The 72,089-nt window shown below is 37.0% G+C and overlaps 1 protein-coding gene across 1 annotated transcript; it reads left to right on the top strand.

The window, feature by feature from the left end:
- Positions 1 to 14,218: 14,218 nt before the first annotated feature.
- Positions 14,219 to 70,551, top strand: SEC23A (Sec23 homolog A, COPII coat complex component). The gene is made up of 20 exons (XM_002916452.4): positions 14,219 to 14,433; positions 19,524 to 19,765; positions 21,223 to 21,280; positions 21,484 to 21,570; positions 22,940 to 23,176; positions 25,814 to 25,893; positions 26,840 to 26,984; positions 28,687 to 28,845; positions 29,922 to 30,037; positions 32,350 to 32,473; positions 34,775 to 34,855; positions 36,387 to 36,476; positions 37,645 to 37,751; positions 43,361 to 43,514; positions 52,571 to 52,648; positions 54,857 to 55,018; positions 56,935 to 57,021; positions 58,513 to 58,668; positions 60,293 to 60,358; positions 68,358 to 70,551. The coding sequence occupies exons 2-20, from the start codon at positions 19,545 to 19,547 to the stop codon at positions 68,445 to 68,447; spliced, it is 2,298 nt and encodes a 765-aa protein (XP_002916498.1). The 5' UTR covers positions 14,219 to 14,433; positions 19,524 to 19,544; the 3' UTR covers positions 68,448 to 70,551.
- The last annotated feature ends 1,538 nt before the right edge of the window (positions 70,552 to 72,089 follow it).

Raw genomic sequence — 72,089 nt, 5'->3', positions numbered from 1 at the left:
GACAGAGATAGAGACAGCCAGCGAGAGAGGGAACACAAGCAAGGGGAGTGGGAGAGGAAGAAGCAGGCTCATAGCCCATAACGCCGGGATCACGCCCTGAGCCGAAGGCAGACGCCTAACCGTTGTGCCACCCAGGCGCCCCATGTTTTATACTTTCTAAACAAGCTCTAAGTGAATACAATTGACTTTTATTTTCTAAGATTATGTTAATTTTTAAGTTTTTTTTTTTTTTAAAGCACGGCCTTTAGCTTGCAAGCAATTGATCAAAAAACCAGAATGTAACTCTTGCATTTGAAGATAAAGTGAGGACAAGTTCTTGGGTTAAGAACTAAAGAAATGTGTGCTTATGAACAGTAACTGAACAATTGGGAGACTCATAAACACACTGCTTGGCTGCAGTCAAACTAAAAGGTTATTCGGTTAAAAATGTTACTGGTTTTGTAATAACTTTGGTGACAGATGGTAACTATACTTATGGAGGTGAGCATTTAAAAAAATTTTTTTTTTTACTGATTTTGGAAGAAACAAACTCGAAGAGAAATGTGGAGGCTCTTGTCCCCAAGCATTTTGGTAATAAGAAAAAATTGGAAAATGTAAGTGATGATTTCACTTCTGGATTTTTTCCCCCAATTTTTGGGGGTTTTTTTGGGGGGGTAAACTAACTTGTTAGCAATTTCTACTCGTTTTTTGGATAAAAGAACAAGTAATTACCTAGGAGACCAACCACCAAAGGAACAATGCTTAACACTGGATTTCATGTATAAGTACGTGGCAGAACTACACATGGATGAAGGAAGAAAGGAGAACAGCAGAATGGAACACAGGTTGTCCTTGGCAATAATTATTTTCCAAAAGAAGAGGTGAGTAAGAAAGTATATGAATGATTTGAAATGGTTCTAAAATTCTAAATACACAGGAATGAATTCATTCAGGAAAGAGGAAAGTAAATTAAAAATGTATAAGATTTGCTTTCTGCTGCTGCAGTGGAGTAAGAAAGCTTTATACTGGAAAAAAAAGGGAAGGCTTCAGATATGCCCTGGTTGGAGGCTGTGGCATGGGAAAGTTGTAGGTGGGCTCCTGTAGGAGAGGTAAAATTTCTCCTCCACCCTGTTAGGGTCTCTGGCTGGACCTAATATTAAACTGACATAAGAGTGCTTAACAGGAGAAAAGCATACAAACTTTATTTAGTATTTCTTATACATACATGGGACCCTTCACAATTAAAATGAAGACCCCAGTAAGGTAGGACTGAAAGCTTATACAATAGGTTGCACAAAGGGTAGTAAATTTTGATAATGTAGTAAGACAAAGAGATTTGGGCTGGGGCAATTAATTGTGGGAAAATAACTAGGAAGATAAGGGTTTAGTTTAATAAAGTTTGTCTGTGCACATTTATCTCAGCTTCCACTTCCCATCTCTGGTAGGAAAATTCTGCTGGTATAGGGAGAGTACCTTTCGTGTGAGAGTTTTATTTCCTGCTTTCAGGAAAAAAAAAAAAAAGGAAGGTCAGAGAGCCCTTCTTGCATATGCTTTTTTTCAAGTTCCTCTAACTCAAAATAATTAATAAGGTGGCATATTGGGGGTGGCATGCTCTGACCCCATATTCTACCTAGAGGAGGGACATCCCTGAAATTGGTTAGGGGTGCATATTTGGCTTTCTTTGTTTGGTCCTAAATTGGAAGCAGGGAAAAATATTAGGAAAGCTGTGAATTGTTAATCAAGTCCTGGCTATCATGAGACAATTCTTATGAGGTCTTTCTTTGGCTTCCTGGATTGTTTCTAGAGATAGCAGTATGACTTCCTACAAGTTTGACTTCCAGGCTGCTTTTCCTGGCTGGTTACTGTAGGATAATAGGTTGTTTTCCTGGGATGGTTACAGCAGATTATAGGTCAGAGTCCTGTGTGTGTGTGTGTATATATATATATCTGTTTGTATATTTAATCTCAGCAGGTAGAGGAAACAGTTTGTTCAGGGCCTTATTACTAGAAGAAATAGGTGAAAAATTGGAAGGAGGTCAATATGGCTGATGCATGGAAAGTAGGGAGTAAATGGTGCTAGACAGAGTTGTGAGAAATGTAGCTGTATTTTGTTATGTATGAGGCACCTTCTTACTGTGTGCTAGGGGCTGTCAATGCCCTCCAACCATAGGCTACCAGAACCCTCCTATCGTCACATGATTATTGAGACTAGGGTAGGTCTCAGTAAAAGGATGCTGAAACTAACTTATTTATCATAGGATTTGCCTTGGTGATTTGGGGATGGTGGAGCTTTACTGTCAGGAATTGGGGATAATTCTGAGTCTTACTGCTGGTTAAAAACCTAAGGGTGGGGGTGCCTGGGTGGCTCAGCCATTGGCGTCTGCCTTCTGCTTGGGTTGTGACCCCAGGGTGCTGGGATCAAGCCCCACATCGGGCTCCCTGCTCGGCAGGAAGCCTGCTTCTCCCTCTCACACTACCCTTGCTTGTGTTCCCTCACTCACTGTCTTTTTCTGTCAAATAAATAAATAAAATCTTTAAAAAAACAAAACAAACAAACAAAAACCTCAGGGTGGTTTTTCACGCCTGACCACCATAGTAGTTAAAAAGGTTTTACCTGGGGGCGCCTGGGTGACTCAGTCGTTAAACGTCTGCCATCAGCTCAGGGTGTGATCCCAGGGTCCTGGGATCGAGCCCCACCCTTGGGCCCCCTCCTCCCCTGGGAGCCTCATTCTTCCTCTCACTCCCCCTGCTTGTGTTTCCTCTCTCACTGGCTGTCTCTGTCAAATAAATAAATAAATAAATAAATAAATAAATAAATAAATAAATAAATAAATAAATAAATAAATAAAAATCTTAAAAAACAAAACTGTCTCTGTCAAATAAATAAATAAATAAACAAATAAAAATCTTAAAAAACAAAACAACAGGTTTTACCTGGCAGGCTTCACAGGGAAAAACTGCCCTCCCCACACCAGACTTGGTGCACAGCTACTGCATTGCAGTTTCGGAAGGGAGTTGCAGGGAGACTCAGTCCCTCCTGGCTGGCCATGCTCTTAAGCATTTGCATTCCTAGCCAGGTGTCCACGTTTGGAGGTCTCCTTATCGGGGAAACTGACCCACTCTCTCAGTACTCAGTACTTTCCCATTCCTATCACCCTTTCCTCCCCACCCTCACAAGGGCCCTGGTTCCATAAATCTGCAGAAAACACTTGTTAGGGACTCTCTCAACAGTGAGATGACCCCCAAGTTTGCACTGATCACCTGGCCCTCAAATAGTGGGAGAGTCATAGTAAGTGATTAGAGGCTTCTCTGTTAATTCTGTTTTGGCTCGTTGTTGCTTTAATTGCCTATTTTGACATCTAGCAGCTGAATTCTTTCTCTCGCTCATCTGAGCACAAATTCTGTGATTAGGTATCTTAATAATTCTTTTTTTTTAAGATTTTATTTATTTATTTGAGAGAGGGAGGGAGAGAGAGAGAGCACTCAGGAGCAGGTGCAGAGGGAGAGGGAGAAGCAGATGCCCCTGCTGAGCAGGGAGCCCGACTCAGGGCTCCATCCCAGGACCCTGGGATCATGACCGGAGCTTTTCCAGACGCTTAACCGACTGAGCCATCCAGGTGCCCCTCTTAATAATTCTTATATAGAAGTTAGAAGGAAAAAGGGAAGCTTATGGTATAATTGGTAAAGAAGGAGCAGTCACTCAAAATAGTCAGGTTAGGGAGGTAATTGGTCATTTTATGGCTTAAACAACCTTCTTGATTTGTCCGATTCAGACACTAATACAGAGTTGTCTTGGTTTTGTCTTGATCCTTCAGAGACACTAAGTGTCCTTGTCTGATGTCGTATGCTGTGAAATGGTTTATAGTCTACAGGAGAACCACATGGCCTTTGCTGTGAGTGCCAGGACAGCTCCTAACAACAACTAGGCACAGTTGATAGAGCCTGCCCCAATTTCAGGCCCTTAGAAACTGCTTTTCTTTCTCAGAGCTAAACATTTTATATAGATTATTTCATTTAATCCTTACAATGTATTGTTATCCTGAGTGGTAGGTTACTATATCTTCACTTTTAGATGAAGAAACTATGGCTCAGAAAAAGTTACCTGACATACATAGGTCACATAACTAGGAAGTGGATGGAGTTGAGATTCTGTCCTGGGTGGTCAGACTTAATGAGCCATCGCTGCAAATCACTATGCTTTACAAGATAACAGCTCAATAAAAATAAGTAGCTAAATAGAGCCCTTATGACCTACTGGTCATAGAGTAGAGAGAGGTAATGAAAAGGTAGACACAAGGAGATTTTAGTCTTTTTTTTTTTAAGATTTTATTTATTTGAGAGAGAGAGAACACAAGCAGTGGGGAAGGGTAGAGGGAGCGAAAAAGGGAAAAACAGACTCCCCGCTGATCAGGGAGCCCTGTGTGGGACTCGAGCCCAGGACCCCAAGATCATGACCTGGGCCGAAAGCAGACACCCAGGCACCCACCCTCTGGGCACAAGCAGTCTCTTTAATCTCTCTGTCTCTGTGTCTCTATCTCTCTGTCTCTTTGAGAATGCTGTCCTCCAACTTTGGGGTCCAGATCCACAAACAAAACTACAAAGCTGACTTGATATCAGAAAATCAAGGCGAGGACTAATTTAATTATAGAACATGAAACAAAACCAAAACTTTACTCCTCTTTTATTTTTTAATTTATTTTATTCATTTATTTATTTGACAGAGAGAGACAGCCAGCGAGAGAGGGAACACAAGCAGGGGGAGTGGGAGAGGAAGAAGCAGGCTCCCAGCAGAGGAGCCTGATGTGGGGCTCGAACCCAGAACGCTGGGATCACGCCCTGAGCCGAAGGCAGATGCTTAACCACTGGGCTACCCAGGTGCCCCTTTACTCCTCTTTTAAAATAGAAACACAGGGCGCCTGGGTGGCTCAGTCGTTAGGTGTCTGCCTTCGCCTCAGGTCATGATGATCCTGGGGTCCTGGGATCGAGCCCCACATCGGGCTCCCTGCTCAGTGGGAAGCCTGCTTCTCCCTCTCCCACTCCTCCTGCTTGTGTTCCCTCTCTTTCTCACTGTCTCTCTCTGTCAAATAAATAAATAAAATCTTTGAAAAAAATAGGGGCGCCTGGGTGGCACAGCGGTTAAGCGTCTGCCTTCGGCTCATGGCGTGATCCCGGCGTTATGGGATCGAGCCCCCACGTCAGGCTCCTCTGCTGTGAGCCTGCTTCTTCCTCTCCCACTCCCCCTGCTTGTGTTCCCTCTCTCGCTGGCTGTCTCTATCNCCCAGAACGCTGGGATCACGCCCTGAGCCGAAGGCAGATGCTTAACCACTGGGCTACCCAGGTGCCCCTTTACTCCTCTTTTAAAATAGAAACACAGGGCGCCTGGGTGGCTCAGTCGTTAGGTGTCTGCCTTCGCCTCAGGTCATGATGATCCTGGGGTCCTGGGATCGAGCCCCACATCGGGCTCCCTGCTCAGTGGGAAGCCTGCTTCTCCCTCTCCCACTCCTCCTGCTTGTGTTCCCTCTCTTTCTCACTGTCTCTCTCTGTCAAATAAATAAATAAAATCTTTAAAAAAAATAGGGGCGCCTGGGTGGCACAGTGGTTAAGCGTCTGCCTTCGGCTCATGGCGTGATCCCGGCGTTATGGGATCGAGCCCCCACGTCAGGCTCCTCTGCTGGGAGCCTGCTTCTTCCTCTCCCACTCCCCCTGCCTGTGTTCCCTCTCTCGCTGGCTATCTCTCTCTCTCTATATCAAATAAATAAATAAAATCTTAAAAAAAAATGAAGTAGAGAAGTTCCCTTCTTTGCTACATGAGCTTTAATAATTCTTATGTTCTTTACGAATCAAATAAATATTGGATCAAAAGAAGGGGCACCTCGCTGGTTCAGTTGGTAGAGCACGTGACTCTTGATCTCAGGGTTGTGAGTTTGAGCTCCATGTTGAGCATGGANATAAAAACACAAATCTAGCTCCTTTCTTTCAAAGATTTTATTTATTTGAGAGAGAGTGAGAGAGAGAGCACGAGAAGGGTGGAAAGGCAGAGGGAGGGAGAGAAGCAGACTCCCCGCTGAGCAGGGAGCCTAACATGGGGCTCTATCCCAGGACCCTGAGGTCATGACCTGAGCTGAAGGCAAACGCTTAACCGACTGAGCCATCCAGACGCGCCTAGTTCCTTCCTTTTAAAGTAGAGAAGTTCTGGGGGCACCTGGGTGGCTCAGTCGTTAAGGGTCTGCCTTCGGCTCAGGGCATGATCCCAGAGTTCCGGGATCGAGCCCCACATCAGGCTTCTCCACTGGAAGCCTGCTTCTTCCTCTCCCACTGCCCCTGCTTGTGTTCCCTCTCTCGCTGGCTATCTCTCTCTATCAAATAAATAAATAAAATCTTAAAAAAAAATGAAGTAGAGAAGTTCCCTTCTTTGCTACATGAGTTTTAATAATTCTTATGTTCTTTACGAATCAAATAAATATTGGATCAAAAGAAGGGGCACCTTGCTGGTTCAGTTGGTAGAGCACGTGACTCTTGATCTCAGGGTTGTGAGTTTGAGCTCCATGTTGAGCATGGAACCTACTTAAGAGAATAAAATAAAAACCAAATCTGTCAGTAGATAACTATGATTTGTTTCTTTGGGTTACTATAAATGGTTTAAGAGTAGATCAAAGGATTTCATTTGTTTAGTTTAATTAAATAAACTCTTAGTAATCATTCTGGAGTTGATCAGAATGGCAGGATGAAGTGTTGTTGGAATATAATACTGATGGGTCACTCTGTGGAATAGAAACATTTGATGTTTGAACAAGAGCCAGAAAGTTTAAAGGCAAGTCTTGTCAGCATTTAAAGGGAAAAGACAGGCATGAAATGAAAACTCAGTGTTACAGGTTTTAAATGGGCATCAGCACCTTGACCTTGGATATGCTATTTAACCTCTCTTATCTTTACATTCACTGTCCTTTGTAGGGATTAGACCAAATGATCAGAAAGGTCTATTTGAATTTAGAATTCTGTAACTCTCATGTGTAATTTCTAAATTAGCTTTATTTATTATTACTGTATTTAATGTGATTGTAGTAATTGTGTGCACAGACTAGAGCTCCAGACACATAATTCCCTATATATATATGGATTTGACACACTATTGATGCTGAAAATTCAAAGTTAGAACAATCTGAGTATTGCTTTTCCTAGTGAGTACTACGAAAGTAGTTGGTGGGTGCCATATAATGTCACCGTCTGAACAAATGGAAGAGAATTCATGTTGGAAAAAACTGCAGGCACTTGATTTATACTGGAAAATGGATTACTCCGAAAAGAAAAAGGACTGGGGAAAGCTCCATCTGGTGGTAACCATATAAAATATCAAGGAATTTACATTATTATATGTCCCTTGACTCTTGAAAGTTATGGAATCTTCAGTTGAGAAACATCTGTGGGTTCAGAAGTAGGCAGGAACATACTGGTTGTTACACATTAACTAGTATTTAAGGTAATTAACGACTGAAAACAAACTTGTAGGGTGTTCAGAATACTTGATCCCAGATAGTGCTTGGAAAAAAATTTCCAAGGTCAAATAACTTTGGGAAATGTATTTAAATCCTGCGCTTAAAGATTCACAATGAGTATTAGCATATTAAAACCCCTGACAAGTCAAAAGACCTATTTTAATAATCTAACCGGTGTTTCCAGACTTCATTTGACTATAGCACCTCTCCCTCTCTCTTTCTCTCTCCTTTTTAAAAAATTTATTTATTTATTTTAGAGAGAGGTGCTGGAGGGGCAGAGAGAGAGGGAGAGATACAATCTCAAGCAGACCCCCTGCTGAGTGCAGAACCTGATGCAGGAATTGATCTTATGACCTTGAGATCACAACCTGAGCTGAAATCAAGAGTTGGACGCTTACCCTACTGTGCCACCCAGGCGCCCCCCTTTTTTTAATTTTTAAAAAATATTTTATTTATTTATTTATGTATTTATTTGAGAGACAGAGAGAGACAGAGAGAGCACAAGCAGGGCAGAGGGAGAAGCAGATTCCCCACTGAGCGGGGAACCCAACATGGGGCTCCGTACCAGGACCCTGGGATCATGACCTGAGCCGAGCCGAAGGCAGTCGCTTAACTGACTGAGCCACCCAGGAGCCCCCCTACCTTTTTAAAAGAAGATAGAAGTTTATTGAATACACGGCAAGGGAGCGGCAGGCAGGACAGCAAAGAGGCTGCCTGCCCCCCTCTCTTTTTAATATTCTCTGGCATTTTGAAAAATGCCAGTTCAGGGCACCTGGGTGGCTCAGTTGTTAAGCGTCTGCCTTCAGCTCAGGGCGTGATCCCAGGTCCTTGGGATCGAGCCCCGCATCAGGCTCCATGCTCTGCTGGAAGCCTGCTTCTTCTTCTCCCACTCCCCTGGCTTGTGTTCCCTCTCTTGCTGGCTATCTCTGTCTCAGTCAAATAAATAAATAAAATCTTTAAAAAAAAATGCCAGTTTGAAAAAGTAATGATCTTAGAGTATTGGCTTTTAAAAAAAGAATTTTGTTTATTGCAGCAATTTTTGTGATAGCCAAATTATGGAAGCAATCCAGGTGTCCATTGATAGATGAATGGGTAAAGAAGACGTATATATATATACACACACACACACACATATATATACACACACACACACACATATATATATACACACACAAATATATATACATACACACACAATGGGATGTTACTTAGCAATAAAAAAGAATAAAATCTTGCCATTTGCAACAAAATGGATGGATCTAGAGAGTACAATGTTAAGTGAAATAAGTCAATCAGAGAAAGACAAATACCATGATTTCACTCATTTCATTCATGTTTCACTCATATGATTTACTCATATTTCATTCATATGAATTTAAGACACAAAAAAAGAAAGAGACAAACCAAAAAAAAAAAAAAAGACTCTTAACTAAAGAAAACAAACAGAGGGTTACCAGAGGGGTGGTAGGTGGGGGGATGGGTGAAATAGGTGAAGGGGATTAAGAGTACATTTACTGTGATGAGCACTGAGTATTGTATAGAATTGTTGAATCACTATATCGTACAACTGAAACTAATATAACACTGTATATTAACTATACTGGAATTACAATTTTTAAAAATAAAGAAAATAAAGAATTTGGGGGGGAGCTTATATCAGATTTTATATATTTATAGCTAATGTCAAAACTTAAAAATGATGATAGTAATAATTTTTAAAAAGATTTATTTATTTATTTATTTATTTATTTATTTATTTATTTGAGGCAGGGGGCAGAGGGAGAGGGAGAAAGAGTCTCAAGCAGATCCGGTTGCTGAGTGCAGAGCCCAACATTGCAGAGCTTGATCTCACAACCCTGAGATCATGACCTGAGCTGAAATCAATAGTCAGATGCTTAACTGTGCCAGCCAGGTGTCCCAATAATAATAATAATAATGATAATTTATGATTGTTTACATTTTCATGTTCATTAGTGAAACTTTTTTTTTTCTTATGTTGAAAAATGGTGGTTTTATTAAAGCATGGGGACAGAACCTGTGGGCAGAAAGAGCTGCTGCTCATTCATGAACATTTAAGGAACAATTATTTTGTGCCAGGATCTGTACAAGGTGGTATAATGAAAGTCAACAATTATAGTCAATTGCGTGTTGGTAAATGTTTAACAAATATCCTTCAGATTCACAGATTAATCTCAAATGCCTTGGGCCAGGGATGTCTATAGATTGTTAGAAAGCCAGAGAAGGTTGTTTCGGGAGAGTCTTCCCTTTCTCCAGTTCCTAGTCCAACTGTCCTTTCCCAGGAGCTCAAGATATTTTCCATTCTCTCTCTATTTTTCTCTTCCTCAAATCAAAACCTTTTAACTTTCAGTACACCAAGGAAAATAGTCTTTACTATTTATAATCTGAGTCCAATGGACTCTTTAATTTTTATATCTTTATATCATTTCATGAGTTATTTATACAAACTAAAGTGATATTCAAAGCTGTTATAAAAAGAGTAAGCTGTTATAAAAATAGTAAAGGCATAAGGGAAAACAACTTCATTGGAAATTTAAATAAGTATCTAAATATAGCTAATCCCAATTTTTATTCCGTATTTTCCTCGTTTTGAAGACATATCCAAAATGGGCAATGTCCTCTGAATGCAACTGTGATGCATGAGTCTATAACATACCCATCTTGTAAATAGTGATTGCAGATCTCAAATGCATCACTACTATATCCTAGCTAATTGTTACTTCTGGTTCTTCATGCTTTTATATCATTAAAACACAGGACTGAAGAGTTTTCTGAGAACTTTACAGGCTCATAATTTTGTTGAAAAGAGGACAGCCATCTTTTTTGCTCCCTAATTGCAAAACTTTTGTATTTTAGTTTTATAAATAAGCAACCCAAAGAATTAAATTTTTTTTAATTTTTAAAATTATTTATTTACTTATTTTTAAAAAAGATTTTATTTATTTATTTTGACAGAGAGAGAGAGAGCACAAGCAGGGGAAGGGGCAGAGGCAGAGAGAGAAGCAGGCTCTCTGCTGAGCAAGGAGCCCGATGTGGGACTCAATCCCAGGATCCTGGGATCATGACCTGAGCAGAAGGCAGACCTTAACCGACTGAACCACCCAGGTGCCCCTAAAATTTTTAAAAAGATTTTATTTATTTATTTTAGAGAGAGAGAGCGAGAGCATGCAAGTGGGGGGAGGGACAAAGGGAGGAGTGAGAGAATCCTCAAGCGGACTCCCTGCTGAGTAGGGATCCCGACAGGGCTTGATCCCATGACCCCACAATCACAACCTGAGCTGAAATCAAGAATTGGACACTCAATTGACTGAGCCACCCAGGCACCCTAACCCAAAGAATTTTTAATTTCTAAGTTATCTATTTCCTTCCTATCATCTTAGTATATACGACTGCCTTTATTAGCATTTGTCTACTTAAGAATCATATCAAGTAAATTTATCCATATAAACATGATAAAAGGTGAAAGAATACTGTCAAGAATAACTTGATTGCACAATATTTTGCAATAATAATCTGGACAGTCTCATTTTGTTAAGAGCACATATCAAGTTATTCCTTTGAATGAATAACTGTTTAAAAATAACATATTTCAGGGCACCTGGGTGGCTCAGTCAGTTAAGCGTCTACCTTCAGCTCAGGTCATGATCCTAGGCTCCTGGGATTGAACCCCATGTCTCAGGGAGTCTGCTTCTCCCTCTCCCTCTGCCTCTGCCCCTGCTCTCTCTCTCTTGCTCAATTTCTCTCAAATAAATAAATAAAATCTTTAAAAAGTATTTCTTTTTTGTCCTTAGAAATAATATTAACTTAGAAAAAAGAAGGGAAACAATCCATAAGAGACTCTTAATGATGGAGAACAGAGGGTGGATGGAAGGAGATGGGTGGGAGATGGGCTAGATGAGTGATGGGTATTAAAGAGGGCACTTTTAGGGCTTCCTGGGTGGCTCAGTTGTTAAGTGTCTGCCTTTGGCTCAGGGCGTGATCCCAGAGTCCTGGGGTCAAGCCCCACATTGGGCTCCTCCCCTGGGACCCTGCTTCTTCTCCTCCCACTCCCCCTGCCTGTGTTCCCTCTCTCTCTGGCTGTCTCTCTCTCTGTCAAATAAATAAAATCTTAAAAAAAAAAAAAAAGAGGGCACTTGCGATGAGCACTAGGTGTTGTACATAAGTGATGCATCACTGACTTTTACTCCTGAAACCGATATCGTGCTGTATGTTAATTAACTAAAAATTTAAATATTTAAATTAAAAAACCTAACGAACAAAAAAATAATATTAACTCATTGATACTTGAGTTTGAGAAATTCTTCTAGGAGATAGTAATCTAAAGATTCACAGTTTAAGATTTCACTATCATTATCAGGATCTAGATTGCTGTTCTCTGTATCTCTGCATTCATCTGCCAAATTCTGAATTCTTACCCATATTTATTGAAAACTAAAAGCATAGTACAAAGATCTTGAATGCTGCAGTACTTTGGGCATTGCAAGAAGAAAATGCAATCGTGATGACTTACTTCACTACTGTATCATCTTTGGTAATTTTATTGTTCTTCCATTTTCTTATTATTGTAGTCTTTTTAATTTAATTTAATTTTTAAAAGATTATTTATTTATTTGACAGAGAGAGAAAGAGAGAGCATAAGCAAGGGGAGCAGGAGAAGGAGAAACTAGCCCCGGCAGAGCAGAGAGCCCAATTCAGGGCTTGATCCCAGGACTCTGGGATCATGACCTGAGCCAAAGGCAGATCCTTAACTGACTGAGCCATTTAGGCACCCCTATTTTAGTCTTTTTTTAAGAAGAGCTTGAATAATTGATGAGTAAATAATTCCATAGTTGATGAATTAGCAGAATGTTTCAGGATATAGAAAAATAAGATCACTGAGGTCCCATGATATATTCTAGATTTATGAGAGTCCAATGGATCCATAAGGCAAGTACAAATAGAATAAGTTTTATTCTATTTTTTAAAAAATGATTTTCTCTGTTCTTTGGAAGACCTCTAAGAAAGAATAAAAGTCATGAAATATGGGTTCTTACATATAGAACTCCAAAAAAAGAAAACCCCAGAGAACTAAAGTTGGGTCCAGTAGATCTTGATGCTATTATCTGAGGGTAAAGCTAACTCATTCATCTTATAGTACACAAAGACAGATATAAATAAANATGAGAGTCCAATGGATCCAAAAGGCAAGTACAAATAGAATAAGTTTTATTCTATTTTTTAAAAAATGATTTTCTCTGTTCTTTGGAAGACCTCTAAGAAAGAATAAAAGTCATGAAATATGGGTTCTTACATATAGAACTCCAAAAAAAGAAAACCCCAGAGAATTAAAGTTGGGTCCAGTAGATCTTGATGCTATTATCTGAGGGTAAAGCTAACTCATTCATCTTATAGTACACAAAGATATAAATAAATTTATTGCCCATCCTAACATCTATTTCATTGTAATAGGGAACAAAGGCCTTTGTTCAGCTAAAAACAAGGGATTATGACTTCTTAGGTTTCATTGAGCTGCAAGGCAAAGATGCATTTCTGGGGACCACGAAGTGAATGAAATTATCAAAGGTGCTATACTTTGGTTTATTCCTCACCGAATTCCAGGTTTCCCATGGATCCTCTTGTCTATGTCTATTTACTCTACTCATTCTTGGATCTTACTTCTTTTTGCGAATGTCCTTATTCCACCTTTTTACCATTGCCCACAGCTGTTTACTTGCTGTGCTTTCAGTCAAGAATCCTCATTTAGGGGCGCCTGGGTGGCACAGCGGTTAAGCGTCTGCCTTCGGCTCAGGGCGTGATCCCGGTGTTGTGGGATCGAGCCCCACATCAGGCTCCTCCGCTATGAGCCTGCTTCTTCCTCTCCCACTCCCCCTGCTTGTGTTCCCTCTCTCGCTGGCTGTCTCTATCTCTGTCGAATAAATAAATAAAATCTTAAATTAAAAAAAAAGAATCCTCATTTAGGTAGCATCCTGGGCTCACTTTATTTGCAGGCCTACACTGAATTTTGTCTTTCCAACCTGTTTGTCTCTCCCATTTTGCTCAGTTCTTTCCTTGGAAAGAGAAGCAGAAAACACATCAAGATTAATCGCCAGAGATTGTAGTGGTGAGGAGGAGGGATGGCAGATGCAGTGTAGGAGGAAAGAGGTGGACTGTCTAGGAATACAAAAATCCAATGTACAGTCCAGGAATTTTGGCCTGTTTTGCCTATGTCATATCATCGGCATTGCTCCAGCACCTGGCACATAGTAGTGCTCAGGAAATATTTGTTGCACTAAGTGAAAAAAAGAACTTTTCACTTTGTTTTTTTTTAGGGGAGATGTGGTTTTGTGGTTCTAGGAATCAACCAGGGCCCTCCAGGAAAGGATGTCCTGCCCTACGCCTCCCGCCCAGAGTTGAGGAGTCTGAATGGCGACAGAAGTTCCCACTGTCCCCTGCGGCCCTCAGGAAGTGGGATCTGCTGTGGCTCCCGGGAAAGGGTGAAGGCGCTGCAATTCCTCTAGGGTGCCTTTCCCCTCTGGTGGTCCCCAGCCAGGTTTGTCTTGGTTGCCCCGCCCCAGGCTCAGTCGCCGCCTCTTCCCTCCCCTCTTTCCTCCTTGTCCCCCGGCCCCACCCGAGTACCGCGCCCTCCCCATTAGTTCCTTCATCCGGTAGCCCCGCCCCGGCTCCGTCCACGCCCCTTCCCCTCCTCATGCCCTATCCCCGCTCCACTCCGTCGGGTCCCGCACTCTCGCCTTCGGTTCCCTGGCGCGGTCGCCCCGCCCCTCCGTCCCTTGACGTGGCAGAGGCGGCACCAGCCATGTTGGCCCAGCGGGGTTTTGCGCGGAGGCCGGGGGCGGGGCGGCGCCGGCCCTGATTGCAGTGCCACGGTTGCTCCAGGTCGGCTGAGAGGACCGATTTTGCAAGGCGGTCGCTGCGACCGGTGCGGATCTCGTTTGGGAGCATTGTGGTAAGGACTGACTTTGGGGCTGCCTCCCCCGGCTTCCCGGAGGGGCCGCGGGCGCTCAGCGGAAAGCGGGGGAGGGGAAGCTATGTGGCTGTGTGCCGGCAGGCGGGGGGCTCTGGGGTGGTGCTTACTCTGCCCTCTTGGTACTCCGGAGCAGGCGGGCGCGCCGGCGGCGGCACCTTTGAATCCTGACCCCTTCACGGTCTCACCTACTACTCTGCTTCGTTCTTCCGGGGCCTCGCGGCCCGGTCCCTCACCAAGCTCCCCTGGATAAGGTGCGAAAGCTGGGAGTCAGGTGAAAAACGGCAGTTCAGCATCTCGCCCAGCACCCACCCCCGCCTCCCGGGCGATCTGCCTTCCTCACCCCAGCTTGTCACCGCTTCTGGACCCTTGAGTTTGTTGGTTCGTACCTTGCTTGATCTGAAGTGCCCTAGACTTTGAACCCAGGTGACTTCGTCATCGGTAGTTCGGCCTTGGGAGTCAAAGGGGATAAGGAGAATTAAGTGGCAGGTCAAGCTAACGCCTTAGGCCTCGATTACGAGTAGAGTGCCGTTTTCAGATCGGACCCATTTTTTTTGTTGTGCTAGCGTTTTCCCTTTTTGGTGGGAAAGGAAAAGCAAAATCGACGTGTAATCTCTGGTGTGTGTTGAATTCCCGTGAATTTCCTCAACCTCCACCCCGCAAAGCCGTGTGTAACTAGCCAAAATAACTTGGTTAAAGGAAGTTTCAGATTTAAGTATGAATTTAAATATAAATGTGAAGTCTTCCTTCTCTCTCTTTTCCAGTAGTCTAATTAACAGCGTTTTGGAAGTCCGACCATTTTTATTTGACTCATAGAATTTAAGCAGCTTTGTAGTTTTCTAGCCTCAACCCCTCATCTTACTGATGAGAAATTGAGAATCAGGTTATTTGTTCAAGATCATAAAGTTAGGCATGAAAAGCAGTTGAAAACTTCACTGAGGATTTTACAACTGAAAAGTAGAGAGGCACACTTAGTTGTTAAATACATCTGATTGGAAGAAGCTCAAATTTTTCTTGCAATTTAAGTTATTTTCACTTAGGATCTATAAAAGTGCAAAAATTGGAATATTGCAAACTCCCAATTATTATTGAATAGGAAAAGTTTTTAAAATTACTGTGGGCATGTATTACATGTGAGCATGATATGCTAGGTTAAAGAAAAGTAGTGTTTTGCTTTGCCTCTTTGCTTTTAGTTATACCATGAGAAATTATTTAACTGAAGTCCCAGTGATTGTAAGTTGTGCTGGGAAATGAGACATTTCTTTAGCATAGTTTTTTTGTGTTTTGTACAACTTGAAAAAATATTATGATTAATATTTTAAATCTCCATCCTAATACAGTGTCTGAATCATTTGGTTTTAACCAAGATTAGGGGACAGAGTGCCAATCAAATAATGACATTTTATAAAAAGCTAGTTTGTAAAAGGAATTTATTTCAGATATGCCATTGTTGGATATAGGGCCCAGCGTGGAAAGGTTTGTACTAGAATTAGTGGTTTTAAAATTGAGCAGTTCCTACCTTGGAAAGGTGAGGGAAGTCAGGGAGGTGTTGTGCATAGCCATGTAATTGGACCAGTTAAGAAGAAATAGGTGGGACTTTTTCAAAATACTGCCAAAAAGTGAGAATGTACAAAATAAAATAGATATGATTTAGTGAACAAATATGATCTTAGAGCAGAGAGGAGAAGGAGGGTAATTGTGCTCAAATATCAAGACAGGTGATATTTAGAATGTCATAAAAAGTAAGGATGTTACAGTCCAGCCTTGTTACTTGTAGAAACTTAAACCTGGCTATTGTGTGTAAATGTCTTTATGCTAAGTCTCATAGAGCCTTTCTCTACGAGACTCTCTGATTGAATCAAGCCCTAATGTCCTAAGACCTTGGCCTTTGGACTCTTAAAATTATTGAGGATCCAAAAAAAAAAGAAAACCCCCAAACCCCCGAAAACCCCACATTAATAGAAGACAGGTGGATTTTCATATCTACTTTTCATTGTCTGTCGTGATATGTTATTTTACTTGAATTGTATGAAAGAAGTCTGGCTTCACATAGATATGTAGTTGGAAAAAGGAGGATATTTTAATACCTTTTCCAGATAATTGTGCATATTCTTCTTTGATACTACACTACTACAACTTGACAGTTTTAATTCAGAAATCAAGGGTTAAGAGCAGTGAGAAGTCTGAAATCTTAGAAATGAACTTTTTGCTCTATTGCATTAAAATTCATTGGTCTGTCTTGCACTTTGAATGGATCTTTATCCATGCATGATTTTGTAATATCATTAATTGATCATTTGGGAGATTTTGCTCCACTGAATAAAGTATATTTTCCAAATGTTGACATGTTTCATTATACAATAGAAAATTCACATTAATATCACCACCGATCTTACCAGAAAAATCTTTACGTATTAGCCAGCTGTGAAGCACAGGACACAGATTTTCAAAAATTTTGGTATTTGTGGGGCATCTGGGTGGCTCAGTGGGTTAAGCGTCTGCCTTTGGCTCAGGTCACGATCTCAGGGTCCTGGGATTGAGCCCCACAACAGACTTCTTGCTCAGCAGGGAGCCTGCTTTTCCCTCTCCCTCTGTCTGCGGCTCCCCCTGCTTGTACACTCTGTCTTTCTCTGTCAAATAAAAAATAAAATCTTAACACTTTTCTTTATATTTGCTTGAAAGCTCAAATTTTATCTTTGTTAATAACTACTGTCAGTTATTTTCCAGGTGACAGATTCACTTCATCAGTTGAGAAAATGTATGCCGAATACCTAAGTACTAGTTATTTACCGTTTTTGGAGAATTGAGTCAAAACATTTTTTGTGTTTTTGTGGTTCAGATGAAAAACCCTGATTGGTCTAGTATTTTAATAGGTATTTTAATGCTTTTTGGTGATGCGTTTTGTTATTTTTTAAAATTTTAATTAAAAAATTAAAAAAATTTTTTGATGATACATTTTAGATTGTATAGATTTGATTATACATGCAAAATGGAAAACTTCATTTGCTTTTTGTTCCGTAGAAATAATGGGAGGGATTGCATAGTCCTGGAGTTTATTTTCACATCTGTAGCATGGAAGCTGTTGCTAAAAACTGGATTTCTCTCCCAGAGGAGAGAAAACTGAGGTTGGCATCTAACTGTCCTCTGACTATTCCAGACCTTTGTTTTATCATTATTTTTTAACAACCACTTTTTCTTGAAAACTCATGCTGTTCTTCTTGAATCTGGCTTCTGTATTTACCTTGAAGGTCATCTTTTCTAAACAAGTTTAGTTATCTTAGGATTCCTCTTTATCCCTTATCAACCTTTGAAAAATCTGTGTTCACTTTTGATTAGCATATTATTCTCCAGTTGTTGCTGAGATTCTGATAGGAAATACAGAGTTTAATTTTTCTTTTTTTTTTTAAAACTGAGATATATTTAATATATAACATTCTTATTTTAAAGAAAATAAAATTCTTAGCTGCTAAGGAAGAGAAATACCTGGATTTGCTAAGCTTCACTTTCTGTAACTTTTTCTTTCTTTTTTTTTTAAATGATTTTATTTATTTATGTGACAGAGACAGAGACAGCCAGCGAGAGAGGGAACTCAAGCAGGGTGAGTGGGAAAGGAAGAAGCAGGCTCATAGCGGAGGAGCCTGATGTGGGGCTCGATCCCACAACGCCGGGACCACGCCCTGAGCCAAAGGCAGACGCTTAACCGCTGTGCCACCCAGGCGCCCCTGTAACTTTTTTTAACAAAATCTATTTGAAAAAGTTCCTGAAATTAAAATTATTATATTCAGTATGCTATTTTCAAACAATATCTTTTCTTCCCTTAGTTACATTTTAGAATCAGTTCCTCATCCTGTTGTCATTCTTAGCAACTCAGCATCACTGTTGGCTTTTTGGCACCCTACCTTCATAATACTTCAGTTCTTGATATCTTTCATCTCTCCTACAAATCTTTTGGCCTCCCACATAGCACTTTAAACTCTCTATCCTCTCAGAACTTTAAATTTTACAATTTCTTTCCTTCACTAATCACTGTTACAGTTTGAGAATGTGAGACAGAAGTGTTGCCTAGGTAGGAAGGCTGGCATTCTAGATAGAGAATAACAAGATGGAGATGTCTCTTGATACTGGGCCCTCATGAGAGCAGCATCCTTCTCCCCCTGCTAATAAATTTAAGTGATTATATTAAAATTGCATGTCTCAAATTAGAGTTTAAAGTGCTCTCCTAAGTCGGAATGTTGGAATGTTAAAAATATTCTGAATTAAGTTACTGCAAGGGAGGTCAAATGGCATAAAACATAGGGAACACCACTTAACAAGCATTTTATTTATTGTGCCACAGGTTCTCCTATATTTGAACAATAAAAAAAAATTACCTGTCTAAAACAGAAGTACCCAGTTTTAGAAAAATGTTTTTGTTATGCACTGTTAAGCATTCTCTTCTAGCAGGTTTTGTGGAAACTTGTCATCTTCTGGTTAGAAAACCATATGAGCTTTAGAATTTAATGTTTTTGATAATCTGCTCATTAGAATAATGTAATTTAGAGGGCAGATATGGAAAACATAGAATCTAAATTTTCCCCCATCTTTGACTTTCTTTCCTATGCACTCTTAAATAAATAGGACACCTATTTTACTTTTTTAAAAGAATGAATAAAAAAAGGAGAAAATACCTCTTAGTGGGCCTAATGAGCACTGGGTTCTGTAGAGTCATTGTTATTTTGTTAAAAGTGAGGTTATTGTTGCTTGCTAATTTTTTTTTTTTCTGAGATAAATACTTTCATTTGGTTATGATTTCTCATGAATTAATATTGCTGAAAGTGGGGAAAACATTTTAGTTTTCCTTAAGAGGACTTTTAGGGGCGCGAGGGTGACTTAGTTGGTTAAGCTCTGCCTTTGGCTCAGGTCTTGATCCCGGGGTCCTGGGATTGAGCCCCACGTTGGGGGGAGCAGGGAGCCTGCTTCTCGCTCTCCCTCTGCCTGCTGCTCCCCCTGCTTGTGTTCTCTCTCTGTTAAATAAATAAATAAATAAAATCTTGAAAAAAAAAGATTTTTAAACATCTTTAATTTTGTCACAGAAGTAAACATCAGGCTCTACGATGACAACATATTTGGAATTCATCCAACAAAATGAAGAACGAGATGGAGTCCGATTTAGTTGGAATGTTTGGCCATCAAGTCGACTGGAAGCTACAAGAATGGTCGTTCCAGTAGCAGCCCTATTCACACCACTGAAGGAGAGACCTGATTTACCACCTATTCAGTATGAACCTGTTCTGTGTAGTAGGACCACTTGCCGTGCAGTTTTGAATCCATTATGGTAATTAAAATATATTGAAAAAACTTACATGGCAATACTATTTCAAATTATAGTTTCTTTCTTGCTCATTTACATAAAATGTCTTTGTTTCTGTTACAGTTATTTTTTCAAATTAGGGTAGTCAAATCCAAAGACCTGTAAAATTGAAAGATATTCTATTTGTACTGTTGATAAGAGACCAAAGGTAAAATTGTCACTATATGAACTGTTCGATCCTATCACTAGTATCTCTAGATTCTGGTGCTGGTGCTAGGTGTGTGTTGTTATTAGACCCACCTTGTGTCATTAGTTAAGTCATAACTGAGTCTTATGGTGTTTGAAAATGTTATGATTTCTTAATGCATAAACCAGAGTATCAAGAATCATCTTTTTTTCCTCTTTCCACCCCCTCTCCCCACCCAGTCGGCTAGCAACTGTGCTTTTGCCTCCAGAACATTGCTGATTCTGTCTCTTATATTCAGTCTCTGCTAGTACACTCTACTCCAAGAGACACCATTTTTTTTCCTGGACAATTTAATTATCCTCCTAAACGGCCACCCTGTTTCCATTCTTGTCTTTCAGCAGTTTATTCTTTATCCTGAAGCTAGAGTGCTACAAATGGATATCAGATTATTAAAATCCTTTAATAATGTCTTATTATACTTGGAATGAAAAATCCAAACTGCTTGTCAAGACTTACAAAACCTTACATCATCTAACCTTTGTGTATTTCTGCCTTCATCTTACATTATCCATTTTCCTTATTGTTATCTACATTATACCTTACCCTCTTTCTGATCCTTGAACATACCAGATTTATTCCTGCCTTGAAACTTGTGCAGCAGCTGTGTATTCTGCCTGGATTGCTCTGCCTGGATTGACTGGTTCCTTTTCATTTAGATCACGTTTCAGGTGTTTATTTAAGGCGGCTTTCTTTTAAAATAGCCCTCCCAAACACATTCTCACACCCTGCTTTGTTATCTTTAATCTCTTATTATCACTATCTGAAAGTATCTTCTGTGTTTATGCATCTCCTTTTCTATTGTATGTCTTTCTGTTCTAGATTATAAGCTCCATGAATAATAGGGACTTTTGATCCTTTGTTTACTGCTGTATCACCAGTACCTGGAATAATGGCTGGTACATATTAAGCATTCAATAAATATATTTTTGAATTAAATAAATGTTTTCTAGATCTGAGTGTAGAAGTTACTAAATCATTTGAAGAAAAAAGGGATTATCTTAATTTTACTGATATTTGCTTCATATTAAAAGTTATGTTCATTTAGGTGAACTTGTATATGTTAAAAGTATGAATTAGATCCTGGCAACATCTGAAAGTAATGGCTTTTAAAGATCACTTTAACTATTAATTTGAATGTTGTTCATGTTTCAGAAAGAAATCAGTTTTGCTGAAATTACGATCATTGTACAATTGAACTGAAACATGAGCTCTGTTTTATCTTTTCTTAAAACAGTCAGGTGGATTATCGAGCAAAACTCTGGGCTTGCAACTTTTGTTATCAAAGGAATCAGGTAAGAAAACCCCCAATGTAGATGTTAATGCTTTGGTACTGGTCTAAATATGTAGAAAAATGCATATTTAAAAAAAGATGAAATATTTTTTCTTATTAAAAATACTTTTTAATAACTAAATGATCAGAAAATTATTTGCAGTTTAGAATTTCATTACTTTCTGGCAAATAATTTGTTAAAAATTTTTGTTTTTTTCTCCATAGTTTCCACCTACTTATGCTGGTATATCTGAACTGAATCAACCTGCTGAGCTTTTACCTCAGTTTTCTAGCATTGAATATGTAGTTCTGGTAAGAACATAAGAGTAAATCCTTAAGAAAGTTTTAAATGTCTAGTAATTTACTTTATACCAAAATAATTGTTTAATTGAGATGACTTAAAAGGCATCATTCTTGGTTATCATATTGAATTGATGGAGCATTTAAGAGGTGAGAACTGTCCTTGTCAATTTGAACAAGGTAATTTCTCTGTGGTGGTTATTTAATGGGTGGCCAGGATATTGGGTGATGTGACGATGATATGCTATACTGAGTAGATCAATAAACAATTTTTCTAAGACTGGGTACTTATATTTTAGACAGGTATTTTTTTTTTATTGTGCAAATATTGGACCATTTGTGGCACAATAAATAAAATGCTTGCTAAGTGGTGTTCCATATGATTTATATGCCATTTGACTTCCTTTCCAGTAACTTAATTCAGAATATTTTTAACATTCCAACATTCCAATTTAGGAGAGCATTTAAAACTCAAATTTGAGACATACAGTTTTAATTTAATCAAACAGTTTCAATGTTGCTGTGTAGTTGGAAGGTTAGTTAAGAAATACTTAAGTCAGGGGCGCCTGGGTGGCACAGCGGTTAGGCGTCTGCCTTCGGCTCGGGGCGTGATCCCGGTGTTGTGGGATCGAGCCCCACGTCAGGCTCCTCTGCTGTGGGCCTGCTTCTTCCTCTCCCACTCCCCTGCTTGTGTTCCCTCTCTCTCGCTGGCTGTCTCTATCTCTGTCGAATAAATAAATAAAATCTTTAAAAAAAAAAAAAAAAAGAAAGAAATACTTAAGTCAATATGATGCTAGAACCTGATGATATATCCCCAAGTCTAATTAATAAAGTTGCTCTGACTTTGGTCCTTGTTAAGAAAGTCTTTTTTCTTTCCTTTCTGAATGCCTTTATATAGTTGTTTACGTATATAAGTATTAAAGTGATAATACGCTTTGTGAATGTTGTAGAGAAAGCAGAATGTGGTTCACTTGAGCCAGTAAGTAATTTGTCCAACCTACCTAGTTTCCAGTTCTCTTGCAGTCTGATTCAGGTTTAGATAATTATTTTATAAAAATTGCCTTATTTAGTTTTTAAGCTTTATAACTATTGTTTTATTTTAAGAGAAATAAATACTTGTTCTAGAAAATGAAACCTCATACAGTTAAAATCAAAAGCTTTTGAAACTATAAATAATGTTTTTAAATTTAATTTTTCTCTTGATATGTTCTAGATAGCTCTCTGTGCATGTATAACTTGTTTAATTTCTGAAATGACTTAAGATTTCATTATATGAATGTACTGTAAATTATTTAATTAGTCTTCTAATTATTCTTATATATTGTGCTGAGTGTTAATTCATTAACATTATTTTCTTATTATTGCAACATTTTTTTAAAAGCGTGGTCCTCAGATGCCTTTGATATTCCTCTATGTGGTTGATACTTGCATGGAAGATGAAGATTTACAAGCCCTGAAAGAATCTATGCAGATGTCATTAAGTCTTTTACCACCTACAGCTTTGGTTGGACTTATTACTTTTGGGAGAATGGTACAGGTTCATGAACTTGGATGTGAGGGCATTTCAAAAAGCTACGTGTTCAGAGGAACGAAAGATCTGTCTGCCAAACAACTGCAGGTAAACAGGAATGGTAGTTTGAACCTTATCTGTGGGCATCACTCTATAAATGTCTGTAAATGTGTTCTGGGTGTAAGTTTGTAGAAAATATTTTTATGATGAATGACTAAATTCTAACAAAGTCTTTAAATTTAGTGTTGGTATCAGTTTTCTTTCATTTGCCTTAAACTGTTACTATGCAGATTGAAGACCCCTCACTTTTAATGGGGAGACTGAAGGTATTTTGCAAGAGATTTGTCATGCTGAAGGCTGAGGGAAAGCAACCACAGAATATTACGTTTTGTTTCTTGATATCTCATTTAGGACCTAAACACTTTTATTATGTTTGGCAAGGTGAGTATTTTAAGGCTTGAGAGTTATTAATGTATGAACCAAGAGTATATATTTTTTCATACACTAGGACAACATTTTTATTTTGGGGGCAAATTGAAGCTTTTCTTCCAAGATGGGGAGTTCTGTGTGGCTTATTAGGATCATCTGGGGATATTTTTCAATATATTTTTTTTTGCCTAGAGATTTTGCTAGACCATGAGAGAGAATATGTGCTTGTATTGGGAGATTGTTGAGAGGGTTAAGATTGTTCATGTAAGCATTTTGAAAAACTTTCTAAGTGACTCTGCTACAACCCCCAGTTAAGAATAGTTAGCCTAGAAGATGATAGGTAAACCTCGTGTAAAGTAGCTAGACATTAAGTCAGACTTTGGAGCATCCAAGTAGCCCAGAATGAAAAAGAAAAGAAGATTTTGAGAATGATTTTGAATGATTCTATTTTGAAGCTTGGCAGACTTGGGATAGTGGTGCTACAGTTAATTGAGATTGAAAATAGTGGAGGAATTTGTAGCTTCGGATGGGGAGGATAATGAACCGTGAATAAGATCATGAATAGGATTTGAGGAAGTGAAGAAAATTAGAGTCTGTGTCCTTTCAAGAGGTTTGTTGAAGGTAAGGAAGGCAACAGTGTTATGCGTAGGAGGGAAAGAGACGAAAGAGGGTGAGTGAAAGAAAGAGTGAGGTGAGGTTTCAGAAGACGCTAGGGATTCCTTCAGGAGCACAGGAAGCAGAGTACCTTGAAGAGGGGGATCATCTGTTTCTGTGAGACAGGAGAGAAAGTGGGCAAGTTTTAGTCTGTCTGTGCCTTAGTTTTTTTCATTTGTAGAAGAGAGGTAATAATAGTATCTGCCTTACAGTGTGGTCATGAAAATTGAATGGTTTGTGCCTGTAAGTGTTTGCTGTTGTTATTTTTCAACTGTAAATTTATTTAAAGTTGTTTAATGTTACCTCTGATTGTAGAGTACATTTTACTTAAATTATATAATACATATGTAATACATAAAATACCCCCTTTTTTGTAGCAGGCAATAAATGCCTACAGACTAAATTTTTTTCTCCATTAAAATGTTTTTATTTTCCTTCTCTATCCATTTTGTCGAAAAGAGCTTGGGTTTGCTCCCCAAATAGTCCTGGATTCAAATCTTAACTCTTCCATTTGTGCAATCTTGGGTTGATCTTTTTGCTTGTTCTCTTATCCTCTGTGAAAAAGGATAAACACCTATTTTACAAAGCTATTATTACTACTAAGTGAAATAATGTGAGAATACTCAGAATAGTGTAAACTCTTACAGGGCTTCGTGGCAAAACCTGGGTTAATATGTTGCTTTGCCACTTACTAGTTGTGTAACCTTTGACAAGTTGCATAGCCTTTGTTAGTGTCAGTTTTCACTTATAAAGTAGGGATTAGGAAATCTACTTCATTATTGTTTTGTGAAGAAATAGTGTATATAGTTTAGCACAGAATCTAACACATAGTAAGTTCTTAGTAAGAAGTTGTTTTTCCTGCTAGGAGTTTAGGAAATACTGTAGGATTAGTTCAGTATTTTTTTCTTTCCAAATATTTAGACTTTCTGATTTTCTGTTATATACTTTTACTCTATCACTTCATGACTAAGCATTTCTAAATTAAAGAAAACTTAGTAAAATAATATTTTTATGTGTCTGGAGAGGAATTTTGTACACATTAAAAATTCAAAACAAAACCGGCAATTTGGTTAGGCAGTAAGTCAAAAATTGAGAAGAATAGACATACAAGGTATGTGTACCTTATAACCCCTTTTATATGATTCCATGTATCTCTCCTGGGAAACATTTATTACAATTGCAATTGTATACTTTTTTAGCTAATGATCTTATTAACTGCTATTTATTTCACCAGATTTTAATTTCATAAGGTCAGGGACTGTATATATTTTTTTACCATTAGATGCCTGGCTGGCACACAGCAGATATTTGAAATATAGTTGCTCAAAGGGATGGATGAATATAAGTTAAGAAATACAGACATTCAAGTTACACGGTGACTTTTTGACTATTAATTAGAAATAAAGTATTTCTGAGCTAGTATCCCTTTTGCTTCTTTAGCACCTTGTACTTTGCTCGCTTATGGTGACTATTTCATTGTATTGTTATTGTTTACCTGACAGTCTCCCCAACTGGACCTTTTGCTTTCTGAGGAAAGAGACTTTATGTTCTTTGTTTTTGTGTCCCTAATACCTAGTACAGCACCTTGCACAAGGTAAGTAGTAGTTGATACATCTTTGTAGGAGTAATTGAATGGATATCACAGAAATAATCTCTTTACAGGAAATGCTGGGACTCTCTAAAGTGCCCGTTACTCAAGCAACACGTGGTCCTCAGGTACAGCAGCCACCTCCTTCCAATAGGTAATAATTAAATATGGCAAAGAGAATTTTACAATTTGTGCAGCTCTTTTAAATCCCCTTACCTTGAACATAGACATGCAGTGATACTATGTTAAATATTTTTAGGGATATAAATACATTGCATTAGTATACCTTCTAAACAGTTTGAGGCAGAATCATGTCGCCAAAATAGTTGGTTTCTCATCATTACAGTGTTAAGGAGTTACTTTAGTTTTCATATATTCCTGATCTTTTATTTTTAAGTTCATAAAAACTTCAGTGGTTGAAGGCAGCCAAGCAAAAATAGGGACTGAAAAGCTTTTCATTTTGCTTTCTTAGCCTTAGAGGTAGTTTTTTTCCCCCACTAATCAGAGGTGGTATTACAAAAATTGAATTGATGTATCTTCTCATAATTATTTTAGTAGCCTTAAAACTTACTAGACTGGTAAATAAAAGATGCAGTCCTGAAGTAATACTTGGTGTGAGTGTTTCCCTTATAGCAGTTGTACTCAGACTGTGGTTCTGGACCAGTAGATAGCATCACCTGGGAACTTGTTTGAAATGCAAATTCTTGGGCCCTACCCCAGACCTACTGAAACAAAACTCCGCAGCCAGCAATCTGTTAAAATAAGCTCTCCCACCAGTTCTGATGTACACAAAAGTTAGAGAACCATTGGTCTGCCATGTATTCAAATTACTTTTCTCTATTTCTTTCTTTTTCTTTTTTAAAGATTTTATTTATGAGAGAAAAAACGAGCATGTGAGCAGGGAGGAGGAGCAGAGGGAGAGGGAGAAGCAGGCTCCCAGCGGAAGAGCCCGATGTGGGGCTCGATCCCAGGACCCTGGGATCACGCCCTGAGCCGAAGGCGGACGCTTAATGAGCCACCCAGGCGCCCCGACAGTTTGTTTCTTAAACTCTTACCCATGGACATTTATAATGGACTTTTTATTTAATTTTGTTTTGCAGATTCTTGCAGCCAGTACAAAAAATAGACATGAATCTCACAGATCTTCTGGGAGAACTGCAACGAGACCCTTGGCCTGTACCACAGGGAAAGAGACCTTTGCGTTCCTCTGGAGTGGCACTTTCCATAGCTGTGGGACTGCTTGAGGTAGTGATGATAGCATTGTTTGGGAACGTAAATGTGTGTGTGTGCGTATCAGTGATATGTACAAGGTAATGTTGAGTGAAAAATCAGGTCATTAGGACAGGAAGTGTATAATTATATTTAAAGTTTGACATGCAGTATATCCTTTTGTGTAGAGAGGCACCTGGAAGGGTGTTCGTCCAAATATTAGCAGTGGTAGGATAAGGGGAATTTTGCTTTTAAGTAGAATTTGAAAATTTTACACTGCACATATCTTAAGCTTAATAATTAGAAAAGAGAGTTTTAAAAAATGCTTTTTAAAAATGTGAAATGGTATCAAATTTACAGAAAAGTTGTAAAGAACTTTTTTCCTCTTGAACTATTTAAGATGCTGATACGTTCCCGACCCCTTGAATACTTGAGTTGTATTTCCTATAAATCAGGATATTTTCCTATGTAACCACAATACAGTTGTTAAAATCAGAATATTAACACTGATATATTACTACCACCTGGTTTTCAGAGCTCATTCAAGTTTTGCTGGTTATTTTAATAATTTCATTTACGGAAAAGATTTAGTTTAGAGACGTGTTTAGTGGTATGTCTATTTAGTCTCCTTCCGTCGGGAACAGTTCCCCAGCTTTTCTTTTATTTTCATGAACTTGACACTTTGGAAGATTCAGGCCAGTTATTTCATAGACTCTCTCAAATTAGGTTTGTTTTGATGTATCCTCACAATTAGGTTCAGGTTATTGGCAGGAATATCATAGAAATAATGCTGTGTTCTCATTACACCCTATCAGGTGGCCCATGATTTTCATTTGCCCCATTCAAGGTGATATAATCACTACGATCACTTACTAAGATTGTGCCTGCAGGTTTCTCCACTGTAGAATTACTATTATTTCCCGTCCTTTGTAATTAGTAAACATTAGATGGTGAGGATCTTTGAAACCATGCAAATATCCCATTTCTCATCAAACTTTGAAGTTATTTATTTATTAATATCATTATGGAGTTTAAATCTCCTCTCTATATGTATAGTTACTCTACTTTGTTCCATAGTAAGAAAAATTTATATAATCCTATTAGAAATGCTTTTATTTGCAATTTCCATAGTCAGTTACTAGACAAAAAATACAGAGCACATTTTTCATCTTACCTTATAACTTCAGAAAAGATATAATTGACATAACTTTTTTAATCCAATGTGTTTGGATTCCTCAACATTTCTGGTCTGCTTATAGAACTCTTATTTATTTATTTGTAAAATAATACCGCTTTTTCTCATGTCTCTGGTACCTTGGGAGGAAGGATAGGTAGATTGGAGTACTTAGTCCATCATCTTGAACTAGAAACATAAGCTGTGCTTGTGTTTTAAACATAAAAAATCAAAAATAAAACAACAACAACAAAACAGAATTCACTGTTTCTCTACTCCTCCCAGTCTAGGATTAGGTAAGCAGGAGAAGCATCTTTGTTTATAGGGATCAGGTTTATAGATTATTTTAGAGTTGGGAAGGCACTATTACTTAGGATAGGATTTCAAAAGAAGGGTATTCAAACAAATACCTTGTTTTTAAATTTCATTTTAAATATTTGGTTATTTCTTGGAAAATGTATGCTTTCCTGTTTTCTAGAAAGAATATGTCAAAATTTACATTTAGAAATGTATATCCTTGTATTTTCCTTTAAACTCTTTTGACAAGTTACTTTTTTCCGATAGTGTACTTTTCCCAACACTGGTGCTCGTATCATGATGTTCATTGGTGGTCCAGCCACTCAGGGGCCTGGAATGGTGGTTGGAGATGAATTGAAGACACCTATAAGATCATGGCATGACATTGAAAAAGACAATGCCAAATATGTTAAAAAGGGAACTAAGGTAATTCTGGTTTTTAAGCCTTTTTGCTTTAGGAGAAAAATTTATTTGATAGAAGAGGAAGAATACAAATACTTGATGGTCAGAAATCTGATATTGTGAAGTCTAATACTGTAAGTACTATTCAGAATTGGAGAAATAGTCTTTTTTTTTTTTTTCTTTATGATTTTTCTGGTTTTAAATATTTAAAGACTTAATAGAACCAATAGGTATCTCTTTAAAGATTATTCCGGAGAGAAGCTCTTTGTGCCTTTTTAAATATTCATTTTAAAGAATATCTTTCCTGCTTTGGAAAAATTTCTTGCATTTTCCAATTTTTCATTTCCAAGAGACTGCCTTGTAGCTAGTTATATTGTTCATAGCATGAATAGTCCATCATTTTCTTGTGAGTTGTTTTCTGTTCATGTTACCTGAATTTTATTTGGGTTTGTGGCAGTATGTTTTTACTTTTGACTATTGACTCCCTTGAATTGGTTCTGCTGTTAATGTCCTTTTTTTTAAAAAAAGACTCTCTGGAGTCCACAATTTTAGCTTAGTTGTGCTGTATTATCTCTTTCTTTTTGGTAGTCATTATAAATAATAATTTTAAAAGTGTGATTAATAACATAATTTTTGTCACTATTACTGGATGCTTTTTTCCTGCTACCTAATTTCCCTTTTGAGCTTGGAATTTTCATAGTTGTAGCTTCAAAAGTATTTTTTTATTTGCTTATCTAATACCTTTTGTTACTGTCTTTATATATGATGTTTTTGTTACCTGGATGTGGATTTACTCAGGAAAAACTAGCAAGATGTTTGGTATGCCTTTTCTCCACGGTTAGCTTCATTTAGGAGTATATTTAGAAAGAATCCTTCAAAATGTAAAAGTATCAGGCTTATTATATAAGTTATTGTATCACTTTATGAGAAATTTTTTATTATATAAAATTAAATTAGAACATATCACATTTAAGTTATTATGGATTATTCTTTTAGTATTTTTTAGGTTATTTTGATCTCTTTATGGGAAAAATGATTTATAGGATGGTTAAGTTTTTGCATTACTTTGATTTGATTTGATTTAAAAAAATCTTTTGTAGCATTTTGAAGCATTGGCTAATCGAGCTGCTACTACTGGCCATGTTATTGATATCTATGCGTGTGCATTAGATCAGACAGGTCTCCTGGAGATGAAATGCTGTCCCAACCTCACTGGGTATGTATTTATAGTTCTTACAGTTTTTGCAATTATAGACTGATAATTACTGTTTACAAATATAAACCAATAATGACAGTTTAGGAAAAACAGTCATCATCCTGCCACTCCAGGACAACTGTTAACAGTTTTTGATACTCCTTTCAGTAAAGCTCACTTTAAATTTTTTCTAAAATTCAGTTATAAAGGCACAAGTTCTGTTTGAAAAGCTTGTCTTGATATCGTGCAGTCATTGTTTTATTATTGTAGCTTTTTGAGATATAATTCACACACCATGAAAAAAAATGTGGGAACTGTCAGAATTTCTTTTTAATAGCAATAATAATGGAGAAGATTGCAAGTTTTTGCAATTTGACACTGCAAAGATCATTGGTGACCTTCCTAAGAGGAGTGAAAGTTGACTTAGAGTGAACTAGAAAAATAAGAGGGGATTGTAAACAGCTGGTATAGAGTACAACTTTTCAAACTTTCACATATGCAGATCAGCTGGGTATCTTGTTTAAGTACAGATTCTGGGTTTACTGTGCATGGGGTGGGACTTGGAATTCTGCTTTTCAAACAAGATCCTTGGACCAAGGGCCACACTGAATAGTAAGGGTATAGACAGCTCTTTCATAGAGGTTTGCTGTAAAAGGGAACAGATAATAAGTGAGGTGGTGTAAGTTGTCCTTAGCGCGCATTACCAGGTTTAGCGATCACATAGGTCATCATAGATGACATGCTTGTGAAAGTAGAAAGTCTGAAAGAATTTACATACTACTGTTAGAATTAATATGTTGTCTAGACTTCTAGATCAAGGTCAGCGTACAAAATTCAACTATATTTTTGTATACTGGTGACAAACAGAGAAAATAACATTTACAAAGATATAACATAGGGGCGCCTGTGTGGCTCAGTCAGTTAAGTGTCTGCCTTCGGCTCGGGTCGTGATTCCCCTCACGTCGGGCTCCCTGCTCAGTGGGGAGTCTGCTTCTTCCTCTCCATCTGCCTCTCCCCCAACTTATACTCTCTCTCTCAAATAAATAAAATCTTAAAAAAATAATTATATATATATATAATAGCATCAGAGATAACATAAATCAAGAGTTTCACAGTATCAGAAGTAAAATTCCCATTAATTAATTATGCCATATCAGTTTTAATCTTTTGCATATTTTAATTTTTGATTGTATTTTGTTTAAAAGCCACTTAAAATATTTTAAAAATATGAGCAAATGTAAATATTTGTAGCGTGAGTATATGGGTGTATGTATCCCCTTTTTTGTGAGAGCAGCAGAAAACTCTACACATCTTTACCCACTTTGCATTTTTCACTTACACCCTGATAGTGGTCTCTATCAGTATTTTACCTCATTGTGTGGATGTACCATATTTTATTCAACTAGTCTCGAATAGATGATTATCTGGATTGTTATCTGGATTGTTTCCAATCTTTTATTACTAGAAATAGTGAATACCCTGCATATATTCTGCTGTTTTTTTTGTTTTCCAGAATATCTTTGGGATACATTCCCAGTAGTGGGTTGGCTAGATTAAAGAGAACACATATAGGTAATTTTGTTAGATATTGTCAAGTTCCCCTGCATTCAGGTTGCATCGTTTTGTACTCCCATCTGTGTTTCCACAGCCTCATCAACAGAATATGTTGTCAGACTGTGATTTTTGCTGATCTGTTAGAACAAAATGGTATCTCAGAATTGTTTTATTTGACAGTTAATGTTTTTTAAAACATAAAAAAAAAATTAAAATAGGCATATGCTTACTGAAAAAAATCAAGCACATAAGTGCTTGAAGTGAAAATGGTCCTTCAGTCTCCTGTTCTCATTCACTGGATGTGATCCTGTTAAGTTTGATGTGATATACACAGAGACAGTTCATGCAAATATATACATACACAGGTATATATTTGTTTTTAAGATTGAGAATATGTGCCGTAAACTGTCATCATCTTCACCAGGATGGAGAACCAGGTCACTGGGATGGGAGAGATGTATTTGCTACTGTGTACCATTTTGTACCTTTTGAATTTTGTAATGTGTGGCTGTATTATCTATTTATAAAAGAATTTTAGTAAATTACTGAGGACAAATGCAAGTATTAGGGGCACTCAGATACCCTCAGGATTGAGATTATTTGTGGGGTAAAGATACTCTTATATATTTGAGTTTTAAAAATTAATGGTGGAATAGCACATTTTGGAAAATATCTTTAAAATTTGTTGGTAGTATTGAGCGGTAATTTACTTTTCTGGTTTTAATACATGGACCCAATACTTGTGTCACATACATTTTTTTTTTGTTCTTTCCATGCAGAGGATACATGGTAATGGGTGACTCTTTCAACACTTCCTTATTCAAACAGACTTTTCAAAGAGTCTTTACCAAAGATATGCATGGACAGTTTAAAATGGGCTTTGGTGGTACATTAGAAATAAAGGTAAGAGCCAAAACGACATGTATGGTATGTTATCAAGAGAAATTTGTAGGCTTGACTGTTAATTTAAAATATCATTAATCAAATTCAATATATGCTTTAAAAGTAGTGATTTTTTTATATTGAAAACCATAATTAGAGATTTTACCAGAAAAATGTGTCATCATTAAATGTACATGAAATTTCATTTGAGCATTTCCAAGTAATTGTTAGAAAAGAAGATACTGTATAGGTCAAATTTCATTTGACTCTTCTTCAGTGTGCTTTATGTTTTTAGTGTTGTATTTGCTATTGTTAATGCTAGATTTTTTTAATCATAGGAATTAGTTTCTAACGTAAGAGAAACCTGTTCTATTCCATTTGGATAATCAGTAATAGTTTTATGGTTGGTAGGTTGTTGATACTACTCACTTCTATCATTCACTTCAAATTTGGATTTAAAAAATCCAAAGGCTTGGGGTCACCAGGGTGGCACAGTTGGTTGGGCATCCGACTCTTGGTTTTGGCTTAGGTTGTGGGATCAAGCCCTGTGTCGGGCTCAAGGCTCAGAGGGGAGTCTGTCCGAGATTCTCTCTCACCATCTCCCTCTGTCCTTCCCCTCTCTGCTCTCTCTCTCTAAAATAAATAAATAAATCTTTAAACAAAACAAAAAAACCAAAGGCTTAGTGTTAGTTACAAGTGTATTACAAACATATCGATTTTGAATTTCCATTAAATATTTCTTGCTAATCTTTTTATTTTATTGAATGTTTGCTCTATGTCCAGCATTAAGCAAGGAAATTATAGAGATCTCAAGTGACAGACATATAAGGCGCAGGTTTTCTTTTTTTTCTTTTTTTTTTTTTTTTTAAAGATTTTATTTATTTATTCAACAGAGAGATAGCCAGCGAGAGAGGGAACACAAGCAGGGGGATGGGGAGAGGAAGAAGCAGGCTCATAGCGGAAGAGCCTGATGTGGGGCTGGATCCCATAAGGCTGGAATCACGCCCTGGGATCACGCCCTGAACCGAAGGCAGACTCTTAACCGCTGTGCCACCCAGGCGCCCCAAGGCGTAGGTTTTCTTAAGAAGAAACTTAGCCTTGGGCACCTGGCTGGCTCAGTTGGTAGAGCATGCTGCTCTTGATCTCAGGGTCATGAGTTCAAGCCCCACCTTGGGCGTGAAGCCTACTTAAAAAAAGAAAAAGAAACTTAGTTTTGATAGAAAGATAAGATTAACACTTGTGATAGAGTGAAATAACATTATAAAAGTCCTATAAAGGTTTAGGGAAGAAACATGGATGTATGCAGTATATAACTTATTCTTCATGATAAATGGTTTTATAGTGACTTAATGGTAGTTTTGAAAGATGGCAGAATTTCAATTGGTTAAGGAGAACACATTTTAGTTAGGATCCTATTTGAGGAGAGGTAAAGAAGTGAGAATCAGCATGGTATATTTGGGGAAACTTCCCAGGGAGAGTGAATGGTTTTTATGCAAGGAAATAGGTTTAATTATGTAAATTAAACTATTTAAAATTTTGTGTAAGAGAAATAGTTTTAATTATGTGGTTGGTTGTAGTTTGGAGATGCATGTCTAGGCAGAAGAAGCCATTGTAAATTAAAGAACTGTTTCAGGTAAAATTTGTCTGACCATGATATTCAGTTTGTCAGGATAATGAGTCTCAAGAAAAGTGAATTAGGCTTTCCATTTTTTTAAAAGATTTTATTTATTTATTTGATGGAAAGAGTGAGCACAAGCAGGGGGAGTGGCAAAGGGAGAGGGAGAAGCAGGCTTCCTGCTGAGCAGAGAGCCCGATGTGGGGCTCCATCCCAGGGCCCTGGGATCATGACCTGAGCCCAAGGCAGATGCTCAACAGACTGAGCCACCCAGGCGCTCCCTAAGTCTTTTGATAGAAAGTAATAATAGCTTAAATTTTGGTGTCAGTAGAGTTTGGAAAGAAACCAATCTTGGTAACAGATTTTCTAAGGGAGAAAAAACAGAGAAGATAGTGTTTAAGGTTTTGGATTAGGGGGTATGAATTTTTGGTATGGTATTATTTTGAATCGAGGGTGAGGTTTCCAAATGGAGACCTCCTATGGGGAGCTGGAATTAGAGTATTAAAGTTAGGTCAAGACTAGATTTTAAATTTGGGAGATATCAATCTGGAAGTGCCCAATCATTATTTCTAACATTAGTATGTTTTCATTGACTTTTGAGTTTTAAATATGGAAAAAAATGTCTATTCTTTTATACTTACAGTTGAGTGTATGTTTGAGCTTATCTTTGAGTACACTGAAGTTTTCACTGTATTCTTATTTTGCAGACGTCAAGGGAAATAAAGATTTCAGGAGCTATTGGACCCTGTGTGTCTCTCAATTCTAAAGGACCTTGCGTGTCTGAAAATGTAAGTTCTTTTACTCTATAAAGAAAATATGTAGTTAATTCAAAGGGCAGACCAACAAGAGACCTGGAGTGGCAGCCTATAGCATTCCTTTCAAAATTAATATGTGGGCTAACGTTTCAGTAGCATGTGGTTCAGTTTCCATTGGTATAATCTATTTGTGGTCACCCCTTTTGCATATACCTTTTAACATCTATCCCTAAATTTAAACCTTCTGTACTGTCACCAATCTTCTATTTTTTATGCCTAAGTTATTCCTTGCCCCAATATGTCTAAAAAACCCCAGCAATTGTGATTTAGAAATTTGGAGACTTCTGAAAGTCAAATCTGAAATTTTTTTTTGTTAGTAGGATTTCCAACAAAGTAACCAAATTAGCCAGCTTTTAGTTTCAATTTCTTCTCTTTTGTTATCCCATCTAATGGTCGTATAATACACTTTATTTTTATTTATTTATTTTTTATTTTATTAATTTTTTTTTAAGATTTTATTTATTTATTTGACAGAGACAGCCAGGGAGAGAGGGAACACAGGCAGGGGGAGAGGGAGAGGAAGAAGCAGCCTCCCAGGGGAGGAGCCTCATGTGGGGCTTGATCCCAGGACTCCAGGATCATGCCCTGAGTTGAAGGCGGATGCTTAACAACTGAGCCACCCAGGTGCCCCTGAGTAATCATCTCTAAAAATACAGAGTTTAAAAATTAATTTTAAGCAGTTTGTATGGTAAAAATTCATATCTAAGAATTGTTTTTGGGAATCAGACTGCTTACATTATAGAATTCTGATGTAGAAAACCTATATTCATATGTGCACATATTATGTGTTCAATCAGTATCTCTTTACACAGATCAAATAGTTGGATAGAAGGATAGTGTTAGTTGTAATTACTTCATTAAATGGTGTTTACTTTTTTTTTTTTTTTATCATTAAATGATGTATACTTTTAGGGGCACCTGGGTGGCTCAGTTGGTTAAGCATCTGCCTTTGGCTGGGGTCATGATTCCAGGGTCCTGGGGTGGAGTCCTGCATCAGGCTCCTTGCTCACCGGGGGAGCCTGCTTCTCCCTCTTCCTGCTGCTCCCCCTGCTTGTGCGCTCGCTCGCTCTCTCTCTGTCAAATAAATAAAAATCTTTAAAAATTAAAAAAAAAATGATGTATACTTTTAAAGTCTACAATATGAAGAACTTGTATCAATACTTAGTAAGAATTTGAATTATTTTATAATTTTATTGTGTAGGAGTTGCTTAATTTTATTTAATGTACTTTTATGACTTTTAAAAATCTTAAGCTTTTAGCATTCACTAAATTAGAAATGTGAAACAGTTTTTCTTACTGCAGTTTTTTCCTCCCCTTTTTTACCTTAATATATATTATAGTAATAGATTGGGGGTGCCTGGCTGGCTCAGTCTGTGGAGCATGCTACTGTTGATCTTGGGGTTGTGAGTTCGAGCCCCACATTGGGTATAGAGATTACTTAAAAGCAAAACCTTTTAAAAAATTGTGTTGTCTAGCTTTCACACACACTGTTCTATTTTTACAGGAAATAGGAACAGGTGGCACCTGTCAATGGAAGATATGTGGACTTAGCCCCACTACAACCTTAGCTATATATTTTGAGGTTGTCAATCAGGTATGACTTTTGGTATTAGAAGTACTCAATTTACGTCACAAATATTTCATATTTTTTTCCAGTAGTAATTATGACTTGAAACTTAATCTGTTTTGGAATTTTTGTTTGTCATTTTCTGTTTCTCAAGGTTAAACTCCTTGGTGAGAGGATAAACTATAATAGAAAGAGATGTTAGGGAAACCTGCAAATGCCCAACATTGGGCAACCCAGCTTTTCGTCTCAGTTTTCTTTTTTCTGTCTTAATATAAAATTGAAGCTAAATAAAATCTCAAATTCTGTTCTAGCTATGCATTTTTGTAATCAGGCATTGAGCTCCTCCTAGTTGTCATAAGGTATATAATGATATATGAAACCCCCACAAGAAGGTTTAATATATTAAAATTCATAGAAAAAGATTAGAAGGTAAAGATTTCAATATTTGAAAAGTGTTTTTTTTCTGGTATAGGAAGAAGTTATATTAAAGAATGATATAATGTACAAATTACTGCCTTATATACCAGTAGTTAATTAGGCATAAAATGAATCACAAAATATTAATGGTCAGCCTTCCTAAGACAGGTACAGGAATTTTTTTGTTTATCCATTAAAATTTGTGGAAAAAGAAGTGGCTTTTGCTGACCAAATAAATAAATAAAGCAAGAATGCTTATTGTCAAAGGTCAGGAAGAAAGTTTCTCGTATTCACCACTTGCTATTTCTTTCTGAGGATCATTATTATAAATTACTATTGGGCTCTTCTCATTAATTTTTCATTGATCATCTGTTCATCATGTGATTATCTTCCTAAAAGGTCTGTTTTCATCTTATATACTGAGGGGAGAAGGACTTGGTTCAGTTTCTCTTTATCCAGCTACTATTTGGCAAAATTGCCTTACTATGCCTTTGTGTTAATTTCTTTACACTTCTCCCTTCATTTTGTTCTTTCACATCCCTCTGATTATATATTACTTGAAATTGATATCCTAGCTGGACTCACTTCTCTTCATGCTTCATTATTTTTCCCCTTCCCAGATCCATTTGTCTTTTATATGGCAAATCACAGTGTTTGGTATGCACTGAAATCAAGCATCCTTCTAATCGATTATAGAATGAATTTCATTAGTGTTAGGGAAACTGTATGATAACACTGTAATAGATTTTGCTTAGTTTTTACTCTTATTTTTACATAGCATAATGCTCCAATTCCTCAAGGAGGGCGTGGTGCAATCCAGTTTGTGACTCAGTATCAGCATTCAAGTGGGCAGAGACGCATCCGAGTGACCACCATAGCTAGGAAGTAAGTTTATTTGTTAAAGGTTTAATTTACATATCAAAAGTATTCTGAGTCATGTTTCCAAACTGGGTTTCTGTTTCGCGCAACATCTCTAACTTGAAAGTGAACATTTATGACTAACAGCATTTTATTTCTTTCTAATCCACCTTATTGGCTAGAACATTCATTGTTAGGAACTGAAAGTAATTTAAAAAATGACTCCTAAGACACATTCTTCAAAATATTCTTTTACTTACCATATTCCTCTGAGAGGTGGAGAAAAACTAATAAACATTATCCTATAATAGGCAATAATAATATGTACATACATACATCATAATATAGCATAATAATAGCATTACTTTTCAATTGATGATAAAGTTCTTAGCTATCATTATCATTACGTGTTTTTTTCAAGTTTTTATTAGTCATTTAATTCATTTTCCAAACCTTTATTCATTGTCTCCTTTGGGGATTTTTGGAGCAGGCTATGGAATGCAAAGGACTTGAACATGTTTGGTCTGCTATATGACGTGGAACAGGCCAGTCCTCAAACTTCCTGTAGTGAAGGGAAATTAGTACTTTTATTAAATACAATAAAAATGAATTACTAGGAAATGAAACTTAAAAAATTCAAAATACAAATCCCTGTTTTTATCATTAGATTTATTAGACAAAAAATTATTTTTTAAAATCGCTTAAAAATTTCTAAACATTTTCAGTTTCTGTTCTCACCTCATGGCAAACTGGCACTGGGTTTGTACACCAAACTTTCTTTTTTTTTTTTTTTAAAGATTTTATTTATTTATTTGACAGAGGTAGAGACAGCCAGCGAGAGAGGGAACAACAAGCAGGGGGAGTGGGAGAGGAAGAAGCAGGCTCATAGCGGAGGACTGATGTGGGGCTCGATCCCGTAACGCCGGGATCACACCCTGAGCCGAAGGCAGACGCTTAACCGCTGTGCCACCCAGGCGCCCCTGTATACCACACTTTCTATAGCACTGGTTGAAACCACAAAAGGTGAAAGTCTCTTAACAGTTAATATTATAAAGTAGTATTTTATGTAACAAAGTCATGTCCTACAATTCGTAAGGTAGTTACGGTTCCCAAAAGGGAGTGATAAGGCATTCCAGATGCCTTTTCTTGTTCTTATCTAAATGATTTATTCTCTGAATAAGGCAAAAGAGAGTTGATTAGTATAAACTTACCTAATTTAAGCACGGGCTAGAAAACGGACACAGAAAGCATCGAAGCTCTCATTTCATTGAACTATATTTAAACTCTGGCTTCATTCCTGAAAACCATGAGATTGTTTTGGTGAGTCATGGACATTAGCCTTATGCTTGAATTGAATATTAGTTGGTTAGATGGTGTATTGCTTAGCAAAGGATTGTACATAGATTTATTGTCCGACTCTGTTACCTTGCTTTGACTTTAAATCCTGGACCAATGTCAAGGGAATACATTATTCATTTGAACTAAAAATGCCAAATGACTGAGCAATCACTTGGATTTGTTCATATTTCAGATCAGAAACTTGAAAGTTTTGGTTCTTGGCAAACGTGTCCAGTTATTTATGCCCCCTCAACACACACACACAGGAGCACACATGTCTGTGCACATGCATGTGCAACTTAAATTGGACATGGAAAACATTTAAGGAAACAACTGGACATACCAAGTTGAGGAATATTTTATAAAGCTACTGACTTAGACTTGTCAAAAATGTCTTGGAAGGCAAGAAAGCATTAGTAACCAGTCCAGATTACAGGAAACTGAAGAGGTGTTATGACTAAAGCCAATATGTGATTCTGGGTAAAATCCTGTGCCAGGAAAAATTTTGCTATAGAGGACACCATGGAGACAATTGGAGAAATTTGAATATGATTCAAATATAGGATAATGTTATATCGTGTTTAATTTCATGAATTTGACAGTTAAGGCTATATAAGAATATAGGGTAATTTTCTTGTTCTTAAGAGATATTCACTGAAGTTTTCAAAGGAGAGGGTCATAATATCTAACTTATGCAAGAAATTTAGCAAAGGAAAAAGTATGTGTATAAAAGAAGACAGAATGATAAAGCAAATGTGTTAAAATGCTAACAATTGATAAATCTAGATGATGGATATATAGGAATTTATTCTAGTCATAGATTTTTAAAAAATATTTATTTGTTTATTTGAGAGAAAGAGAGATGGCATGAGCGGGAGAGACAGAGGGAGAGAGAATGTCGAGCAGAGTCTGCACTGAGCTTGGAGCTGGACGCAGAGCTCCATCTCACAGTCCTGAGATCATGACCTGCGCCGAATCCTAGAGTCAAGGTGGTTAAGCGACTGCCCAGACACCCCTCTAGTCATAGTTTTTATATTTCAAATACATTTTTTGAAAAGATTTATTTATTTATTTGAGAGAGCATGTACACAAATGGGGGGAGGAGCAGGGGGAAAGAGAATCCTCAAGCAGACTCCCCACTTAGCTCAGAGCTCAACTCAGGGCTTGATGCCAGGACCCTGAGATCATGACTTCAGCCGAAATCAAGAGCTGGCCGCTTAACTGACTGAGCCACCCAGGTGCCTCTGTTTAAAATATTCTTAAAGTGAAAAGTTTTTAAAAGTTAGGTAATAATCCAGTTAAGAAATGGGCAGAAGACATGAGTAGATGTTTTTCCAAAGAAGACATCCAGATGGCTAACAGACACATGAAAAGATGCTCAACATCACTCATCAGGGAAATGCAAATCAAAACTACAGTGAGATATCACCTCACACCTGTGAGAATGGCTAAAATTAACAACACAGATATTGACGAGGATGTTGAGAAAGGGGAACCCTCTTACACTGTTGGCGGGAATGCAAACGGGTGCAGCTACTCTGGAAAACAGTATGGAGGTTCCTAAAAAAGTTAAGAACAGGACTACCCTATAACCCAGCAATTGTGTTACTAGGTATTTACCCAAAGGATACAAAAATATTGATTCCAAGGGGCACATGCACCCCAATGTTTATAGCAGCATTATCAACAATAGCCAAACTATTGAAAGAGCCCAAATGTCCATTGACTGATGAATGGATAAAGAAGTTATATATATATATATATATATAATGGAATATATATAATGGAATATCACTCAGCCATCAAAAAGAATGAAATCTTGTCATTTGCAATGATGTGGGTAGAGCTGGAGTGTATTATGGTAAATGAAATAAGTCAGAGAAAGACAAATACCATATGATTTCACTCATATGGAATTTAAGAAATGAAACAGATGAGGATAGGGGAAAAAAGGGGGAGAGGCAAACCATAAAACGGACTTTTTTTTTTTTTTAAAGTACGTTCCATGTCAGGGCTTTGAACTCATCTCATGGCCCTGAGATCAAGACCTGAGCTGAAATCAAGAGTCTGATGTTTAACTGAGCTTCCCACGCACCCCTAAAACACATTCTTAACTATGGAGTACAAACAGGGTTGTTGGAGGAAAGGTGGGCAGGGAATGGGCTAAATGGGTGATGGGCATTAAGGTGGGCACTTGTTTAGCACTGGGTGTTACATGTAAGTGATGAATCACTAAATTCTACTCTTAAAACTAATATTACACTGTATGTTAAGTAACTGGAATTTAAACAAAAACTTGAAAGAAAACAATAAAAAGTAATTTTTTAAGAGAGCGGGGGCTTTCTTGTGAGGAATTTCATGGGTTTACGTATTTTCAACTTGCACAGAATTTATGAGGTTTTTGTAAAGATAGATATTATGTGTGTTTTGGTGCCCCTTGTGTTACTATGTCTCACCAAAGCACCCGTCTTTTCAGATAAACTTATCCTGACCATTTTTCAATAATCAGTGGTTACTTTTTTTTAAAAATAGGAATATGATTTTAGGGGCCTAGGCAAGTGTATTTAAGTAAATAAGCCATGTGAAAATAAAGGAGTCAGGTTCCTGAGATATGGTCAAAAGTTATCCTGTTTTTTGTATAGGAAATAACTTTGAGGGGTCCCTTGGTGACTCAGCCGGTCAAGCGTCTGCCTTCAGCTCAGGTCATGATCCTGGGGTTCTGGGATCAAGCCCCTCGTTTGGCTCCCTGCTCAGTGGGGAGCCTGTTTCTCCCTCTCCCTCTTCCTGCCACTCCCCCTGCTTGTGCTCTCTCTCAGTCTGCCAAATAAATAAATACAATCTTTAAAAAAAATACCATATATTTCTTAAAAACAAAACAAAAAAAACCCTTTCATTTGGAAAGTTTGGTTTGAAACTAGTTGTAAGTTACAGTGAGGAGGGGATATCAGAAATGCAGAAGACAGATTTTACCATGTGAGTAAACTCTTTAAACTTGATTTTAAGGGCATAATTTTTAAGGTACAGCTAAGTAAGTTTTAATTAGTAAATATGCATGTGCTTACTTGTCAATGTAGTTAAAATGTCACCTATATAAGCAAGTGAATATCATGGTCATCTAAGTTGGGAAAATACTGATTTAGAGAATTTTGTTTTTAGTTCTTTGAGTGTTTTAAATTAAAATTTAAAAAATAATTAAACTATTAGTATAACCACTAAGTGTTCAAGTTGCATTAAAAAATAATTTCAAAATTATTAGTTCTTTTTTAACTCATTCTCATTCTTTTCTGCTTCTTGTCTGTTTCACTAGACTGAGATACTTAATGGTTCCTAGTCATCTGGGAAATATTAAAAAATTGTCTACTTGAAAAGTATTAAAAACAGAGGAAGAAGGAAGAATTTTGAAAATGTTGCTGCTTAAATTTTCTGGCGATCGCTTCTTTTATCTTTGAGTCATGCAAAAGTGATCTAGCTTTTCAAAAGTCCTTAAGAATTGCCAGACTTGCTTAAAGTGAGGTACTTTAGAATTAGAATCAGCTGAAGTATTACAAAATTCTGTGAAACATTAAACTAACAGACAAATGAAAACTGTTGGCTGTGTCTACCCAGGATCAGTTTGACTGGATTGGATTTCTAGAACATGTGAATTTAATAAATTACTGCTTTTTTTATACATAATAGCAAATTAGTCCCTTAAACTAAAATTTTCATTTACTAACTTTTGATTAGTTTTAGTCAGTGTATTAGCATAGAGAAAGAAGTATACATAGAAACTTTAATTATATCTTTATATCATTAATAATTGAATTAAAGACCAAATGAGAAAACATTTTTTGATAATTTTGTTCATTTTCCAGGTTGGTGAGTGAGAATTATTTAGGTGGGGGAAAACTTTTATTTTTGTTGTCTTTCCATATTTCTGCTTTTAGAAAATTGAAGAAATAAAATTTGAAAGTCTGATACAGAGACTTGTGTATCTGTGTGCACATGCACACAGATACATATACTTGTGCTGTTTTTTTACTTGTAGAAATCTTAATGTTTTAAGGAATGTGTGTGGAGATCTGTCTTTACAGTTACTTTAGAGGACTTTATTAGGTTTGGATATATTCTGAAAAATAATGCTATACTGAAACTGCTATTAGTGATTTTAAAAATGCTAATTTTCTAGGTAATGTTGGAATTTTCAAATATTGAAGTAATTTTCTGCATCATTTTAATTTAAACCTGTGTGATAGCCAACTATGATATTGTGACTTTAATAATTTAGCAGCATCTCTATGCTTTCTTCTTGCCTTTAGCTGGGCAGATGCTCAAACTCAAATCCAGAACATTGCTGCGTCTTTTGACCAGGAGGCAGCTGCCATTCTTATGGCCCGGCTGGCAATCTATAGAGCAGAAACAGAGGAAGGACCAGATGTGCTTAGATGGCTAGATAGACAGCTTATTCGACTGGTAAGAAGTAAACATTGCACTTTTCTCAATCTGTGTGCTTTTGTTTGTTGTAAGTATTTGTTGCTTTTGTTTAGTATCTCTTTCAACGTACTTAACAGTTTAACTGAAAGACTGTATGAGAGATTCCTATTCAAGTTGCTGAGAAAGGCATAGTAATGAATAGTACATTTATCTCTTCCAGTAAACTAAAATACCTTTTTTCCTAAAAAATGAAAGATGAACACTTAAGTAACCTATTATTTTCTTGGGGGTGGGCTGGTGTTACGTTGTTGCAAATTTAAGCCTAAATTATTGTAAATTTTTTTTTAGTATTTTTGTATGCATATTTTTTTCATTGCTATGGTTTTAGTTTTCTGTTTTTATTTAAGAGAAGATCCAATTGTGATACAAGAATTATATACATTGGGGCGCCTGGGTGGCACAGCGGTTAAGCGTCTGCCTTCGGCTCAGGCTCAGGACGTGATCCCGGCGTTATGGGATCGAGCCCCACATCAGGCTTCTCTGCTAGGAGCCTGTTTCTTCCTCTCCCACTCTCCCTGCTTGTGTTCCCTCTCTCGCTGGCTGTCTCTCTCTTTGTCAAATAAATAAATAAAATCTTAAAAAAAAAAAAAAAGAATTATACACATTAACATACAAAAATGTAGGTAGGTAAGTCTTGATTATCTGGATCTATATATTAAAATGTGTGTTAGTAAAATTTATTATGTTCAGTGTGTTAGTAAAATTATTGATAATGCTGATTTACTTGGGATTTTAATATGGCAGGAACCCTATACTTATATTTTGACCTAGAATGCTTAATTAAGTTCTGTTCTTTTTTTTTTTTTTTTAGATTTATTTATTTATTTATTTGAGAGAGGGGGAGAGAGTGAGGGTGAGAGAGAACAAGCAGACAGAGGGAGAGGGAGAAGCAGACTCCCCACTGAGCAGGGAGCCTGGTGCGGGCTTGATCCCAGGACCCTGATTATCATGACCTGAGCGGAAGGCAGACGCTAAACCGACTGAGCCACCCAGGAGCCCCTCAAAATGAAGTGCCCCAATTAAATTCTATTCTTAATGCTCCTTATTTAGTCAGCAAACTGTGGCCTGTTATTTTAGTCAAACACCCTGTTGAGAACTCTCTCTGCTAAGCTATCAGATTTCTTTTTTTAACAGGAGGTTTTGCGTTCTTTGTTTAGATTTTCATGTAGTTTTTAAAACATTCTTGAGTGAACTAGTCTTTGTTTAGTAAAATTAGTCATTTTTGTAGCATCATCTAGGACTTTTTTTTTTAACTTTACCTTCAAGTGTTCTTATACTAACCTCTCTATGATAAAAGCAGTGATCTACATCAGGTTGTCCTTTCACAAGAAGAGGTGTAAAACCTCTCATAAGGTCAGCCCCTGATTGAACACCATCATTACAAATGCCAGTTCAGTTCCTCCAAGGTGAACCATTGTTTCTAGATAGGAAGATAAAATATTAAGTATATTTTGACCCTTGCTAGTTTAGCATAGCGGAAACATTTTCTTGAATCTCATTATCATTTGGCAGTTTGACACGACGTTAGTGAAACCTTTTGACTCATCAGCCTGAATACAGAAGCTGCTATTTCTCAGCTGATTGCATAAACCTCTTCAGCATAATGTGACATGCTATCAATGCATTCACTTACTGTATTGGTTTAAAATGGAACCTTTCCAGTTTCTCAGACTGTGTCTGTTTTTTTTTTTCTTTTAAAGATTTTATTTATTTATTCATGAAAGACAGAGAGAAAGAGAGAGAGGCAGAGGCAGAGGGAGAAGCTCTCTCTCTGCAGGGAGCCTGATGTGGGACTCTGTTGCAGGACTGTGGGATCGTGACCTGAGCTGAAGGCAGACGCTTAACCAACTGAGCCACCCAGGCGCCCTGCATCTTTTTTTTTTTTTTAAAGATTCATTTATTTTAGAGTGTGAGCACCTGTGTGAGGGGGGTGGGGGGGAAGGGAGAGAGTCTTAAGCAGACTGCCCACTGAGCAGGGAGCCTGACACAGGGCTTGATCTTACGAGGCATGAGATCATGACTTGAGCCAAAACCAAGAGTCGAAAGCTTAACCAGCTGAGCCACCCAGACACCCCTCAGACTGCATTTTATCCTTGCATTTTACTTAGTATAATTTTATATATTGGTATTATATGTAATATCTATTATATCTATATTATAAAATATCTGTTACTAGTTCTGTGACTTTTCCTTTTCTGGGTAAGAAGTTAGTAATCTGAAATAGCTTGCTTCCTGAGCCTTTCAATGAGTGTGACTTTGTTTTAATAAACGCTTTGTTGTTTTGAGAAGAAGGTCTTTAAAGTAATCAGCACCTTTATTTACCAAAAGGCTGTGGTTTGTAGTAAAGTACTTTTGCTGTTTTGCTAGAACTGTTACTGCATTTGTAGGTTATTACATGTGACACAAAACTGAATAGTACAACTTGGGTTATCAGCCTGCATAAAACCCACTGCTGTCATTGTTAAGGTTCGACCTTTTCTGTGTCCCTTATTGCCTAAGTGTAGTGAAATGACTCAGAAGATTGTAATTCTTCAGAATTCTCTGTGGGCTTATGTTTGAATCTTTCTCTTCTATCTCACACCTAAACTTAAAAATTTGCTATATTGTTTGACATGCTTGTAAAACACAAACACTATTAAGATATAAAACAGAATGGCCTTGTAAAGAGCTAAGAGACAGTTGCAAAAAGTACAAAATGACAAAACCTACAACACATTTCTGCAATTTTATAGCATTACAACAGCACAAGCCTTCCAGGGATAGAGAATAGGTGAGTCATGGCATGATGAAAATTTTACTCTTTATCTTCTGTCACACCAGTATAGCTTGTCTGTTCCTGTAAGGCAGTTGGCAAATGTGTGTAAGAGGAAGTTGGTGGAGGTAATTCGAGGGAGAGGCTGACATTACCAGACTAGTGCCCTGCTTTCTGTGCAAAATAGCTTTCACCAGTTATTGGTGGCCTCCCTTATCATATGTCAAAAACTGAGAATGGAGTTCTCCAGATGAACATAGTCCTGCATACTGACACATGGGACTGAAAGGTGTCTATAAAAGAAATTGCTAACAGGATAACTTGGAAACTGTCTATCACTGTGGCTGGCAACATATGGTATGCAAAGTTCAAAAAACAAATTAAAAAAAACAACAACACAGTTTCTTATAGAACCCATAGTGACTAAGAGACCCTCATCTATGGTAAAAGTGGTGAGATTGTGATCTTTACGTTCTTTTAATTGATTGAATCAAATTAGTATACAGTGGAAGTGAAGCTCTAGGTGATGACCAGTGAACCTTAGTTACAGATCAGGCTGTTCTAGGATTCACTTTTTGAATGATTCCCCACTGCTGAAATTTCAGCTGTCACAGTTATAACACAGATAGAGAAGGGGTTAAGAATACCTTTCAGGTACTAAACTTTTTGTTTTTTCCTAATGAAAAAAATCTATGAAATTATACTAGCAAACTTCTTGCCTCAATTTGACATAGTGAATATAATTGTTTTCTTGATGACTCAGGCTAATTTTCGTTAAAAATAAACATCTTTTTGGGGCACCTGGGTGGCCGACTCTTGGTTTTGGCTCAGAGCGTAATCTCAGGATCTTAGATCGAGCCCCGCATTGTGCTCCATGCTCGGCACAGAGTCTGCTTGAGATTCTCTTTCTTTTCCCTCTGCCTCTCCCGCTCATGCTCTGTCTCTGTCTCTCTCTAAAATAAAGAAATCTTCTAAAAAAACCAAACATCTTTTTAAAAACTCTTTTGTAGATAATGGGCAATGTATGGCCAGATTGGTGCTGTACCACATTTGTTTGTGACACTTCTAATGTAAGCCCTTGGCTCCCCTTGGTCATAATCACTTAAGGTAGTGGTATCAACATTTGATTTGTTCCCTCCATCCAGAGTCTCTTGTTTGGGTCGTCCATTTTGTGCCCACCTTCATGGATCTGTTCCTTACCTTTTTTTGTTGTTGTTCCTTACTTTTTTGACTCCTGACCTTTTCTATTGAATGACACCCTTTTTACAACTTAAACTTGATATTTGATTTTTTTTTTCATCTTTGACCTTTGATTTACCCACTAACCACAAATTGTATTTTCCCTTTAGCTGTGCTACTAGCTATAGTGGATAAACAGTTCATCTGATTCAGCTTGGCCCAGGAAACCTCTCTTGTTTAAGACCCTTGGGACTTTTCTAGCAAATCCTACCCCAGCTAGGTTTTTTCTTGTTATACGAGTGGAATGAGGCACTTTAGTTTTGCTGTTTTTGTTTTTTGTGTTTTTTAGAGAGAGAGGGAGAGCAGGGGTGGGGAAGCAGAGAGAGAATCTTAAGCAGCCTCCACACCCAGCACAGAGCCTGATGGCTTGATCTCACAGCCCTGAGATTATGACCTGAGCCAAAATCAAGAGTCGGATGCTTAACTGACCAAGCCACCCAGGTGCCCCTGTTGTGCTGTTTTTAAAGATGACCTCATTTGTCATTACCATTTTCTTACAAAGGTTAGGCTTTGACCCTTTTATGTGTCTGCCTTTATGTGTATATAGTTACTGAATTAAAGACAGGACTAGATTTCTCGTAAGTGTTGTTATTTTCTTCAAGAAAATTATATTGTTGCTTTATCTGCCCAATCTTATTACTTCTAAATAACTCAAACCATGGATCTTTGATATACCTCCTTTATTCTTCAATCTTTTTTTTTTTTTCCCATCTGTATTAGTGTTTTGGTTAGATTGTGAATAAGGACTATTCCTCATGATTCTAGTAATTAATGCTAGGGCACTTGATAAGTGTTCAAAAATTTTTTAAAGAAATAACTCAAAGTGGGATGCTTGGGTGGCTCAGTTGGTTAAGCATCTGCGTTTGTTTCAGGTCATGATCCTGGAGTCCCGGAATCGAGTCCCACATCTGGGCTCCTTGCTCAGCAGGCAGTCTGCTTCTCCCTCTGCCTGCTGCTCTCCCTGCTTGTGTGCTCTCTCTCTCTGACAAATAAATAAAATCTTAAAAAAAAAAGTAACTCAAAGATTAGAAATGTGTTTTTAAGAAGTTTTACAAATTTCATATTTTTATCTGTGGTAAAGTTTGGCTATTTTTATCAAAAAATATGTTAATACACATTTAACTTCTGGATGCAGAAGGATTTTTTTTTTTTAAGAGGGAGGGTGAGAGGGGCAGAGGGAGAGAGAATCTTAAGCAGGCTCCACACCCAGTATGGGGCCTGATGCAGGGCTTGATCTCACAACCCTGAGATCATGACCTGAGCTGATGCTTAGCCGACTGAGCCACCCAGGTGCCCCTGATGCAGAAGGATTTTTAACATGAAATAAAAAGTAAGAGCCGTTAAATAAAAATATGAAAAGATTTTATTACAGGGGAATCTGGGTGTCTTAGTCGGTTAAGTGTCCCACTGTTGATTTTGGCTCAGGTCATTATCTCAGGGTTGTGGGATCCAGACCTGCGTCAGGCTCTGAGATCAGCAGGGAGTCTGCTTCAGATTCTTTCCCTCTCCCTCTGCGACTGCTCTCTCTAAAATAAATAAATAATTCTTAAAAAAAAATAAAAGGTTTTATTACATTAAAATGAAATAAAAAATCTGTATGGTAGGGGCGCCTGGTGGCTTAGTCTATTAAGTGTCTGCCTTCGGCCCCTGTGTCAGGCTCCCTGCTCAATGGGAGGTCTCTTTCTCCCTCTCCCTCTGCCCCTCTTCCCAGCTTGTGCTCTCTCCCTCTCTCTCTCAAATAAATAAAATCTAAAAAAAAGAAAAAAATCTGTGTGGTAAAAATACCATTATCAAAATTTAATGCCAATTTGTATGTGTGACTTATATCTATGACATATTCTTTCTTTCTTTTTTTTTTTTTTAAAGATTTTATTTTATTTATTTGTCAGAGAGAGAGAGCACAAGGGAGCAACAGGCAGAGCAGGTAGAGGGAGAAGCAGTCCCCGCCGAGCAGGGAGCCTGATGCGGGACTCAATCCCAGGACCCTGGGATCATGACCTGAGCCGAAGGCAGACACTCAAATGACTGAGCCACCCAGGCATCCCTCATATATTCTTACATGTATAACAGAATGTGGAAATTTTCATATATATACATATATATATATGCATATATATGTGTATATATATATATATACACATATATATATATATGCATATATATGTATACACACACACACACACACACACACACACACTTACAAATTAGGCAAAGAAGGAATGCAAGTGACCAGTAAACATAAAAAAAAATTATCAATCTTATTTGTAATCAAAGTTAGAAAATAGAACAAGATAACGATTTTTATCTGTCAAACTGGTAAGAATTAGAAAAACACAATAATGCTTAAAAATTGGTTAGTATTCAGGGAAATAGCTTCATAGCTTGTAGGTTTGGAGTATGAACTGTACAACTTTTATAAACATCTGTATAACCTTATGTATATAGAAGGCAGTTGATGACATATATCAGAAGTTTAGGGGCGTCTGGGTGGCACAGCGGTTGAGCGTCTGCCTTCGGCTCAGGGCGTGATCCCGGCGTTATGGGATCGAGCCCCACATCAGGGCTCTTCCGCTATGAGCCTGCTTATTCCTCTCCCACTCCCCCCTGCTTGTGTTCCCTCTCTCCCTGGCTGTCTCTATCTCTGTCGAATAAATAAAAATCTTAAAAAAAAAAAAAAAAGAAGTTTAGAAACTGCCTTTTACTTAGAAATTCTACCTCTAAGAATTTATTCTAGAGCTATAACAGGAAAAATAGAAATGTTAATAATGAGAGATTGGTTAAGATTGTTATGATATATATTTTAATATAATGGAATGCTAGTCAGCCATTAAAAATGAAATGATAGATTATATTTAGTGATATGAAAATAAATGTTCATAATACAAGCAAAAATTTTGGACATAAGTATCAAATACGTCCCACTGTAAAAATTAGCCTTTTGGGCATCCCTGGTTACCCAAGCATAAAAGTCAACAATGTTACCTTCATTAATCGTAACATCAGATTTTCCTAATGCTTTATTTTAACAGAATTCCAGGCACAATTTAAAATGTGTATATTGTAATGTGATCAATAGTTCTGAATAATGTGTGACTACTGGTTTTGCTCGCAGAATCTTCAGTGTATTTGCCATTTTAGATTTCAAGTGTATTTGATACATCAGCAATTTGGGAGAGCTTTCTGCAATGGTGAAAATGTCCAATAATCTGCACTGCCCATTACAGAAATATTTACTACCCACATATAGCTGTTGAGCACTTGAAATATGGCTAGTGCAATTGAGGAAGTGGAATTTTATTTAATTTCAATTTATTTAAATTGCCACATGTAGCTAGTGGCTATCATAACTGTACAGTGAAGATTACTCTCTTAATCTATAAATTGATCAGTGAAGTATTATTAGGGGCATTGAAGACAACAGTACTCTTATTTCCAGATACCAAGATCTGTTTTCTGAGGATTAGCTCTACAACCATCGCTTTTCTTGCATGACAGGGGTTCTGAAGTGATTTTTCCTGGAAGCCAAAAATGTGATCAAACCAGTTATGCCTTTCTGTGTGCTCTGTATGGCACAGATAACTACATAAATCCTACAGTTGAACATTTCAGGAAGCAAAGGCAGCTGCACTAACTATAGCAGTGAACGCTTTGCTAGTTTTTACTTGTTATTTGTGCTCATGATCATACGTGAGTACTATGCCAAACATTGCCAGGATATACGGCAGTTACATAAGTACTATAAAAATTTTTTCAGATCGGTGACTGCGCAAGAACAGGGAGAGGAAGCTAATGTTTGTTGAGTGCTTAGTGTTAGTCATTGTGCTCAGCACTTTCTCATATGGATTATTTTAGTTATTTAGTTGCCTTTGTCACATTATCACGGAGGGCTTCTCACTTGCCAATGTATGTGCCTCCATGTACTTTGTATTTCCTTCTAATTTCTGCCTTTGTGTTCTTTGTTTACCAGTCTACCTGTTCATCTCAGATTTTCTTTTTTCTTTTTTTTTAAGATTTTATTTATTCATTTTGACAGAGAGACAGCCAGTGAGAGAGGGAACACAGCAGGGGAGTGGGAGAGGAAGAAGCAGGCTCCCAGCGGAGGAGCCCGATGTGGGACTCAATCCCGGAACGCCGGGATCACGCACCGAGCCGAAGGCAGACACTTAACGGCTGCGCTACCTAGGCGCCCCTCTTCTTTCTTTTTTGGCATTGTTGCTATTGTAGAGTTTTATATCATCAACTTGCTTTTTGTAACCGCTATGGTATTTTGATAGTTGCATCTTCCTGTCAGTAGGCTGTTGTCTTTTTAGGCAGTCTTAAGGTGCACATGTTGAGCTCTTTTGGCCTATTATCTAAGAGCTCTTTATTTGCTATCAGAGATGCTTAGTTTAAAAAATTCCAAACATCTGGGGTGCCTGGGTGGCGCAGTCGTTAAGCGTCTGCCTTCGGCTCAGGGCGTGATCTTGGCGTTATGGGATCGAGCCCCACATCGCTCCTCTGCTATGAGCCTGCTTCTTCCTCTCCCACTCCCCCTGCTTGTGTTCCCTCTCGCTGGCTGTCCCTATCTCTGTCAAATTAAAAAAAAATCTTTAAAAAAATCCAGACATCGAAGATGAGTCATTACTGCAGTAGAGCAACGTATTGTTTGCTTCTCAAAATCAAATGTATTTCTTTGGGTGTAACCCTTCTCTTGGTAAGTCTATAAATAAATTCCAATTTTATCCCATATCAACTATCTGCCTTCTAAAGAGTAGTAACTTTTTTTTAATAAAGATTTTTAATTTATTTATTTGAGAGAGAGTAAGAGCACTAACAGGGGGAGTGGTAGAGGGAGAAGGAGAAGCAGACTCCCTGCTGAGCAGGGAGCCCGACTGGGGGCTCAATCTCAGGACCCTGGGATTATGACCTCAGCCGAAGGCAGATGGTTAACCAACTGAGCCACCCAGGTACCGCAAGAGTGATAACTTCTAAAAAATGGAATAATAGGCAAGAAGGTTAGCTGTATGCCAGGGAATATATTACTAACACATTTTATTTTATTTAGTGTCAGAAATTTGGAGAGTATCACAAAGATGATCCAAGTTCCTTCAGATTTTCAGAAACTTTCTCCCTTTATCCACAGGTGAGTAGATAAAGTCCATGTTCTTTTCTTAGTGTTGACAGTAGCATTGGGTCTCCCTTTTTCTGTTGTATAAGAATATACGACCTGTTATATTGGGTTGTTCTTTTGGTAATGTTTTAAGTTTTGGGATAGCTAAAAAATTAAAATTGTCCTGAGTAGTCATTGAAAAGTGTATAGTATTTTTATGATGGCCTTCAAAACAGTCATTTATTTGTGGTGAAAGAAATTTGCACTGGAGCCCTACTCTGGAGTAGAGTTAGGTGTCAGGTAGATTAGCTTACCATCTGATACAAGGGCTCTGTCTAATTATAGTAGCACTGAAAGAAAGTCACTTGACCAGTCAGCTAGTCTTATAGAACAATTTTGTGGGGATATACCAGATAAATAGAAAAGAAGCTAATTCGATTTACCTTACAGAACTTTTGCCACTTGGGTTGTAGAATCTACCTGTCTTATTTTGATAGATATTTTTAGAAGTCTAGGTTGTTTATATGATGAATAACAGAACATTTATTCAGCTGAGGTCTTTATGCAGGGAACTTCAGGAGAATAAGGATGACTGACACGAATCTCACTTTCAAGGAGCTTTCAGTCTGAAGGGTGAGATCTGAAATACACATAACACAGAACAGAAAGAGAGAAATGCTATGAGAGATACACAGAATTTAAAGGGAACTTAAAGGAATCCTTCCAAGCAAATGGTGTGATACATCTTTATAGAAGAGGTGGCATTTTAGCTTAGGCTGGAAGGATGATTATATTGAGATGTGGAAATTCAAAATTTTGCCCATGAATACGTCACTCAAATCTTCAACTTTGTTTTCAGAAATACTCTTATTTTTTATTGATCTGTAGTGTAGAAACTTCATGTTTATACAGGGAGGTGTCCCTAAACTTCTGGTTGCAGTTTTGGAGAACTAGGAAAGGGCAGAGTCTGTTTGTCTTAAGGCAGGCAATACCCTTTCTCAAGCCTCATATTAGTAGCAGAAACTAATAGGAAAGAGAATGTGAGCATTAGCCTCAGTATTTGACTGAATGCTGAACACTTTCCTTTCTTTCTCTTCTCTTCCAACTCCAAGCTTTCTTTTTAGGCTTTTGATAGTTGATTTCTCGAGAGATCTGGGACTCTCATCTTTTCTGATCTATTGGAAATCACGGAGGACCCAGAAATAATTTTTTTTCTTTGGGCTTTTAAAGCCTGATGCTCTTCTAAAAGGTAACATAGACTAAATTTAGGGAAGGTTTTTATTTCTAAAATATCTACCCCCAGATTTACTAATTACACATTGCTGTGAGTAAACAGGAGTGGCTGAAGTGGTAAAGGATGAGAGAGCCTCTCTCTCATCACTGAGAAAAGAAAAGGAATGAGAGTGTTACTGAGTGACATGTGCTGGGAGAGACCTGTGGAATGAGTCCCGGCAGGAGCATCATGTAGGCACTTGAGCCCTGAGGGTGGAGGGAAGTGGACAGAAGTAACTGAAAGACAAATGAGAGTTCTTTGGAAAGCTGATTCTGTTGATTGTATCTGAGACCTTTGAATGTATCAAAGCACAATGTAGCTGTCCTTTATTCAGGCCAGACTCTTCCCCTTTTTGATCTCTTTCACATGAGGAGTGGGTAGAAGGAAAGTGAAAGGAGAAAGAAGGAATGAAACAATGTCTAAAGAATGTTTCTTAGGGATAAGGAAGAATTTAAATATTAAGAAACAAGTGGGTATATGTAAGTCCTTTTTTTTTTTTTTTTTAAATCAATGCAGACCCTTCCCAGCGCAACTTTTGGGAGCTCTCAAAAAATAGAAACTCTGTTAATCTATTTTTATGTTCTCTTGGTGTCTTTTGATGGTGGTAAGGAATAGTAATAAAAAAGTTCAGAGATGTGGCTGGAGAGATGAGGAATAAAAACAGAAGAATGCTGAGAATGCACCATGTAGCATCAGTCTCTGGATAACTTAGATCCAAGCAAGGAGTTTTTTGTTCTTATTCTTGTTTTCCTTTTGAGTCATCTCTTTTACTTTAATTTTTTTTATTGTTGTTAAATTATATTTTCACGTAACTGATAAAGATTGTGAATAAAATTCTTAAGAATACAATTTAGAATGTCCTTATAACTAATTTTATTGTCTTGATAGTTCTAATCAAATGTTTTTGTAATAGTAAGCTGTTGCAGTAAAATCAGTAAAAGCTATCTCACGTGTTTTTTTTCTTGTAGTTCATGTTTCATTTAAGAAGATCTCCTTTCTTACAAGTTTTTAACAATAGTCCTGATGAGAGTTCATATTATCGTCATCATTTTATGCGTCAAGATTTGACCCAGTCCCTAATCATGATTCAGCCTATTCTGTATGCATATTCTTTTAGTGGACCCCCGGAGGTAAGAGAGGCAGAAAACAAAAATTGGTTTTGTTACTGTGATGTGTGTCATTAAAAAGTGAAAACAATTAAGTTTTTCTTGAAATATAGTTACTAAATATAAGAATTTAGTTCAAGAAGTTACATTCACTTAAAAATATTTGAGTTCTTACTATATGCCTAGTTGCACTAGGAAATCATTTAAAAAATGTAAAAAGTGAGGTGGAAGAGACTTTTAAGATGAATTTGTGTAGTTATTTGGTTGATCAAATTCTCTAGGGCTTATGATTATTCTTATGTCTTTAACAGTGTCCAGAGGGTAGTGATGGTTCTAGAACCTGTAGCTTATTCCAGAGTAAACTGTCTGATAATTTGGACATTCTGTCTCAACAAAACATCTTGCTTAAATATCATCTCATTCTCCTGTAGCTTTTTTTGAACATAAGATACCGTTGATTATAAAGATGTATATTTAGAAAGGTGATAATAAAGTCATTCATTTAGATTTCTTAGCAAACTGTCCCACTTACTTTAACCAATTGTTAAACAGTTTTTCTATTTTGTAGTTAAAATTGTCTGTTTTAAAACTTAAGAGTATGTAATGCTGTATTTGAAAATAATATATAAGAATGGTCAGCATAAAGAGAATATTTGTAATATCTCCTGATTAATGATCTTTCATGATGCCTTTATTCATTGTTCTGTAAAAAAATGTATAAAACATTTTGTTACTATAATTGTTTTTAGTAGTTTGTCATAGTGTCCACTTTTCTAGAAAATATATATTGTTAATGTGATGGTCTAGCTATGTATTTGGTTTTATAGTTCTTTGAACCAGGAAAGAGTTTTAGAGATTTTTTTTTTATTTCAGAGTAATACATTTTAATTGTAGATATCTGGAAAATGTAGATTAGTGTTTAGAAGAAATCTGGAATCCCACAATCCCTACTGTCTGCTCCTGTTTAATTCCAACCTTTCCATTTAATCCACGAATCCCATTAGCTTCATTTACTTAAGGCTTTGCTTTTGGAGTTATTCTCTTTCTTCTTTCATCACTTACTCTTCCTCTGGATCGTTCCCATTAACATAGAAACCCGAGTCACATTCACGTTAAAAACCAAGAGACAAACCACCCTTGACTTCACATTTTGTCTAATTGCCACCCATTTCTCTGGTCTCAGTTGCAGCTGAACTCAGTTACCTGTTGTCTATATGATGATCTCGCCTCACATTCTCTTCTCAACCTACATGATTCAGATTCTTGTCCTTAACATTACACTGAAAAAACTCTTACCAGGCCACCAGTGTCCTATGTCTTTCCAGAACTCTTGACAGCATTAATTTACCTAATGAGGACTCTCCTCAAAAACCTTTTGTTTTAAGCTTCTCTGACACCTGCAATACCTAGTTTTCCTCCTAATCACTGCCTGTTCCTTCTCAGTTTCCTTTTGCTGACTTCTTCTTTTCAGAACTCTGAAGTGTTAGCATGCTCCGGGGCCGAGTCTCTGGCTTTTGCTCTGTGATACATACTGTGCTGCAGTATAATCACATAGCTTTAATTACCATCTTCATGCACGTGATACCCAAATTTCTGTCATTAGTTCTGGCCACTCCCTTACATTTCCTACCCAGAACTGTTTTTCCATCTCCAAGTTTGCTCTTTCCCAAGCCTTTCCCCTCTCACTCAATGGGGCCGTCATCAGGCTTAGGAGTTAACCCTGATTTCCTCTTGGCTCTACCCTGTTTTTCAGTTGTTACTTCCGTTTTTGTGATTTCTCAGAAAATTAAAATGTACTGTAAGAATTCATGGTAACAAGATGTTTTTAAGTTATGAGGTATAAATTTAAAATTTTAAAGATATCCTGGAAAGATCTGTTTTGTGACTTTAAGTAATTTATTTTTCCATCTTCCTCTTCTCTCATTGTTCTCTTCTGTTAGCCGGTTCTTCTTGACAGCAGCAGCATTCTTGCAGATCGCATTCTTCTCATGGACACGTTCTTCCAGATTTTGATTTATCATGGTGAGGTAAGATTCCATAGCATTTAAAGCTGTGCAAGTATGTGCAATAGAGTCTTTTTATTCATGGAAGCTTCCTCTTCTTTACCATATGGCTACTGTTTCCTCTATGATAAAATACATATAAAATACGATTCTTCCTGCCACAGGTTTTTAGACTTCATTTGCAGTTGACCTACCTGTGATCGTTTTGTCTGTCCATGTACAATTGGATAAATGGATTTTGCACAAACCATAGTGTTGGGAAAGTAAGAGCATTGATGTATACATAGGCATGCCATACTTTTTGGTTTTACCTGAGACATCGAGAAGGGAAAAGCCTTTTGTCAGTAGGCAGGCTCTCCCTTTCATTATTTCATGTTAATCATTTAAAAAGCTTTCCATTTGGTGCATTTAAAGTATTTAAAAAATATTCCACATGATCTGAAAACTCATTCAAAGCATAAGTGAATTAAAATTAAGATTTATACCTTTACTTAATTGGAATGGGACATGATTGAAAAGAGCAGAATATTTGAATAGCCATTAAGCTTTAATCCAGGTATTTAGCAGAACTTTGTTCATTCCTGCATTTATTCATTCAGCCAGTAATTAAATGTTTCCTCTGTCTAAGAAAGCATTGTATTCTGGATGCCTTGGAAGATACAGAGATTTCTTTTTCACAGACCCACTCTCAAACTTACAGTCTGGAATTCTAGTAACTTGTGCATATTTATTTTTCCAATTGTTCTAATTGTAAATGATTTTAGATTTGCACTGTAATTGTGGAAGTGTACTCAAAATATCCTTTTAAGTAATATGATCTAGGCCTTTTAAAAGATTTATTAATTATTATTTTTAATTGATACCAGTACTACTATCCTTCAGTTTTTAAGGATAATGCCTATTGAGTGTTCCTCTGTTAAATGCAGAGATATAAAGCCATGGAGAGTATATATTGACTGATGCAGTTAAGTTAGAAACCAAGCCAAGTTTAAATTTTTGGATGATTTAATTACATGGTTTTTGGAGGCATTTACCGTAATAAAAGAATTGATTCAGATGCTCTTCTACAGGTATATTACTTTTATAATGTTATTGCTATTATTACTAAAGTGTTTACGTTTATATATCTTGCCAGAACGTAAGTCCATTGATAAAGACTTTTATAATAGTAGGTGGTTAATTTTGAAGTCTCTGGGAAATCTTCTGTTAACAAAAACCCCCCTTGTTTATCATAAACTTAGATAGATTTTAGCAAATAATATAAATGTAGTATTTAAACATTTTTCTGGTTTGTTATTTCTTTTTACTTTTAAAGGAGAAGAAATATTCTAATTTTGCATCTGTTTACTCAAGAATACCAAAATTAGTGTTCTTGATTTAAAAACTGATAAATGAAATAATGATTTATAATTTTCTTATTTTCTGAAGATTAATTCCCTTGAAAAAAAACCTCTTAAAGTTTTTGGATAAGCAAGAAATTAAAAGTAATAATTTCTTTAATTGCTTTAAAATTAGACCATTGCACAGTGGCGCAAGTCAGGATACCAGGACATGCCAGAATATGAAAACTTCCGCCATCTTCTCCAAGCCCCGGTGGATGATGCACAGGAGATTCTTCACTCCAGATTTCCAATGCCAAGATACATCGACACTGAACATGGAGGGAGCCAGGTAAGTGCCGTCAGTTTGTTGTTGGTATTGTAATGAGTTGTTCCTACTTGCCTTCTGACCTTCATTTGAAAAGACTGCTTCACAAGGCAAGTCAAAGAGGAAGGAGATGGGTAGAAGAAGGTTTACAAGGGAGAATATGCTTCCTTTTTGCCTTAGCATTGAGAGCAAAGCAGTGATTATTGGCCAGTTGGCTAAAGCTGGCAGTTTCTCCTACCTTCTACCACCAGCCTAGATTGAATAACAGAGCCGGGATGACGTTATGGTGGCGCGTTAGCTTTAGTGGAGCAAGAACAACAACTTGGAAAAAAATTGAGTGTACCTTTTTCAGTATAATTTTGTTAAATCAGTTTATTTCATGAAGAAGTCTATGAAGTTTGCGGTAACATAATTTTTTCTGTTTTCCTCATTCTGTCATTTCAGTTTTCTAGAAAATGTCATATAATAGGAAAGCATTAGATTACAAAAGACTTTGGGGTTTTTAGAATTATGAGAATTAAATAAGGTCCATGTACATATACACATGGCCCTTCAGGACCTTTCAGAAGGCTAGGTTTAAGACCTCTTAACATAAGCTCTTAAAAAAATTTTTACTTCTCCCTTGTAATTTTATTAGAGCTATAATAAATTAATTATAGGTTAATACAAGTTTGTTTCATTTGCTAAAGGCAGGGACCTTGCTTCATTCATTATTGCTTACCTAGTGCCTAGCACAGTATTATAAAATAGGTGGTAAATATTAGTAACTATTACTCAGAAATGATAGCTACTTACTTTTAGGGTTTTGTTGTATTTATAATAAGAGCTACTATGTGTTGAGAATTTGCAAAGCTGTTAGTACTTTACACACCTTGTCTCATTTGATCCTCATAACAGTCCTTTTGTTATCTCCATTTTACAGATAATAAGACTGAGACTTGAGTTACTTGTGGCCAAGGAAACACACAGTACATGGAGAAGCTGGCATCCAAATCTAGGTGTTCTGATTCTGGAGCCAGTGTTCTTGTGTTAAACTGCTTAGGCATAGATTAGAAAAAGATTTTGTGTGATACAAAATTTCAAAAGCTATGACTGCCTCTGTTTTTCCAGTATGAAATAATTTATGCCTAATTCTTTCATTGATGTCTCATCACGTGTAGTGCTATTTTTCCTCTTTTATTCTGGTTTTCATGATGATAAGGCTTAGTGGAGAGATGGTTAAAATGGTGGATAAGTTGTCTTATGGAGTAGCCTACAGTTTAAGAAAGTTTGAAAGTCATTGTTTGAAGTAAAAGTACTTAGTACTTCAAATCTCTGATGGCATTTCAGACCAAGTGTTTAGTAAATTTCACACTAATCTTGTACTTGTTGCACACATAAATTTTATATGCTGAGTTTTGGATTCAACAGTTTATTATTTGTTTTTATGAATGTATGATTTGGAGAGAAGAGGGTGCATTTATTTGTAACATGTAGCGGCCCACATATTTCCAAAATTTAGTTCATTTTTTTTTTAAGTTGCCTTTTAATAAAATTAACCTTATCAAAACATATTAAAGTTGATTTTAGATCGCATAATGTATTTGTTCAGCTCATATTGACTAAATCTATTTTTGATAGATAATGTTATTTCCTCTTTGTTTTTAAGGCTCGTTTCCTGCTTTCAAAAGTCAACCCTTCCCAGACTCATAATAATATGTATGCCTGGGGACAGGTAAGTGTAAATAGTGGATCTTGGAAATTATTTCTTTTGTTATTTATAGTTTGTTATTTTAGTGAGAGCTACATTTTTCTCTATGTATCTGCTAATGATTTCTTTTGGAAAAGTAATGAAAAAATGAGTAGGAAATAGAATTAGCATTTGGTGGCACCATAGAAAGTAAAAAGTGATCATTTCAAATAGGTAGAATTCCTTCCTATTCCTAGTTTAGGACTACACCCTTGAGACAAAAAGCAATATAGTGTATAATGTAAGATAGGAAGTGATGATTTAAGCTTAATGCTAGGACATGAACTATAAAAGGCCACACATAATAAGTTGGAAGAGGTCAGGGATTATAGTTGAACAAGAGAGGTAGGAGGCCTGGAAATCATTGTTAATGTATTTTGATTTGTTAGAAGTCCTACCTCTTGGTACAATATATCAATATTTATCAAGTATCCAATGTATTGGACTCTGTATTGGTACTTTCAGGTACATAGTGATCATCCCTGCTTTTTTTTTTTTTTTTTCAATGTTTCAAGTTTTTATTTAAATTCTAGTTAGCTAACATATAGTGTAGTATTGGTTTCAGAAGTAGAATTGAGTGATTCATCACTTTGATCATCTCTGCTTTTAAAGAGCCGGTAGTTTAACATTAGAGATAAGATACATATCTAAGTAATTAAAATATGAATCAGTATGAGATATGTTCTTTTTAGAAAGATATAAAATATTACAGGGGTTAGAAGAGGAAGAGGGGAAGAGAGCACATGCTGACAGCAGGAGACCATGTGTGATCCGGAAAGAGCTCAGAAAAGGGAACATTTCCTTTTAGAATGGTTAAAATTTCAAGAAGTAGAAATTGTATGAGGAATTCCAGGTAAAGGACAGTGTGGACCAAGTAAGATACAGAGCACACGTAGGATGAATAGAACAATAAACTGGAAATGTATTGTGTGGCTAAATTGTGGAGGATCTTAAATGCCAGGTTGAATGCTGAGGAGCTGAGTCTTTATTTAGTAAGTAATAAAATGTTACTGAAGGTTTTTGGACAGGGGCAAATTTGAGTCTTAGATAATATAGTTGAATCTTAAGATTAATTGAGAGCAGTCTATAAGTTGAAACTATAGTTTGAAGTAATCTAAGTGAGGGCAATGAAGGCAAGATGGTGAAAAGGAATGATTTTGGTGATATTTTAAAAGTGGAACCAGTGAGATTTGATTAGAAGTTGCAGGAAAGTAAAAATTACTCTAGGGCAAGATAGCTAAATGCAAAATCTGAATTCTGATTGGATTCTGGATTAGAGAAAACAACTATAAAGAACATGATTGGGATAATGGTGAAATTTGAATATGGACTGTGTATCAGCTACTAGTATAATATTATTAAATTTCTTGATTGTGATACTACTGTTAATGGTTATATAGGAGATCGTCCGTGACCTTGGGAGGTATATCCTAAAGGGGGTAAAATATCATGACGTCTTCAACTTACAGAAATGATTCAACAAAAGAAAGAAAAGGAAACATATATAGAAACATAAAGCTAATATGGCAAAATGTAATCAGTGAATTTAGGTACAGGATATGTGGGTGCTCGTTGTACTTTTTTCTCAACTTTTCTATAAGTTTGAATTTTTAAAAAAATAAGTAGTTGAGGGAGAACAAGGTAATGTAGGATTTTGAGCCTGGGTAACTAGGAGAGCATGTGCCAGTAAGTGGGAAGGCAGAGAGAAAGTGTTTCATTTTAGGCACGCTGAATTTGAGATAACATCTAGATGGCCAAATTGAGCAGGCTGTTAGAAATTTGGGTTTGGTGATCAGGACAAGGGCGTGAAAGTTGATCATGGACAAGTGATACCTAAAGTTATCACAGTGGATACTTGTTCAAAGAGAGAGTAGAGAGGCAAAAGAAGGATGAGATAAACCCTTGAGGAAGTACAAGTGGTAGGAGTATTTTATAAATAGAGAGGTGGAAGGAAAATGAAAAGAATACCATACCATGTCGTACTAGGTGAGGGAGGGCTTTATAGAAAGAAGGAAGGGGGTTAACAAATTCTGAGATGCTGCAGACCTTAAAGGAGGATGAAGACGTTAAAAGGGTGGATGGACTTGAAGTCTAGGAGGTCAGTTGTGGCCCTGGCAAGCAGTTATAGAGTGGTGAGTACAAGATAGATTGTAAGGAATTGGTGGTTAAGAAGTGGAGGTTGTAAGTGTAAATGGTTCTTTTGCAAATTTAGTCTGAGTTCGGGTAGTAGGATAGAAGGATGATTCTTACTAGGGTAAGGGCACAGAACTTATCTGTTGTAGAGCAAGTGTAAGAGGCTGACAAATCAACAGCTTATAGATGTTTAAGATCTTCAGAAGCAGACAGTGTGATTTGAAGCATTGGTAAAGAGGCAGGACGTTTCCTTCTGCAGAAGCAAAAGGTAGGAAGGGTAATGACAGAGAGGGATGTTGAGGACAGAATGCTCATATTGGGTAATTGCCTGTTTCTTTTCAGTGATAGTGGATTATTCACTAAGAGTGAGACATGCTGGGGTTAAAGGACTAGAAAATAGAAAACATTTAAAAACAGCTATAAGGAATACAAGAAAGCAACAGCAAGTGAATAAAAGGGTTTTTTAGCAGTGAGGGCCCATTTTATTTACTAACAATTTCTAGAGCTTGCTTCCATTATGTTCTTTAACCATGCTTTGTAGTTCAGACATTGCATCAAAGATGAAAGACTTTGGGGGTGATTTAGCACTGGAGATAAGAAAGATGGACACATTATAAAGGGAGTGCAATAATTTACAGTAATGTTAAATGACTCTTAGGTCCAGGCTGGGTAGAATAAGTAGTAATTAGGATTAAGGCCTCTTCCCTTTAAATAATAGAGGTGCCTCAAAATTTTGCCCTGATTTCTCTGCATACGTTGTTTCTCTGGGTGATTACATACACCCCCATGGGTTCAACTTTCATCCGAGGCTAACTTGCAAATCTCCACCTTTGGTCTGGCTTCACCTTGAGCTATAGACTGGTTTTTCCATAACTGTCTGTTATACATCACTGGAGCTTCCTGTAGACATTTCATAAGCAACATGTCCCAACTTGAACTTATCTCATTTATAACATATATTGAGCATAATAGATTTTTGGCTTCACCTTGAGCTATAGACTGGTTTTTCCATAACTCTGTTATACATCACTGGAGCTTCCCGTAGACATTTCATAAGCAACATGTCCCAACTTGAACTTATCTCATTTATAACATATATTGAGCATAATAGATTTGGTCAGGGGAATAGAGATTNTTTGGTCAGGAGTAGAGATTAGAGTTTGGGAGCTTTGTGGAGGTATTTAAGAGTTAAGGAGCCTTTATGATAAAGATAAATAAATTGAATTCATGGTCTAAAACTCCTGAAAGGTAAGGTTTTTATAGCAAGGAAAGGAGCTTATTACTCTTGAAAAGTGTGGAAGGGGGTACATAGCATGTGAGAGAGAAAAATTTATGCCCATATATTGCATTATCAATATCACCCTCACCATTCCACTTTCCCTGAAACAAAAAGCCAAGTATACTACTATGGCATGGGACTTTGGAATACAGAATGTACCATGAATCAGCCTTTCCATTACGCTTGAGTCATCTGAGTATTGGATTTAGTTCTGGATCTCACAACTTAAGAGAAGCTTAGGAAAAGAAAATTGCGGGGCACCTGGGTGGCTCAGTTGGTTAAACATCTGCCTTCGGCTGAGGTCATGATCTCGGGGTCTTGGGATCAAGCCCCCCATCGGGCTCCTTGGTCAGTGGGGAGTCTGCTTCTTCCTCTCCCTCTGCTTCCGCTCTCTCCATCTCTAAAATAAATAAATAAAAATCTTAAAAAAAGAAATTAAAAAAAAAAAGATAATTGCAAGAAGATAGGAAAGTAGCACCAGTTAATAAAGTTCATGGAAATGGTGATTAGTCATTACGGAGAGGTTAAAGGATGCTTTAAAGTAGTATTCATTGGGGGTCCCCTATCAAATGCCCTTATTAGGGGCCAGGTGAGTAACAAATGAGTGAAGCTCTTTTAAGAAAATCTGATACTCTCAGTGTGAAGAGGCAATACCTCTGGGTCTCTGGTGGTCTAGGGCTTGTGGGAAGAATACAGAAATCCTTTTCTAAAGGGGGTAGCTGTTCCTCCCCTCTAGCTGATTGTTGCCGTTTACATAATGTATTTAACAAAATGTTGTGAGCCCACATTAATTCAGACCAAATAAAATAGATCGATGTGGCTGAACTTCTACATTAAAAGCATAGTTTAGTTCATGGAAATAATAACTTGCTTCTTGCTTTTCTGGGTTTAAATTACAACATGGGGGTGCCTGGCTGACTCATTCGGTAGAGCTTGTGACTCTTGATCTCAAGGTTGTGAGTTCAGGCCCCATACTGGGGTTTGGAGTCTACCTAAAAAAAATAAATTACAACATGGAGATGTAGTTGGTAGGCTTACAAAGAATTGATTGAGCTGTTAAACATGGAGAGACGCCATTCTGGGGTCGTAGTTGAAAACTATAGGTTACTTTGCCTTTTCTTTGTCTGTTACAGAGTTTAATAATATGTGCTTGATTTGCACAGTAAGATTCAGTAAATTAGTTATTAGTTTTCCTTGTTATCAATGGGGAAAAATAAGTCTCTCCTTAAAGATATTTTATTTTTAAAGATTTTTTTATTTATCTGAGAGAGAGCACACACGCTTTCACACCCGAGGTGGTGGGGGGCAGAAGGAGAGGGAGAGGGAATCTCAGGCAGACTCCCTGCTGAGTGCTGAGCCTAATGTGGGGCTCCATCCCTTGACCCCCGAGATCATGACCTGAACTGAAATAAAGAGTTGGATGCCTAACTGAGCCACCTAGGGAAAGAAAATCTTTAAACTTTGAAGTTTAATTATTATGACCTGGAACTAGAGGTATTAGAGACATAAACGAGAGCCCTAAGGTCTTTCTTAACCTATGCTTTTTGTAAGAGAAATTATTTTAATATTTTTATAGATATAATCATAGTAATAACTAATAAACTGAATCTTTACTGTTTTAGTTCCTATGCTAAGCTTCTTATGCACTCTTATTTAATCATTAAAACACTCTTATGAAATGGTTACTGTTAATTCTATTTTTCAGAAGAGGAAATTAGGCTTAAAAAGCTTAAGTAACTTATCCAAGATCACATAGCTAAACTGTGGCAGGGTCTGGATTTGACTTAGACCACTCTGAATGGAGAATCTGATTTTTAATCACTGAGCTAAATTGATGATTGAAATTTAGGGAGTTAACTTGGTAGCCAGGCGTTTTGCTAAAAATTATACAATCTTACACTTCAGTTTTCTTTTTGTCAGAAATCAAGTACCTAGTGGTAAGTTTTATCCATAGATGGCCTGAAGAGGGCACCGCTGCAACACTGTTTCCCCACTGCTTTAGTGCTTCATACACTTAAGTGATAGAAAGCTTGGATCTTTCTGCCTAATCGTGGATATATTTTGAGGAGAAAAAAAGGTGCAGTTGAAAAATTAAGATCAGTCAGCTGCAAATTTTTGATAAGTTTGAGTTGTGCATTAGTATTTATAATTTCAAATAAGATCTCTACAGTATATAAATTAGAAAATTGATGTGTATTTTTTGTTGACCAGGAGAAACAGATCTGGGATTGGGTGAATTGAGGTGGAAAACGTGTAAATTGAAAGAAAATCAGGAATAGTTACAGAAAGAAAAAAGCAAGAGCAACTAGGTTATTATTAGTCTGTCATATTTTTGAGACCTTTGCTTCTCTGTGTTAACTATGAATGGACAATAGGGAAAAATAGTTCAGTGTTATAATAGATTTTTCAAAAGACGTAATAATAGCTCAAATATGTTGTATTCCTGCTGTGTGTGTCAGGTACTATTCTGTTTCTTTACACAGTTGAACTCATTTAATCATTATAACAACCATATAAAATAGGTCCTGTTGTTAATCCTTATTTTACAAATGAGGAAACTAAGACACAGAGAGGTTAAGTAACTTACCTTCCTCAAAGTCATATAGGCAGGAAGTGGCTGAGTGAGGAATTCAGCTCATGCAGTCTGGCTCCAAACTCCAAGCTCTTATTCCCAGTGCTGTTGTCTCCCTTCATTATCAAGTTTTTATAATTAATGTATGAAAACACATAATAAAATTGATTTTCCTTTATTCAGGAGAGGTTATGGCATGTCTGTGGCAGTGCCATGCTAGAATTTACAAGAGCTATAAATTCCCATCTCCTATTTGTTACCCACTTGCTGATCTCTGAAAATTACTTAACTTCTTGTTTTAGATTTTTATATTTACTTATAAATGAGAACTTGAGTTTGAGGTGAAAAATTTAAAAATCCAGATATAAAGTCTTTCAGAAAACCTTTTTCTTGTTACAATAGAATTTCACTATTATAGTTTAGATTACCAAAGTCATTCTGTCAACACAGTTTTTATTAAAACAGAAGGTAGGAATTTTCCTTAACTCTTGTTACTTAGAACCACTTAGAACTTGTTGCTTAGAACCCACAGAGATCAATTAAAATGACTCGAATGAAAACAATAAGCATAGTTTATTTAAAAATACTGTAAATATGCTTCCTTCCAGCTGGAATGCCTGTTAAAATATGTGCAATTTCTAATTTATTTTATTTTATTTGAGAGAGCACGAGCAGGGGGAGGAACAGCAGGGTAGGGAGAGGGAGTGAGAGAGAATCTCTTAAGCAGATTCCTCACTGAGCAGAGAGCCAGACATGGGGCTCAGTGCCAGGACCCCAAGACCATCACCTGCGTGGAAACCATGAGTCAAATGCTCAATCAACTGAGCCACCCAGGCACCCCAAAATATGTGCAATTTGAATTTTATTTAGTAGTCAGGCAGCAGTAATCTCACCAAGGCATTTATTTATTCCTTAGTAGTGATAAAGTGCCAATGCATTCAAGACAAATGAACACTCAGCTACCGTAAAGATTGAGTTTGGTATGTAGCTGTTCTGATTCTGCAGTGCAAATCTGATGCTGACCACTTGGGGTAGTGCAGACTCCACAAGTTAAAGGACATGGCTCACAGCAAGCCTGCCCCCAACTTCAGATGCCAGCTGAACGTGGGATCCCTGCACTTGCACTTCTGACCAACTAGCTACGAATCTGTGTGTGTGTGTGTGTGTGTGTGTGTGTCTGGGGGGGGTTGGTGGTGGTGGTGGTCCCCACACCTCCGCCCCACCTCAGGTTTGATAACTCCTTAGAACAACTCACAGAACTCAGGAAAGCACTCTATTTATGATCACAGTTTATTTATAAAGATTACAAATAAGGACCAGGGACCCCACAGAGAGGTCTAGGAGGGTTCCAAATAGAGAGCTTCTGTGTTCTTCCCCATGGAATCAGAATGTGTCATCCTCCTGGCATATTGATAAATTTGTTAGACAGGAAGCTCCACTGAGCTTTGGCGTCCAGAGTTTGTTTCTTTACCACCAGGCTTGATTGACGGAATCTCCAGCTCCTTTCCTCTTCTTTTCCCTCCCTTGACCTCACTTCCCCTCTGTAGAGGTCAGGCTGTCTTAAATCCCCGGCCCTCTAATCACATGTTCTTTCTGGTGACTGGCCCTCATCCTGATTGTCTCCTCTCAAAGCATGAACTCAGGTGTGATCGGAGAGGCTTATGAATAACAAAGACACTATTAGAAAATTCCAAGGATGTAGATTCTCCCTGCGAGGAACCAGGGATAAAGGCCAGTCAGATTCCTTATAATAGGAGCATAGGCATTATTCTGCTTACAGTGATTNAGGCTTATGAATAACAAAGACACTATTAGAAAATTCCAAGGATGTAGATTCTCCCTTGAGGAACCAGGGATAAAGGCCAGTCAGATTCCTTATAATAGGAGCATAGGCATTATTCTGCTTACAGTGATTCCTTGTGTGTTTTAAACATTTGCTTATACATTTTAAGGTATTACTCTATGTTTTAATCATAGCAAATATCTTTCTTTTCCTCTAGGAGTCTGGAGCACCTATTCTCACAGATGATGTTAGTTTACAAGTGTTTATGGATCACTTGAAGAAACTTGCTGTGTCAAGTGCTGCTTGAAGCACTAAACATATTAAGGATGAAATAATATTTCAATTTCATTTTTTTCCCTTTTTCATTTTATCTGTGGAAACCAACAGAGGTATCTCTCTAGACTCTTTGTATTAGTATGGTTTGAGACAACATGTGGAAAAATGTTCACAGATTAAGCTGGAATATAAGAGCAATAAGAACAAATTTATTTTGCTTGCCACAGTATTATGACTGGTTTTAGAAATCTGAGGTCTTTATAACTTAATTTTGTTAAAGAGTAAAAATAGAGTTTGCCTTGCACTACAGAGATATAACTCGTTTGTATATTGCAGAAAAATCCAAAGTGGCACTGAATGTCCTTGCTGACTTTTTGAAGACATGTTTCTTGATTTTAACCAGAAAATAAACAAAATCATCAACAGTAATGATAAATGTGAACATTTTTGCCTGTTCATTGAAATGTATCTGTGATTTTTAAGCACTTATGCATATACTTTTTCTGTACTTATTAAGGCAGATTTATTTTTCTGATGATTTGTTTAGGAATTATTTGACTTTATATAAGGCAGTTTTCATGAAACTAATTCAATGTTTTTGGTTATTTGGAAAAATAGAGATGAAAAGTTTCTGGGGGAACTGTTCCACAATTGACAAAAAAATGTGAAATTCCCATAGAGTACCCAACTTATGTGATTAAACATGATCATTTTTTTTAAAAGGGTGATAGAAATTAAACAAACCATTTTGTCATAATGCATTTTAGGAAGTCTGCAGTAAAATAGCTGTTGTCACTACTAAACCAAAATTGATTTTTACTGCATGGTTATGTTGTTTCCCCTTGTTTTTCTGAGGTAAATTTTACATTATATTCTTCAGTATTTTAACACTATTTTGGGAGTTTACATATTCCTCTCTTTTTTTGCTTCTATTTTGTGAAATGTACTAAGTTTTTCTTATTGAAACAGTATTATATAATTTGTTGAGGATCACGTGGTGATGCTCAGTGTTATTTTGATTTATTCATTAGTATCATTCACTCTTACCTTTTAAAGTTTACTTGTAGCAAATGTTTACATTGCTAAAGCCAGATGTTTGACAATGAAATTTATATCAAGTACTGCAAATAAAAGGTGGTGCTATGATAAATGCTTAGGACAGTTTGATGATTGTACTTGCATGAACACAATCATATAAAAACAAAGTTAAAAAATTGTTTATATGTTATATTCAATTAAATAAATTGCTCTGTCCCATTTTATTTCAGTTGAACTGTGCTAGGCCTAAATACCAATAAAATACACTTTTTCTGTGTTTTCCTGCTTATTTCAAAGTCTAGTAAAGCCTGAGAAGCCTACTGTAAAATTAGAGCAATTATAAAATCTGCTATGAGTAGATTAAAAAGCGTTCATTTAAAAAAAATGGCAGCTTTATTGGGATAGAATTCACATACCACATAGTTCACCCATATTAAATTGTACAGCCCGGTGGTTTTTAGAATATTCAGAGTCATGTAATCATCACAACAATCAATTTTAGAGCATTTTCATATTCCCCAAGGTAGTTGTTTTTGCTCTGAGGAAATTATGTTTTGGAGTTAACATATTTTGAATTGAATTAAGCCCCTGTGATGATGATACATGTTTAATTTGCGTGGCTCCTTAACTTACCCTCTTTAAGAATGCATTGTTATTCTTGAGTGATGTGGGTACTTACCCCCAAACTGTCCTTTAGTTCCAAATCAATTACAGCTGAAGGTGCTAAAGTAACTCTGTATTTAAGGGATAAGGGGGAAAAAATATATCATCATACCCTTTTAATTTACCATTTGAAAGAAAGCACCTGGGATCTGTTTGTGTATAATTTAGCTATTATTAAATTGCTAGCTATTTAAATAGATTATTGAAGAAAGAAATGTTAACCCTTTTAATGAAATTTAGAGTGGATAAAGAATATTTGCTAAATTGTTAGCAGCACTGAGAAGCGTCGGTATGTCCACAACTATTTTGGAATTCACTGTTGAACTTACTACCCCAGTGGCCTTATCTCTAAAAACAACTTTGGACGTCATCTGTGTACATTTATATTATGTTGTAACAAGATAAATTTATTCTTTTATTGGCTGATTCCAAAAGTGAGCTGACATTTTCTCTATCCAGTTCCCCACTTGATAAACTTCCCTCTTATATTCCCTAGCCCATGGACTGGACCTGATGAATGTGCTTGTTGTCCAGTCCAGGCCAGAAACCAGTGAATCGTTTTCAATTCTTACTCTCCACAACATCTTTAGGAACCAAAATCTACCAGTTCTGCCTCTCTGATATCACCCGACTCTATTTGCTGTTTTCTATTTTATTGCTCTTCTATCTTCATCACATCTCACGTGGTTGCTGCAAGAGGCTTCTAACCGGTCTGTTTCCCCAGTCTCCTCCAGCCCTCTCTTCAGTTCACTGAAATACAAATCTGATTATGTCATTCCCTTTGCCCTCATAATAAAATCCAAACACTTTGCCCTGGTAACACTGCATACTACATATCAGTCGGATACTAGATCTCCCTTAGACAATTAGCACAAAGGACACAGTTGAAAAGGTGTATATTGGAGAGGGGTCTCTCGTTCTACCTAAGCATTAGTCTTATGTGTGGTATTTGGGATTTATACAGTGACAAAAGCAAATGCATTCTTCACTGGCTGTTATAAATTAAATGCTGTGGCTTATTGCACTTGGTTTTATTTTATTTTATTATTACTTTTTAAAGATTTTATTTATTTATTTGTAAGAGAGAGAGAGTGCCCAAGCAGGGGAAATAGCAGGCAGAGGGAGAGGGAGAAGCAGGCTCTCCACTGAGCAAGGAGCCCAATGCCAGATTCAATCCCAGGACCCTGGGACCATGACCTGAGCTGAAGGCAGAGGCTTAACCAACTAAGCCAAGCAGGCGTCCCATACTTGGCTTTATTTCAAAGGAAAATAATTACTCGGTTACTTTTCAAACACCACCAACAAATTGCGATTATTTGCTTTCTAATGCCTATATTTACATTTTTGTTTTCATCTTCCATTTTTCCAAAATACTGCATACATATTTTTTGTACTTTTATGTGTTTGGTTTGTATTCATCTTGAGCATTTTATCAAGTAATTCAGATGTTTCTCTTGTTTGCTTTGTAATAGTTTACCTTATGAAATTAAAATATTTTCCTTATGTTCATTCTTCCTTTCTTTACTAGAGAAACTCTGGTCTAGGCTTAATGTATTATTATCTGGCAAATATAGTAATCGGTATGCAATACTAGATATGGAATAATGAAGTCACATTACTAAATAAATTCAGAATTTTTTCTTCCCCATCTATGGATCATACTGACATAAAGCCCAGTTATTTGGGTTGAGGATGTGATACTGGGAAATTGCGGAAATTTTTCCTTTAAGGAAACACTAAAAAAAGCCCCAAAAAAACAGTAAAATGTCTAAGCATTTGGAAGATAGAAATGTTAATTTTAGGCTTGTTAATAACATCAACATTGAATTAGCTATGTATTTTTATTTATTTATTTATTATTATTATTTTTTAAAGATTTTATTTATTTATTTGGCAGAGAGAGCGAACACAAGCAGGGGGAACAGCAGACAGGGAAAAGCAGACTCCTTGCTGAGCAGGGAGCCCGATGTGG

Source organism: Ailuropoda melanoleuca, chromosome 20, assembly GCF_002007445.2.
Source record: "Ailuropoda melanoleuca isolate Jingjing chromosome 20, ASM200744v2, whole genome shotgun sequence".
Lineage (NCBI taxonomy): Eukaryota > Metazoa > Chordata > Mammalia > Carnivora > Ursidae > Ailuropoda > Ailuropoda melanoleuca.
This window is presented reverse-complemented; position numbering and strand designations above follow the sequence as displayed.

What these genes read in the sequence shown, in the direction of transcription:
- SEC23A (XM_002916452.4), top strand. Translation starts at nt 19,545, where the DNA reads ATGACAACATATTTGGAATTCATCCAACAAAATGAAGAACGAGATGGA. An exon ending in TGCTGTCCCAACCTCACTGG is followed by an intron (nt 30,038 to 32,349) that starts GTATGTATTTAT and finishes CTTTCCATGCAG; the next exon opens with AGGATACATGGTAATGGGTG. An exon ending in GTGGTACATTAGAAATAAAG is followed by an intron (nt 32,474 to 34,774) that starts GTAAGAGCCAAA and finishes CTTATTTTGCAG; the next exon opens with ACGTCAAGGGAAATAAAGAT.